At 39.6% G+C, this 72089-nt stretch overlaps 1 pseudogene; it reads left to right on the top strand.

The window, feature by feature from the left end:
- Positions 1 to 25216: 25216 nt before the first annotated feature.
- Positions 25217 to 34159, top strand: LOC129069730 (glyceraldehyde-3-phosphate dehydrogenase-like; annotated as a pseudogene).
- Positions 34160 to 72089: the final 37930 nt, after the last annotated feature.

The following is a 72089-nucleotide window of genomic DNA, read 5'->3' as shown; positions in this document are numbered from 1 at the left end:
GTCCTCACTTTTCTTTGCTTTTGGCATATAGGCCTAATTACAATTTTTTTTGTGTGTGCTGCAACATACTATTAGCAAGGTTAATATTATTTACAAAAACCTTTAAATGTAATGAAAGAAAAACAAGATTAAAAACTAATCTTAAAGACTGTAAGTGTTTTTCTTTCAGTTTGAGCAGACAAATGCTCAAAATTTGCTTTTCTTCTTTTTTTGTGAAGACAGGTGACTATCAGGTATACTTTATTTAGAAGAGTCAAAAAAAATTAAACATGATTAATCTGTCCCTTTGAGTTAAAAGTTGTTTTAAAATAATAAAAAGTAACTGCTTTGCAAAAGAAACTCATGCTGCAGAGAGAGCATTTTGAAAAAATAATTGGATTCTTATTCATTACTAAGTAATTTTGTGGCCAAAATTAATGTAGTAATTTTTATCGATTAAAAATTTTCACAGCTGCACACTTAAATTTGGAAACAAAAGTTTCTAACTTGTACCCTAATCTTTTAAATTAAGAACCTCAGAAAGTGTTGAACCCATTTGTTAAAAATACATATTGTATCATTTCCCAATGAATTCGGAGATGACTTCAAGAAAAAAATTTGAGGGCTTCAGATCAAGGTGGCAGTGTAGGTAAACGCTGTATTTGCCTCCTGCCATGACCACATCAAAATTACAACTAAACAGCAAAACAACCATCATTGAGAACTTCCTGAAGTCTAGCTGAAAAGAAGCCCTATAAGTAAGGATATAAAGAAGCCACATCTAGACTGGTAGGGGGCGGAGATGTGTAGTGGCTTAAAATCAGGAGGGATATCTTCATAGCAGAGGTCCTCCTGAGGAGCAAGGGGGCCCAGCCAAGCAGCAGGCTCCCAGGTCAGGATTAGTGCCAAGTAGAGAAGTCCTCATAACCTCTGACTGTGAAAACCAGCAGAATTTTGGCTGAATGAGGTGGAGGGCTTCTGGACTCCCAGGTGTTCCTCTTAAGAGGCCTGCACATGGACTTACTGACTTGCTCTGAGCTCCAGCACTGGAACAGCAGCTTGGAAAGCACCAGGGATGTATGAGGAGGAACTGAATTATCTGGAGTCATGGTAAAGGCTGGAGGGGCAGCTTTCCCCCAGACAGAAGTGCTGGCAGAGGCCATCATTCCTTTGCTGAACCCTCCCACTGCAGGTAGATGTGGGCACCAACCTAAGTCTCAATCAACCTGGCTAACACTGTTTGCCCCACCTTGGTGATTCCCTGAGACCCTGTCCCCACCCACTTTGCGTTCCTGCTCAGGCCACTTCCAGTGGCTTTTCCATACAAATGGTCTGTCTTGGGTCATGCTGAGGACTTTCCTGAAATCTCTCAAAGGTTCACAAACCCCAAATAAGCTGCATCTGGCCTCTGCAGGCCTGTGCCTCTCGTTAAGGAGCTCCAAGTCTGGCACTAGCAGCGGCCATCCTCAGTTTGCAGCTTAGCCTCTCCCTGTCACCTCCAAGCCCAACACGAATGGCAGTCATCTGCAGATCACTTTGCAGCTCATACCAGGTGGTCCCGGGCAGGGCACAAGCAGTGACTGAACTTGGCCTGTACCAGAACCTTTCTGAAGAGGCCCCAGAACCAATACACCTGCTGGCTAACTTCAGATCACACCAGAGCCTCACCCAACCATCATCCACAAGTAACACACCCAAAGGGCAGACTCAGTAGACAGCAGAATTCCACTGAAGCAAATCCTGCTCCATTGGGTAGATCCAGCACAACAGCTCCTCTCTGTAGTTATAGCCAGTCCTCACAACCAATCAACCTAAGGGTTAATCTCTCCTACTGATATACCAACAGGAATCAAGACTCCACTATAACAGGAAAGCACACATAACTCACATAAGTGATACACCTGGAGTACTGAGTCAGGTAAACAAGAAGATTGTGTTCCTGGGCCCCCCAGGACACCTTCCACATTAGGCAATTCTATCAAGACTGGAAGATGTAGCACCCCTATGTAATACATAGAAACAAACACAGGGAGGCAACCAAAATGAGGGGGGAAAGAACCATAGCCAAAAAGAAAGAATAGAACAAAAGTCTAGGAAAAAAAACAACTAAACACAATGGGCAAACTAAGATACAAAGTTCAAAACACTGGTTATTGGAATGCTCAGTGATCTCAGTAAGATCTTCAACAAAGAGCTAGAAAACATAAAAATGGAGATAGAAAACAAAAAAAAAATGTCGAAATGAAGAGTACAGTAACTGAAATGAACACAGCACAGGGAATCAACAGGAGTAGGTAAAGCAGAGGATTGAACAGCAATTTAGAAGATAAAGTAACACAGAACACCCTATCAGAACAGCAAAAGGCAAAAAAGAATCCAAAAACATGAGGATATTTTAAGGTGTCTCTGGGACAATGTCAAGCATACCAATGTCCACATCACAGGAGTACTTAAGAGAGGAGAGAGAGAACAAGGAATTAAACACCTATTTGAAGAAATAATGACAGAACTTCCTTAACCTGGTGAAAGAAATAGATACACAAGCCCGGAAATTGCAACGAGTCCCAAACAGGATGAACCCAAAGGGGCCCATGTCAAGACACATCATAATTAAAATGCCAAAGGTAAAAAACAAAGAGAGAATCTTAAAAGCAGCAAGAGAAAAGCAGTTACTTACCTACAAGGGAACTCCCATAAGACTGTTAGCTGATTTTTCAACAGAAACATTTTAGGCCAGAAGTAATTGACGTAAGTGATGGAAAACAAGGACCTACAACCAAGACTACTCTATTCAGCAACATGATCATTTAGAATTGGAGAGATAAAGAACTTCCCAGATAAAGAAAAGCCAAAGGAGTTCACACCACCAAACCAGCATTACAAGAAATGTTAAAGGAACTTCTTTAAGAAGAAGAAGAAAAAGATAAAAAAAAGGATAATAAAATGCCAATAACTACATATTTATCAATATTTTAAAATATAAATGGATTAAATGCTCTAATCAAAAGACATAGGAAGAACGAATGGATAAGAAAATAAGACCTTTACATATGCTGCCTACAAGAGACTCACTTCTAATTGAAAAACACACACAGACTGTAAGTAAAGGGATGGAAAAGATACTTAATGAAAATAGAAATTAAAAAAAAGTCTAGGTAGCAATACTTATACCAGGCAAAATAGACCTTAAAATATAGGCAATAGCAAGGGACAACAAAGGACCCAGAAATTCCACTTCTGTGTATTTATCTGAAGGAACACAAAACAGTAATTGAAAAAGACACATGTATCCATATGTTCATTGCATCATTATTTACAATAGCCAAATATTGAAGCAACATAGACAAATGGATAAAGAGACAATGGAATATTACTCAGCCATAAAAAATGAAATTGTGTCATCTGCAACAACAGTGATGGACTTAGAGGTACTATGCTGTGTGAAATAAGTCAGACAGAGAAAGACAAATACCACATGATTTCACTTACTTTTGGAAACTAAAAAACAGAATAAACCTACATGCAAAACAGACACTAACTAAGAGATACAGAAAAAATTTTGATGTTTCCCAAATGGGAGAGGAGTTGGAGGCATGGATGAAAGAAGGAAGGGATTAAGAAGTACAAGTTGGTAGTTACAAAATAATCGTGCAGATGTAAAGTATAGCATAGGGAATATAGTGAGTAATACTGTAATAACTTGTATGTATGTACATACTGTAATAACTATGTATGGTCTCAGATGGATACTAAATTTACTGGGATGATCACTTCATAAACTTTACAAATGTCTAATCATTGTGTTGTATACATCAAATTAATATGATATCGTATGTCAAATGTAATTGAAAAATAAGAAATTATTAAATTGAAATAAAGGTGGAAGTTTACTAAAAAAAATCTCAAAAAAATTTGTAGTAGGTGAAAAATTTGGAAAGTATTTTCAAGTTTGATGTATGAAATTGAAAATTGAATATGATGATTCAATAAGTATAGCCAATAACATACATCTTCCATTTGACTTGATAAATTTTGTGAGGTATTTTTTTCTAGCTGTAACAGATATTAAAATCAAATATTGAAATTAACTGAACCTCGAACCAGAGCATACACTTTCTTCATCACTAAATATTTTACAAAGAATTTCAGTAATGAAGCATGTATAGTCTTATTGTTCTGACTAAATAATACTAAATATTTTGTAGCTTAATTTGATTATACAATTTTTAATTTTAATAATTACTAATTTAAGTTACTAATGGTTAAAGAATCTTGCCACTATTAAATAAATAAAACTTATTTTCAATAAGCTTTCAATAAGTAAAACTTATTGAAAATCTTTATTTTTTTTCTCATTTAAATGTTTCTTTATTCTGTATATGTTTTATGTATATTACTCCATATAATTGGAGCTGGAAGGATCTTTGGAGTTCATTTAGCTCAGCCTTGTCATTTCAGCAATGAAGAAATGGAGACAGAAGTGGTTAGAAAACTTCTGTAGAACCAGAACCCAGGTTTCCCAGTTCCCAGGACAGAGGCCTTTTCTCCACATCACACTTCCCCTAAGCTGTAGTATTGTAGGAACAGTAAAATACAAACTCCACTTTCTGTGTCTTGTAAGTGTCAGTCTATTGCTGGTGCAAAGCAGTGAGTCCATTGATTGGGAAAAATAAGAATTTTCCAAACCTCCAGAAAGCGTGGCTTTGTGATGACAGCTCATTCCACTCTGTTGTCTTTGGAAGTACAATAAAGTCAAGGCTGAGACCATGACCTGGATCCGGAACTCGGGATTTGTGGCACAGTCTACATATTCCCAACTCAATGCCAGTCATTCATTCCTTCTATTTACATAGCAACAGACGGCAAAACCACAGACAGGGAGCAGTGAGAAGAAAGTCCTGGCTGAGAAGAGAGGGGGCTAAGACTATCATGCAGACGCATTCACTTCCTGAAGAGAGACCCAGCTGTACTCTGTGTTCTTTGGGGGATGGTAACTTGGGTGTAAAAAGGGTAGCTGGGGCTTTGATGTTTTCTTTCTTCATTGAGAAGGCAAAAGTTCATGAACTGGGGAAAACAGCCACAACTCCTAAGATAGTATTTCCGACAGATAGAATGCCTATGCTTGGGGAGGGAAAACCAGAGCCGATGCATGCTTTAAGAACGGATTGCAGTTTGATTCTAATGCTTCTTCTCAAACCTAGTCCCTGGGTTACTGAGTCCTTGATGTACTAGGTCCTTGAGGGCAGTGCTAGTCTAGGCCTTTCTCTGCCACATTCTAGTTGGGCATATGATCGAAGGGGACTGAGCTGCCATCTTCATCTGCTGCAGTGTGATAGCAAGGCCTTCCTTGTAGAGGTATGGAAAACTGCTTAATGCTAGATACACAGTAAGTGATCAATAATAATTGTAGTATGAAATATTTCACATATATAGAGGATATAGGGGAGAATACAGTGAACACTACTATATTCACTTTTCACGAAATTAATAAAATGTGAAATCCTGACTGCATTCCCTTCTCTGCCTTTTCCCACACAGGTAACTACAATCCTGAACTGGTGCTTACATTCCCATGTGTGTCTTTATATTTTTACTGAAAATGATGGGTAGAATATGGTTCGAATGTTTTTAAACGTAACACACTCTATGTATTAATTCTGTAAGTTCATTATTTTGCTTCAGAATTATGTTTATGAGGTTCATCCTTGTTGATTTGTGTAACTGGTTTGCATCATTTTCGTGAGCTTTTTACTCATTATCTTAATGAGGAATATTTAGGTTGTTTCAGGGTTTTTTCCAACTACAATTAATGCTGCAATTACAGTAGTTTCTGTGTGCCTTTATTTTTCTCATTTCTAAAATAAAGTCAATGCACCTTCCCTGCCTATATCACTCGATCCCTTAAAATGACATTTTTAGAGCATTTTTTCCCAGTTTACAAAATGCCTTTAACTTGATTACAGCCTCCCACAGATGGAGGCCAGACTCCTACTGGGGTTTTCTAGGTCTCAAACTAAGGCTCATTATAGTACCTTATGCTATGAAAGCTCTTTATAAAGAGCAAAGACTTTCACCAGTTTGAAATGTAGCATCATCATTGCCAAAAAGTACCTTTTTCTCAAAGCTCACTTATTCTTTCTGCTTATCTTTCAAATAGGGTTTCAGATTCCACAGCTGAAATGTCCCAAACTAAAGTCTTGCAAAACAAATTCAATTTTCAATTTTCCATCCTGAGGTAAAAAATAGTTCCTTGCAGTAACCTTGGCATTTGCTGCCTGGTCAATGTGGCCTTTTAGTGAGTTTCTCTATAATCAAGATTTCCATGGATTTTTTTTAGTTGAGTTTTTCCAACTATAAAATTAGTACAAGATTGTTATATAAGGTCTTGGAAACTGTAAATGTGGAAAGAAGAAAAACTCACCCAGAAACAAGTACTGTTATCATTTTGGCACATTTCTTTCTAATTTTTTTCAACATGTTTATATAGCTGGGCTTGTGCTGTTGATCTAGTTTTGTACCCTGCATTTTCCACTTAACAGTATAATGTAAGCTTTCCCTCTATGGACTTCTAGTGGCCAAAATTTACCCAGAAAGGAAGGCTGTGTCTCCAAGGAAGCTCATTCTCAGAAAGGAAAAAATTCTGTTCTTCACAAGGTTATGGGAAAAACGCCTCTTTGTTGGTTTAGGCTGACCTGAATAACTCTTTATTAAAGTGCAACTAAACTGCTTTCTGTCCTAGTTTGGTTTCCATAAAGATAATGGCTGGAGTAAATAAAGTATGTAGAATGTCTGTGTTTATACATACATTTATATGTTACATGTATATATAAATATGTGGATAAATATGTGTATATTTTTATGTGACTAGATATTTATGTTTGCAGACACACATATGCTCAAGTACAGAGAGATCCATACCCCTTTAGGGAAGGTATTGCAACAAGAAAAACAAAGAGTATGACATTACTATTATTTAAATTTTGCCAAGTCAGCCTGACTTTATTCTGAGTCTGTTATGATCTTAATCTCAGAATTCTCCCTTGAAAGGGGTGGAATAATTATTAAGGACAGCTTGCAGTCCAAGTTAATTTGTTGTTGGAAGAACTAATTATCCATTCCAGGTGTTCTTTATCAGTATAACACTACAATCTGTAATAATGGACTGTTTCATTTATGAAGAAGCTAATTAGAACTGAACAGCTTTGAGTTTACAGTACAACTGAATACAAGTAATTAAGAAACATTAGGTTAGGTTTGTAGTATCCATAGAATAACTAACTTTGAAACTAGAATCTGGTTCCCTTAGATCCAACGAACATGTTTGCAATGTAAGTAGGAAACAAGTCAAGAAATATGACAAGGAAAATTTCTTCTAATGATCCATCATCAACTTAAAAAAACGTACCTTGTGGCCTATAGCTTAATATTTTAACTCATAAAGTATGTAGAGGGATAAATTTCCCCAGGTAAAGTACAACATACAGAGAGCCAATTAGCTGTGAAGCTATGGAATAGGTTATTTTTTGAAGTGTTGAAGTGCTTTTGAAAGTAATAGTGAATAATACTGAGATATGTTCTCCAATTTACCTGAATTCTCTGCAGCATTTTTCTCTGACTCCAACACGTGTAACAACTTCACCTCTGTTGCCACAGAGGAGGTGGGAAACATTTCTTTTTTTAAAAAATATATATTTTATTGATTATGCTGTTACAGTTGTCCCAATTTTTCCCTTTTGGACCCCCTCCGCCATGTACCCCATACCCTCCAGCAATCCCCCGCTTAGTTCATGTCCATGGGTTGTGTATGTAAGTTCTTTGGCTTCTCCATTTCCTATACTGTTCTTAACATCCCCCTGTCTATTTTATAACTGCCATTTATGCTTATTAGTCCCTGCACCTTTTCCCCTATTAACTCCCTTCCCCCTCCCAGCTGATAACCATCCAAATGATCTCCATATCTATGATTCTGTTCCTGTTCTGGTTGTTTGCTTAGTTTGTTTTTTTAGATTCAGTTGATAGTTGTGAATTTGTTGCCATTTTAATGTTCATCATTTTGATCATCTTTTTCTTAAATAATTCCCTGTAACTTTTCATGTAGTAATTCCCTTAGCTTTACTTTGTCTGGGAAGCACTTTGCCCTTCCATTCTAAATGATAGCTTTGCTGGATAGAATGAATAGTTTGGGTTGTAGGCCCTTTTCATTTCTTTGACTACTACTTGCCAGTCCCTTCTTGCTTGCAAAGTTCCCTTTGAGAAATTAACTGACCGTCTTATGGGAACTCCTTTGTAGGTACGTCTCTGCTTTTCTCTTGTGGCTTTTAAGATTCTCCCTTTATCTTTAACCTTTGGCATTTTAATTATGATGCATCTTGGTGTGGTCCTCTTTGTGTCCAACTTGTTTGGGACTCTCTGTGCCTCCTGGACTTGTATGTCTATTTCCTTCACCAAATTAGGGAAGTTTTCTTTCATTGTTTTTTCAAATAAGTTTTCAATTTCTTGCTCTTCCTCTTCTCCTTCTGGCATCCTTATGATTTGGATGTTGGTTCATTTGAAGATGTCCCAGAGGCTCCTTATATTATCCATGGTTTTTTGACTTCTTTTTTCTTCTTGCTATTCTGGTTAAATGCTTATTTCTTCTTTATATTCCAATTCGATTTGAATCCCAGCTTCATCCCCTTCACTGTTGGTTCCCTATAGATTTTTCTTTATTTCACTTTGTGTAACCTTCATTTATTCCTGGATCTTTTTTATTTTGTTGCCCTACTCAATGAGTTTTTTTAGCATCCTGATCACCAGTGTTTTGAACTCTGCATCTGATAGATTGGTTATCTCCATTTCATTTAGCTCTTTTTCTGGAGTGTTGATCTGTTCTTTCATTTGGGCCATGGTTCTTTGTCTCCTTGTTGGCGGCCTCCCTGTGTTTGTTTCTACCTATGTATTAGGTAGAGTTGCTTTGACTCTTGTGTCTTGGTACTGTGGTCTTGTGTAGTAGGTATCCGGTAGGGTCCAGTGGCACTCTTCCCTTTCACCAAAGCTGGATACTTGAGGTGTACCCTTTGTGTGGGCTGAGTTCATCCTTCTCTTGTACTTGAGCCTTGGTTGCTGTTGGCAAATTAATGGGAGGAGTTTACCCAGGACGGTCAGCTGCAAGGACTGGCTGTAACGACTTACCTCTAACTCAGCCCTCCATGAAGGATCAGCTGTGCAGGGGCAGGGTACTGGTGCTCCAATGTAGTCTGTAGCTGCCCATTGGGTGTGCTGACCCTGGGGTTTCCTGGGTGGTATAGACCAAGGTCAGCCCCAACCTGTGTTTTGCCCTGGGCTACTCTACCTGAGCTATAAAGCAATCTGAGATGGTTGTTACTTATTCTGGGCTTGGAGATTCGCAGATGAAACCAAGCTGTGAATCTAGGCTTGCCGTTGCTAGTGCCAGGCCTGGGGCTCACTGAGGCTAGCTGTTGCTTGTTTGGTAGGATTTAGAAAGTTGTGAAACATGAGCCAAGAGTAGCCATTCATGTGGAAAAGTAGCTTGGGTGGGCCAGTAAGTTGGGTGGAATAGAGCCTCTGTGGATCTCCAAGGTGGGTCGAACAGTGTTAGCCATGTTGATTGTGTCTCAGATATGGCATCAGCTTACCAGCTCTGTGGGGCGAGGGTTTAAAAAAGAAACAATGGCCTCTGCTCACTTTGATGCCTGACACTTCAGTTTCTCCCTGTAAACTGCTGGTGCCTTTCAAGCTGCTACCTCAGTGTTGGAGATAAGAGGGTGTGAGTCTGAGTAGGTGAGTCTGTGTGTGGGTTCTTTAAGAGAAACTGCTTGGGTCTCCAGAAGTTTCTTCCACTGACTCAGTCCCCACTGGCTTTTGCAGCCAGAAGTTGTGGGGACTTATCTTCCTGGCACTGGAACCCTGGGCTGGGAGGCCTGGTGGGGGCTGGGATTCCTTGCTCCCAAGGTATCCCTCCTAAATTTTTATCCACCACAGGTGGTTGAGGGACTACACCCTTCCTCCCAGTCTGGATGGATGTGGTTTCTCTAATTCCATAGCTGTCAGACTTCCATTGCATTTGATTTCTGACTGTTCTGAATGATGGTTGTTCTATATTTTAGGTGTAATTTTGATGTGGTGAGAATAGGCAAGCCATCTGCCTACGCCACCATCCTGACCAGAAGTCATGCTCAGTCATTTTGAATGTGATAGCCACACAGTACACATGCTCACTTAATGGTGTCTACGCACTGACTAGTACCGTGAGGTTGTCATTGTTAACCTTGCACATTCCAGTCTACTCTCCTTGACTGCCAGATTACATTGATGTTGTGCAAACCGTTCTTGTTAGAGTAAGCATGGCTGGACTTTTTCTGGACAGACTTCATATAATTCAGTATGACTCAGCCATAAAAAAAGAAAATTCTTTCTCTCTGAAATGTTATAGATGAACCTAGAACAGGGGTTCCACCCCCGCCCCTGCCCCAGGACCAGTACTTATCCATGGCCTGTTAGGAGCTGTGTGCAGCTCACCTGAGCTCTGCCTCTTATCTACTCCCCAACTCTCGTGAGCTCCATCCCCTCTTCCCTATCCTCCCCCTCCTTCTGTAGAAAAATTGTCTTCCCTGAAACTGGTCCCTAGTACCAAAAATGTTGGGGACCCCTGATGTGGAGGGTATTATGTTGAGGGAAATAAGTCAGAGAAGGAAAAATGCCATATGATTTCACTTATATGTGGAAACTAAAAACCAATATTACTCAACAAAAAAACCAGAATCAAATTCACAGATACAAAAAACATTTTGATAGTTGCCAGATGGGAAGGAGGTTGGGGTGATAGGTGTAAAAGGAAGGATTAAGAATTACAAATTGGTAGTTAACAAAATAACCATGGGGATGTAAAATACAGCATAGGAAATGTGGTCAATAATATTTATGGTGATTACTTCATAAGTTATATAATGTCTAATCACTATGTTGTACACCTGAAATTAATATAATATTGTATGTCAACCATAACTGAAAAAGTAAAAAGTTATTTTAAAAAAGAGCCCAAGTCCTACTGTTTATTGGAAGAAAGCTGGAATAGAATTTGAGAAGACTTTCTTGCAAATGGATGGGTCTATAATCTTGTAGATGGAGAGTTTTATTTTGGGGGAGATAAGATATTTGAATGTATCCCCAGGGAAAGGGAACTATACTTGATGAATTAGAATAAATTATTGTGTATTACTTAAAGTGACAATTTGGGTAGTGAAAGATATTTATCAAGATTTGCAAAGGTTAATCTGATATTATAATGTGTGGAAGTTATGGGCCAAGGAGCTCTAGGATTTACAAAACAAGGACTATTAGAGAAATGAATAACTTACTTGTCCATTGAAATTCTTATTTGGGAGAAACACCAAGCATTATATGTATTAATAAAACAAACAGAAGCACACACAAAAACTCCTAAACAAAAAATGGAGAGGGGGCACAAATAAAGGGTTAAATAAATTATGATACAAACATGAAATGGAATTGTTGTGCCCCCATCCACCTGCCACTTTCCAGGCAACTGAGCCTTCTTTCTGGGCACTGGGGCCCATGAAATTGCACCAACATAAGTGCTACCATGAATACTGGTATACCATGAATACCAATATTCATGGTAGCACTTATGGTGCATTTTATTACAGATCCTAATTAGTAAACCCATTCCTTTTAGAATTCTTCCATATATTCTCATTTCTGAAGCTCTTTTTTTTAAAGTGATATTCCATTTATTAAAATTATAGAGTTGGCTTATATTTTTTAATTAATTTATTTTTTCAAATACATTTGTCTCTGCCTACCCCCTACCACTTTCCCTTGCCCCCTCCCTCCCTCCCTTAACTCTTCCCCTTTGGTTTTGTCCGTGAGTCCTTGCTATATGTTCCTTGCTCTTTATTGCTAATTTCTTGCACTCCCCCTATTGGCAGACATAGCTATTACCCGTAATTGTTGTGAATTTCACAATTGCCAAAGGCACATGGTGTTTGCTAAGTATCAAAAAACCCTTGTCTTTAATTTGTTATGCTATTACGATGGCCATAGGATGAAGAGGAAGATTAATGGACACTCAGTCTAAAGAAAACCTGTCATAGATGATCACTTCCTGTATATGGGCTCATTCAATAATTATTCAGCATAACAATGCCCTAGACTGCAGGCCAAGTCAAAATGCATACCCAGAAGAGTGGAAATTTTTTAGTTCTAATTTCACCAGCTCTGTATCCTTGAATGTAAATGGTCTGTCTTATTACTTTGAGATTTTGCTATTTAAATTCTACTCGGTACAAATTCTGTAGTAGATTAAAAAACAATTCCCTTCAAATCCATTTCAAAGGTGAATGCCTCTGACAAGTCTTGTCATCAGATACTACTCAGTTGACTCATGTGTGCTTAAGGTTTTATCAGTGATGCTAGAGGGTGGACACGGTTTTTATTTCTATTTCATATTTTCTTCTCCCTCTCCTATCATTTGCGCAAACAGTGGGGGGTGGATTTGCAGACAGCAGCTCTGTTGTCATCCTTCAGGGCTACTCAGAGAGAAGGTGAGTGTTCTCTCAGCAGAACCCCCTTCTTTAAAAAGATCACAACTCTTTCTTTTGAGGAGGAAGAAATAGGGAAAAAAGAAAACAAAATAACACAGCCAGCATTTTTTATAATTGTTTGTAATTGGGCTTGTGTGAAATGATAATAAAGATAGATATATATTGGTTTCTGCCCCAAGTTTCTGACACAGAAATCAAACCCTTGTATATAGGGGTGTTAGGAGAATCTTTTGTTCTAACTTTTTTGTCTTTGACCCCAGTTACTGACACAGAGCTTCTAAATCCCTTTGAATTTTCTAGGTGATAACAGTCTCTTTTGTTCTTAAGAGGCGACCTTTTGTCACCTGGGTGGTGACTAGTCCCTGAAACACCAAAACATGATTAAAAGCTTGGAATTTGCAGCTCCACCTCCCATTCACAAGGGAAATGAGAGGGGCTGGAAATGGACTTCATAACTAATCATGCCTACTGTAATGAAGCCTCTATAAAAATGCCAATGATATGGGGTTCAGAGAGTTTCCTGACTGGTGAACACATCCACAAGCTGGGAGAGTGGTACAACCTAACTCGACGGGGACAGAAGCTCCTGTGCTTGGGACACTTTCAGTCATCTCCCTGAGTACCTTTCCATCTGGCTGTTCATCTGTATCCTTTATGACATTCCTTGTTATATGATAAATTGTTGAGCCTAAGTGTTTCCTTGAGTTCTATGAGCTGTTCTCATAAATGATGGAATCTAAGGAGCGATGGCAGTCACGTGAACCTCCGATTTGAAACCAATTCGACATAAGTTGCGAGTAGCCTGGGGGACGTACTAGTTGTAATTGACATCTAAAGTGGGGGATGGTTTCATGAGACTGTATCCTCAACCTGCGGAGTTTGCACTAACTCTGAGTAGTGTCAGAATTGAGTCAAATTATAAGATACCTAGCTGGTGTTTTGGAATTGCCTGATATTTGTAAAATCCACACATCTGGTGTCAGAAGTATTGTGAGTGTGGTAGTAAACACGGGGAGGGTAATACAATGTGTGATACAATTGTTCTATTCTACCTGATTTTTCCCTATAGAGTTTGAATATTAAATCAAATGTTTCCTTTTGAAGAAGTGATTACAAGACGTGTTCTTGTCTTTTCTCAAGTAATATGATTTCTTACTTGAATTTCTGTTTCCTACATAACAAAATGTATGAATTACTAAAGATCAGGTAAAACTTTCAGCCCAGATAACAGGTGACTAAAAGGCCACATTTTATAAATATAAATGTAATTTTAAATCTACATTTTTAAAGGTTGGAAATTATTTCCAGTAAAATTGGTTGACACTTTTACTACAACAAAGAAGCAAATAATTATACCCAATTGAGAACTTACCCCCAAAAAGATTTTTTAAAGCAAAATTTCTGTTTTAAAAACTTTTACATCTAATTTTATAATTTAACTTTTATTTTTAATTACAGTTTGCACCCAGTATTATTTTGTATTAGTTTCGGGTGTCTAGCATAGTGGTTAGACAATAGTATACTTTATGTTTCCAGTTACCCACCTGACACCACACATAGTTATTACAACATTATTGACTATATTCCCTATGCTGTACTTTACGTACTGACTACTCTGTAACTACCACCCAAGAAAATATTTTTTTAAAAGGGCTCAAAAATAAAAATAAAAATTGTCCAACAATCTAACTTCTGTGTAGCAATCTGCTTAGCAAAATAAAGTGCACCAATGACAAATACTTTAAAAAACTGTGTCTGAAAGAAAAATCTTTTCAGGTTGAAGGAAATTGTCCAGAGGCAGGGATACAATCTTGGTCCAAGATCAAAAAACATTATCATAAAACAGACTCTGTTTTGTTTTTACAGAAATTGATGATTATCAAAAGAACTTAAGAATTACTAGGAAAAACTATGGCCAATAGACCAGAGAATGGTGAAGAGCTGATGCTTAACTAAATTCTTTTACTTGGGTCATCTGGAGGTCAGGAAGAATTGATTTGTTACATTTATCTTCAAATTCTCCCTCTTCCTCCTCCTCATACTGCATTAAAATTTCTGTCCTTGTGTTTTCGGTGGCTGTTAAGAATGAATGAGCTTAATTGATAATTAGACTAAATTGTTCTTGCTTGGGAGTCATTGATCAATTATGTCAGTTTCTTGGTAGAGGGATTCAACCCAGTGGATGAAGAAGAAAGCTTAGCCATTCAGAATACTTCAGTGCTGTGTGAAAGAAATGTAAAGAACTGACTAGAAGGGATAGAAATAGCGGAACAAAGTAAAGTATAGCTCTACATTTTCTGCTCAGTGAATGCTAAGTATATTGCTTATTTTTCTGTCCAGCATCCATGTTTTGGATTGCCCTTCTTCCACTTTGTGTCATTCTAGTGGGGCTATACATCATGGGACCTCACCTATGACTATAGAGGGTGGGTCATAGGTGGTAGGCACCTGACCCAAGTTAAGCCAATACATATTGGCTTAAGCATTCTTCTGAAAGTTTGAATCATTAGGATGATACCTTTCTCACAAATCCTCTCTAGCACTTTTTATTTCTTGTGTTGTTGATAATAGTCATTCTAACAGATGTGAGGCAGTATCATTGTGGTTTTGATTTGCATTTTGCTTATTGCTAGTGAAATTGAGCCTCTTTTTATGTATCTGTTGGTTTTTTGTCTGTCTCCTTCAGAGGAGTGTCTGTTCAGGTACTCTGCCCATTTTTAATAGGATCATTATTATTTTGTTGTTATTCATTGTATGAATTCTTTATATAGTTTGGATATTAACCCCTTATTGGAGATATTATTAGCAAATTTTTTCCCATTTGATTGGTTTCTGTTTTGTTTTGTTGATGGTTTCTTTAGATATGCTGAAGATTTTTAGTTTGATATAGTTCCATTTATTTTTACTTTTAATTTCCTTACTTTTGAGTTCAAATTCATAAAATTTTCTCTAAGAGTAAGGCTCTTAAGTTTAGTTGGTATATTTTCTTTTACGAATGTTATTGTTTCAGGTCTTATATTTAGGTCTTTGATCCATTTTGAGTTCACTTTTTTGCTACAGTATCAAATAGCAGTTTAGTTTCATTCTTTTGCATGAGGCTTTTAAATTTTTTCAGCACTATTTATTAAAGGGGATTTATCTTCATTGTATGTTTTTCGCTCCTCTGTTGATAATTAGTTGCCCCAAGAACGCTTGTGTACTGTGTCAGAAAGCAGATTGGTACAGCCACTATAGAAAACAGTAGAGGGTTCCTCGAGAAATTAAAAATGGAACTGCCCCATGACCCGGCAATTCCACTTTTGAGTATTTATTCGAAAAAAACTGGAACAATGATTAGAAAGAATATATGCACTCCTGTGTTTATTACAGAGTTATTTATAATAGCAAAGACATGGAAGCAATCCAAGTACCCCACCAATAGATGAGTAGATTAAAAAAGCTGTGGTATATACATACAATGGAATGTTATTTGGCCATGAAATGAAATCTTACCATTTGCAATAACATGGATGGACCTAGAGTGTATTATGCTAAGTGTAATAAGTTAGCCAGAGAAAGACTAATACCATATGATTTCACTTATATGTGGAACCTAAAGAAGAGAATAAACAAATGCATAAGTCTGAAACAGAATCATAAATGCAGAGAACAGAATGATGGTAGCCAGAGAGAGAGGGTTTGGGGGAGTGCATGAAAAAAGGTGAAGGGATTAAGAAGTCCAAATGAACACTCACATAATAGATACCCTTATCTATTGTATGTATTATTTGTATGTATATAAAGTACAACATGCAGAATATAGTCAATAATACCATTGTGACTACATATGGTGCCAGGTGGGTGCTTGGGACAGCAGGGGAGCACTGTGTAGAGTATATGATTGTCTGATTGACCACTAAGCTATACACTTGAAACTGGTACAAAATAGTATTAAATGTAAACTATAATTGAAAAAAAAGAAAATTAGTTTCCCATACACATGTAGGTATGTTTCTGGGATCTCAGTTTTGTTTCATTGGTCTGTGTGTCTGGTTTCTGCCAATACAATACTGTTTTGATTGTTGTAGCTTTGTAGTATAATTTGAAGTCAGGGAGTGTGGTACCGCCCACCTTTGTTTTTTGTTTTTTTTTTCCTGGATTACTTTGGCTGTTTGGGGTCTTTTGTGGTTTCATAGAAACTTGATGATTTTTTTTGGTTCTATTTCTTTAAAATATGAGGGATTTTGTTGGGGATTGCATTAAGTCTGTATATTGCTTTGGGTAATATGGACATTATAACTATGTTGATTCTTCACATCCATGAACACAGGATATTTTTCTATTTCTTTGTGTCTTCTTCAATTTTTTAAATAATGTCTTATAGTTTTCCATGTGAAGATCCTTCATGTCCTTTGTTAAATTTATTCACAGATATTTTATTTGTCGCAATTGCAAAAGGATTTTTTCCCCTGCAATTTCATTATTAGTATATAGAAGTACAAAGGGTTTTTGAACACTGATTTTGTATTCTGCAACTTTATTGTTTGTTTATTGTTTCTAATAGCTTTTGTAGGAATCTTTAGGGTTGCCGTGTAAAGAATTGGGTCATAAATGTGAGAATTTTACTTCCTTATTCACAGTCTGGATGTATTTTATTCCTTTCTCTTGCCTGATTGCTCTGCCTCGAACTTCTAGTACCCTGCTGAATAACAGCGGTGAGAGTAGGCATTTTATTTTGTCCCTGATCTTAGAGGAAAAGCTTTCAGTTTTTACCATTGGGTATGTTAATTAGCTGAGGGTTCATCATATATGGCCTTTACTATGTTGAGCTACCTTCCTACCCACTTTAGTGTTTTAATCATAAGTGAATGTTGTATCTTGTCAAATGCTTTATTTCATTAATGATATAATCATATAGTTTTTGTACTTTATTTTGGTAAAGTGGTATAATGCATTGATTGATTTGCATATGTTGAACCATTTTTGTGCCCCTAGGATGAACTCCACTTGATCGTGATGTATTATTATTTTTTAAATGTATTGCTGTATTAGATTTGCTGATATTTTGTTTAGGATATTTTCATTTATATTCATCAGAGATATTGGTATCTAATTTTCTTTTTCTTTTTTGCTTTATCCTTGCCAGGTTTTTGTATCAGGATAATGTTGGCTTCATAACATGAGTTAGGAAGTTTTGCCTCTTCTTTGATTTTTTTGAAGAATTTGAGAAGGATGGGTATCAAATCTTCTTTGAATGTTTGGTAGCATTTACTCATCTAGTCCTGAATTTTGGGAGATTTTTGATGACTTTTTTAATTTCCTTAGTATTGGTCAGTTTATTTAGATTTTCTAGTTCTTCATGATTCAGTCTAGGAAGATTTTATATTTAAAATCTTGTTTATTTCTTCTAGGTTATCAATTTTGGTGGTATATAGCCTTTCATAGTATTCTTATATAACCCTTTATATCTATGGTGTCTGTTACAAGTTTTGCTCTTTCATTCCTGGTTTTGTTTTGAGTCTTTTTTTTCCTCAGTAAGTCTAGCCAGAGTTTTGTCATTTTTATTAATCTTTTTAATGAACCAGCTCTTTGTTGCTTTAATTTTTTTCTATTGTCTTTTTCTTCTTTATTTTAATACTGCTCTTATTTTTATTATTTCCTTCCTTCTACTGACTTTTGTCTTTTTATTTGTTTTTATTTTTCTAGTTCTTTAAGGTGAAGTGTTAGGTTGTTTGAGATTTTTTTGTTTTATGAGTTAGGCCTGTAAGGATTTAAACTTTTCTCTACTGCTTTTATTGTATTCCAGAAATTTTGATATGTTGTATTGTCATTCTCATTTCTCTGTTTCTTTTGAACTCTCTTTTTATATTTTCTTTGACCCAGTCATTGTTTAAGTAGCATGTTGTTTTAATCTCCACCTATGTGTGGTTTTTCCCACTTTATTTTTGCAGTTAATTTCTAATTTTAAAGCATAGTGGTTAGAGAATGTGCTTGGTATGATTCCAATCTTCTTAAATTTGTTGAGGCTAGTTTTGTGTCCCAACATATAGTCTAACCTTGAGAATTTTCCACGTGCAGTAGAGAAAAATGTATAATCTGATGTTTTAGTTTGAAAAACTCTGTAAATATTGATTATGTCCATTGGGCCTAATATGTCATTTAAGGCCCATACTTACTCTTTGATTTTCTGTTTGGATGATCTATTCATAGCTGTCAATGGGTTATTTAAGTTGCCTACTATAATTGCGTTTTTGTCAGTTTCTCTCTTTAGTTCTGTTAGTAGTGGTTTATATATTTTGGTGCTCCAAAACATGTGTTCTTGATGTATTGTCCTGTTTATCATTGTTAAATGTCCAGCTTATAGTAACTACAAGGGGAGGAACCTGGAGGTCTTCTCAGGCCACCATACTGCTAATGTCACTTCCTGAGGCATCTTTATATATGCTTATTTGTCATCTTAGTATCTTTGATCAGGTACCTTTTAAGGTCTTTGGTGCATTTTCTACTTGGGTTGTTTTCTTATAGTTGAGCTTTTTTTTCTTTTTAATCCTTACCTGAGAATCTATTTATTGATTTTAGAGATATGGAGGTGGGGGCAGGGGAAGAAAGAGAGAGAGAGAGAGAGAGAGAAAGAGAGAAACATCTATATGAGAGAGAGAATAGGTCGCTTCCTGTACAGGCCCTGACTGGGAATCAAACCCAAAACCTTTTTGGTGTACAGGATGGCACTACAACCAACTGAACCACCTGGCCAGAGCTTAAGAGTTTTTTGTATATTTAGCATAACAGTCAGACATGTTCTTTGGCAAATATTTTCTCCCAATCTGTGGCTTGTCTTCTCATTCTTTTGACAGTATCTTTTGTAGAGAAGTTTTTAATTTTAATGAAATTAAATTAAGTCCAGCTTATTAGTTATTTCTTTCATGGATAGTACTTTTGGTGTTGTATCTAAAATATCATCGGCATACCCAAGGTTATCTAGGCTTTCTGCTGTGTTATCTTCTAGGAGTTTTGTAGTTTTGTGCTTTACATTGATGTCTATGACCCATTTTGAACTAATTTTTGTGAAGGGCATGCGGTCTGTGTCTAGATTGATACTTTTTTTGCATGTGAACGTGCGGTTATTCCAGCACCATGTATTGAAAAGGCTATCTTTGTTTCCATTGTATTATCTTTGCTTTTTTGTCAAAGATTGGTTGACTATATTTTTGTGGGTCTATTTCTGGTTCCATTTTTCTATTGTTTCTTTTTTTTCTCCTGTAAATTCCTCTCCTCTATTCTGTAGTTGCCCAGTGGAAAGGGTTGGCTTTATTTATGGTACTGAGTATGCTGTCTGGCTCTCTTGTCAGTGTTTTAACATATATCATTTATATTATAAAGATCATCACTTGGGAATTCTCAAATTTACACCAGAACTCATGGGCCTTGATAGTATACACAAGTGGTATAGGTGCTCTTCTTATGAAACCAACATTCTAACAGAATGAAATATTTTTGAGAGCATTTTGCTCCTATTTTACCCACCAAAGTCTATCTAAATTATATTTGGCAGGTAAAGGTTTTTCATGAATGCTTAAAGTACAATACAGACTCTATCCATTTCATTTTCTTTCTCTGCCTTTCTATTTCTTTCTGTATTTTGTTGCCATCTGTTTTAACCTCTGTCCTGCATTTAGAGTAATATTCGCCTATGAAACATTTCTATATATGGATTAATTTTTATAAATGTGTTCTGAACTTTTAGTTCACATTTTATATAAGCTACAGTTAGCATTCATATGAATTTCCAGTCACTCTTGACAGAGAGAATTTTAAAAAGACAGACCTAGGAATTGGGACTAAAAAGGATGGAAATCAGGTGGCAAAACAGGAACAAGAATTTTTGCTATGTAGCTGTAGGAGAGTCAGGAAGTTGTGCCAAGGTATACCTGAGCCAGACGGCAGCACTCCTCCCTGTGAACAGGAGGAGGGAGCCTGGTGAGGTGAGAGAAACTGCTGGAGCTGGGCCTGGAGTACTGCAGCCTTCTAGTCTGTTTCCAGCCTAGAAGTATCATGGAGGTGTTAAGGCTGTACAACCCAGAGCATAGGTAGGAAATCTGAGAAGTACCAACTTAATTACAGGTTAAGCTAAAAAAATATTATGGAAAGTTTATTCAAAGATTTTTCATCTCAAGGTTCAGATAACTATGGAGACTGCTGGTGGCCTACTCAATACCAATCACTTTCTTATCCTTACTAAAAAGAACCTTCTTGTTGATCAAGAAGGCAACACCCTGCCTGAAAACTGCCTTTCCCAGCCTCCTTTGCAGTTAAGGGTGGACATGTGACTAATTCTGTCCAGTGGATATATATGGAAGTTTGCTGAGTCAGGGGCTTCATGGAAAGTACCTTCAAAAGGGGGCTAGCTTAGTCTGCAAGGTCCTTTTGCCCTTCCTTCTTCTATCTGAAATAAAGTTGTGGTCACTGGAGCTGTTGTGGTGAATTTATAAATGTGGTGATACCTTGAGGTTAGAAGACATGCACTAAGCTAAGGATTGTGGAGAAAAAAATAGGAGTCTGGGACACTGATAATATCATGAAGACACCATATCATCCAGGGGATGCCTTACTGTTTATTTACTTATTTGCATGTGAGAACAGTTGTTGGGTCTCTGTTGCAGATGAATATAATTTCTAATGGACAGAGATTCTTTATCTCTTAGGCTGCCTTGAGACACGGGGAGGAGAAGCCTCCCCACTCTGAATTATGAAATTGTAGTCATTTAACCTTGAATAGAGAACCAGGCATTGAAAAAGTTAATCTTTTTCTTTCAGATTAAAACTTGCTGTTTTTCTTTCAGATTACAGAAATAACAAATTCTTGTTATAAGAAGAAATTCAAACAAAACTAAAGTGTACAAAATGAAAAGTGTGGCTCTCTTCTGATTCTACCCTTTAGAATAATCACTGTTAATTGGGTTTTGTGTTTCTCAAAAAATTTACCTCTTTGTATATACACACATAAAAAATAATTTAAAAAATTACTCTTGACAAGCACGTTTTCTATAAGGGAAATAAATTTATAAGCATCTTGGGGAGATCCTGATATTGAAAGAAGATTGTAAATCATAAATAAATAAAATTAGCTGTATTGTAACTATTGTTACTATTTTAATATATGTAAAATAAATTGATAATCTCATATCCCTAAATGATTATTTCAAATCCAAGTTCCTCAGTGTCAGCAGATTGCCTCACTTGTCCTTCCACAGGAAAAATAGAGGTTACCAGGCGGAAACTCTTTCATGTTCCTGCCTTCCCACCTCTACCCTATTCACACTTCATCTTCCCATCTTCCCTTTGGTCTGAACAGGTGTGTGCCTTTCACCTGTGCACTGATCCCTTCCCTCCCATCTCCTGTAGATCTTGTACCGTTCATTATTTTCATTCCCCTGAGTCTTTACCCTCTTCTTCCCTGTTATTCGCTCAACATGTAAAAATGTTCAACTCTTCTTTGTCTACAGATATGACCAAAAAACTTTTCCCTGACCTTGTCTACTATTAGCCACTGCACTTTCTCTTTCTCATCACTGCATCACACTTGAGAACATGGTCTACATTTGCAGTCTTACTCACTATCATGGAAATCTAACTTTGGTCTTGCCATTCAAATGATAGTCCCTAAGTGATCCACTCAGTGGCTATTATCTTGCTTTTATTTTATCAGCATCTGTTTCTGCTGACTACTCTCTCCCTAAATCATTCTCTCTTTGTACTTGCATTGTCTCCTACTTCTCCACCCCATCGCTTTAGGTTATTTTTAGGTTCTACTTTTTAAATTCTTATTGCTTTATAGCCCCAGAATTTCTCTACAGGAATAGCTTTCTGACCTGGAAAAAGAATTGTGGGTGGGTAGTTTGAAACTCTGTTTGCACAGAACTTTACCTATGCTCGAGAAAACATCAATTGCTATATGAAAGACAGAGGTGGTGATTAAGCGAGAGAAAAGGGATTCAAAAAGTTTCATCCTTATACCATTATTGGACACCTACTCTATTTCCATGGTTTGCCAGCTATGAGCTGATAACAGCAAAATATACTGAGATAGTAAAAATCCATCCAGAACTAGAAAACTAAACATAAGTCTAGGGCCAAGTAAGTAAATAGGAGCCTTGCTAATAAACAGACAGTGATAACGGACACATTTGTAGAACTAACTGCAAAATCCACAAAGAATGTTATTTTTCCTAAGGTCACATTGTATCTGTAAAATGCAGTAACAGTCCTATCTTTTGGGTGATTATGGCTTCTTCACCAGTGACCCTGAAACCTCTCGCTGTTCATTCTGCCTTCTGAACAAAGACTACTGAAATGCACAAAATTACTGCTGTGCTCACTTCATGATTGCTTCCAATTCCAAAGCACATTCCCTTTTCTCCTAGTCCTCCCTAAAAGATTATTAAGAACAATGCCCAACCCTACAGAAGCCCCTTCCTATTTCTCCTGAGCTAGATGCCCAAGATTTCTCATGGTGTATATTCTTCATTGTTGTAGCAAGTTAACCTAATTTTGTTGGACTACCTTTGTGTTCTTGGCGATTTTTATTGATTAGCTTTATTGCTATAGTTTTCATGCAGTTCTTATTCTTGATTCATATTCCAACTACTTACTGAATATCTTCACTTGTGTGTTTTATCAGTGACTTGAATAAAACATGTTCAAAACTGAATTCATAATTTTTTTCCAGATCAGCTTGCTTCCTCTTTCTTTTCTCTCAGCTAAAAAGTCCATTATCTATCTAGTTATCCATTTAGTTTTTTAAAAAGATTTCATTTATTTATTTTTAGAGAAAGGGGAAGGGAGGGAGAAAGAGTGGGAGAGAAACATCAATGTGTGGTTGCCTCTTGTGTGCTTCCTTCTGATGACCGGGCCTGCAACCCAGGCATGTGCCCTGAGTGGGAATCAAACCAGTGACCTTTTGGGTCACAGGCCCACACTCAATCCACTGAACTACACCAGCCGGAGCCCATTTAGTTTTTTTAACCAAAATTTTTGAATATTTCTAGGTTCTTTTCTCATTTTCATTCCACTTATTACCAAGTTCTGCTAGGTAAAGCCCTTAAATAGGTCTCAAATGTGTATTTGTTCTTCATCTTCATCATTCATGAGAGTAGGTCCTCGTCGTGGATTAAGTCTGCACCTTTTCACACCTAAAGCCCGCTCCCCCCATTTCCAGTATACTCTCTCCAAGAACTAGGGGCCTGTTATTATATATGAGTAATTTTTGTTAAATACATAAAATAGTCATTAAACTCTCTGGCCAAGTGTGTTAAAATATTCCCACTTTATGTTGAAGGCTAGTGTCTTACTAATGTGAGTCACACAAGGAAGAAATGTAACTCTCAAATTAGAAACAAATCAACAAAAATGGAATGCCTCAATGGGCAGCATAATGGGGATCTGCTTACTTGTTTTGGTGTTGAGACTCTACTAGGAGTAGTGGGTTGTAATTCTTTTATAAAACCAGAACTTGGGCTGGACATACTTGTCAATGCTTGGGTCTTCAATGCAGGTATCTCAGAGGGTGTGTGTGTAGTAGAATATTACCTGTAAGACTCAGGTGTCAGCCTCCTAAGGAAGTATTTGAAACCTGCAAGTGACAAGCCTGACTGGCCATGGTTCTATTCTTTCTATTCTTCATGTTGAATTCCTTTTTATTCTTTCTTAGAATAAAATAAATTCTCTTCAAAAGTTCCCATCTAAACTTCTGTGTTTAGGGTTTAAGGAAAAGGATTTATATCTATTTCTGAATCAGGCTATGAAGGAGCCCTTAGTTTCTGGGGAGAAGGGATAAAGGGATACCAGAAACCACTTGGTTAGTCGTAGGAGATTTTACTTCCAGAGCTAAATCTTGAAGAGTTTGGTTTTTCTTAAATTGAAAGCTGTGGGATTTTCTGATTAAAATTATTCAGTAACCCCCTTTGCTTTTCATAAAAATAAAGCAAGTCATTAGCCTAGCTTACAAGGACTTTAATATCCAACTCCCATCCTATTTTTATTCTTCCATTCTTTTACACTTTCCTGCACACACACAAATACACATTCCAGTCATCTAAAAGATACTGAGGTTTCATAAGATGATGCCTCTCCGTGTGCCTAGTTTTTTTTTCCAATTTCACTGCTGTTACTTTTATTTTTTTTATCTTGCACATGGTGGGAAACATGTATACTGATAGCCTGAGAACAAAATACTTTATAACTTCTATTCTCAGAAAGGGACGGACTTTCTTAGTTTCCATTAAATCAGTCAGAGACAATAGCTTCGGTTGGTTTAGGTTGGGTCAGGTGCCCACTCTGGAGTAGTCAACTCTGTTGAGGGGATATGAGATCAAGTAAAACATGGCAGGGCCCACTTGAACCATTTGATAGAGTAAAGGGGTAGCATTATTCACATGTTGGTGGAAAGTTACTATCCCCAGAAGAAGGGCAGGATTCTGGACAGGCAGTAATTTGGGTTTTCTATTCTCTTCTGCTTTATGAAGTAAGTATGTTTTTTAGACTTGGACCCCTCAAACCTAGCATATGGCTTGGTATATAGTATGTTTTATAGATGTTTCTGTCTATAAAATAAATGTTCTCATTAACAAAAGGAACACTCTGAAGAGGACAAGAGAAGGGTAGAGATGTGCAGGAAAGAGTTCCAGTTGTTATGAGACATGACTGTCCACCACCTGTTGGATGGGGGCGGTAAGAAGCTAAGGTTCACGTAAGGGTAATTCTGATGTTCCTTTTTGTGGTCAACTGTATATAGTGGATGAGAAATCAGAGGGCTCTTTGCAGATCAGATTATCTCTTTAGCTTTAGTTTTCAGTCCCCAATTATATCAGGTTAAATGGTAGTTGTTTATTGGTCTATTATTGTATTCCAGGGAACATCTATACTTCTTCTGTCTATCCTCTGCCTTTAGGGCACATTCTTAATTTTTTCTTAGCATTTTACTCAGCAGTTGTTGAGTTAAGTGTTAGACAATAGCAAAATACTGTTTATGTTTTTTTGGTATACTTTGATTTCAAAAACATCTCACATAGTTAATAGTAGGTTTATAAAACAGTCCATATTGGTGTGTTTCTGTCTTACAAGATCTTCAAGGTCAATTTCAAGTTGCATAGACTTTTTAAGTTTTTCTTTAATGAGTTCAATCCATTTTTAAACTGATTAACTTTTTGTATGTTTTGGTTTCTGTGGGTTCATACTGAATTAAAAGAAATTTCATGTCACCAGTCGTTCAATCATTTTACTTTTCGATTTTTATTCATTGTAACAGAAAAAAGCCCAGAATTCTTCAATCATGAAAACTTGAAACATCAAAGGGTTGGTATTCATGGTTTGAATTTCATGATATTAGGGGAAACTCTTCCTTAAATGAAAATGGTCCAAAGTGGGATCCCTAAAAATGTAGCAATGTAATCACTTTAGCATGCATTCAGCAGATGCTATATTCCTTTTATGAATTTATATTCAACATTTTAATTTAATATTTAAAAGATGGTTTAGGTGTATCATCATATATCAGTGTTTTTCTTTGCTGAAAAGAAAGCTGAGGACTTCCTTGTTGGTATTACTAGGACTTGCAAATTGAAATATACAATGAAAGCAATTCCCTTCAGGAAATAGTTCCCAGAGACCATCTCTTGAGATGAAGATAGGGAAAAGCTTTTGGAGAAAATGCTTTCTATTATGAATGTTTGTAGATAAGGGAATAAACAGAGAAGACCAGTGATTTTGCCCTTTGTGCCGATTGTCTGTTGTCAATTTGGAATCAGCTCCAAATCCCTTGTATGATTGATTGATCTTTTTTTTTTTTAAGAGCAGACAACTCGGTTTCCCAGAATGTTCCTCTTCCCTCTTCTAACCCTGACCCTGGGTTGGAGTCTGCCAATAAGAGGGAACAGGAAAGTGGAAAGGAAAGGCCATTATTCTCTGAGGAGGTACTTAAGGCATATGAAAATGAGGCAACTTCTTAGCGAGCTTCTTTAACACATTCAGCTCCATGTTATAGGCTCAAGTTTTTGGCAATGGATTTTGTTTCACTCCCCCAGCTCTTTGAGCTTCCTCTAATTCCTGATATTCAACCCTCCATACTTGGAGTGGACAGAGTGGCTCCTGTTTTCCAGACTTGATCTTGAGTGATATTACCTTCGTGCTGCTTACCTCAGTGTTGTTTGACTATCAGACTTTCTCACCACCCAAACATTTGTCCACATGGGTGTTAGAATTCTCCAGGATGAAGGTGGAATTTAGACTAGGTTCAAGAGCCAATATGTAAAGTTGCTTATCAAATTGAAAGGATGATCAAGAAATTGAGAGACACCAGATTGAGGAGGACCAGAAGGTGCTGTGGGGTTTAAAGACAATATTTATGTTTCTATATGATTAGATATCTCCAAACAAAGAAACCTGAATTCTGGGGCAAAGGACAAGTCTTGGCATTTAAAGTGTGATTAGATTGTAAGAGACTGTCCTGAGAGGTTTACCTCCCCTGAGACAAATGTTTACATTTCAGAATAGAAATAAAACCCAGGACCACAGAGACATTTCAGGGATTGTGAACTTGAAGATGCTTGGGTTGCTCCTGAAGACATTTATTTACATTTCAAAGGATCAGATCTCAGGATCCTTGTCTTCTCTTCCCAAGGAGAATTTGTTGACAATAAGGAGGAAATTTTCTCTCTCTCAGGAGGGGAGGAGGCACAACTGCTCTTCTTTTGATAGGCTCCCAGATTTGTATATTTTAGGTTCCTTGCCTACAGCACAGATCCTGGTACACGCAGAGTGACATGTGGTTCTCATTGCATAAACCCAGAAAAGAAGAATTGAAACAGAGGAGAACTGATGTGGTTTTTGCTCTAAGTAATAATAATTCTGCTCCAGAAATCTTGTGTCTACTTTCAGAATAACATGAATGAATATAGATACCAAAGACTTGCTAAGTGCTAGAATCAGATGGTTTGAGCCTCAAAGATGGTGGTAGGAGGTTTTGAAGTACAAGGAAGAATGACCTGGAGAAGGCCCCAAGGAGGTTGCCAGGGCTGATCCTGGGATTGTGGAGCGTGATGGGGATGAGCAGCCTCTGCCTCTGGGGTGTGAGAGAACTTTGTGCAATCACCTTCAGCTCCACTGGGAGAAGTCTTACTGAACAAGAGGCTTCAGGCTTCAAATGGAATTTAACCTCACATTTACAGGGAGGCAGTATGCACAGTGATAATGATTATGTAATTTGGGTTACAAATGCAACTTTACCCATCATTTATTTAGGCAATATTTATCGAGCATTTATTATGTACAAGACTATTCTGCTAGGTGCTGAAGGATGACCTCTGCTCTCAGGGAGTTTACAGTCTAGCACAAGAACCAGACAGAATATAAGCAAATAAAAGAGTGAGAATATACTTACAAACTGTGATGAAGCAAAATAGGGTGTTATGAGAGGAAATGGATAAAGATGATCAACTTTAGACTGGGTGGCCAGGGAAGGTTCTCTGAGAAAGTGACAGCTGAGCTAAGATCTGAAAGATGGGAGGGAACCAGCCACATGAAAGGAGGGAGTGTGAACCCTCCAGGTGGAGCAAATAGCACTTATTAGCTGGATATGAAATGCAACCCCTCAGGGATGTGTTTGAGTGAGGTTACTGAGGTTATTTCTACATTGGTTTGTTGTTGGCTCTGTTTCTTTATTGTTGTAAATGGGATGATACCTACTTGCAAGGTTGGAAGCTCTGCTATCCTAGTGGGGTTGACCTAGTAATGACTGTCTTCCTCCAACTTGGTGATCCAGAGAAACTCTGTTTCATATCTTAAGCCAAGTGAACATATCTCAGTAGGGAAGTATTCTGTTAGGGACATTTGTTTGGAGGTAAGGGAAAGTGGCCACAGATGAGTTCTGTTGTCATTGAAGACCTTGGTTTCTGGTAACAGCTTCCTTTAGAAGGAAATCTTGGGGATAAGAATTTTCAGGCTTAGTACAAATATCAGTTAGAGAATTTCTGGAGGATGGTAGCTTTTCTTTGGGTCTCTCTTCATGCAGAGGACCGTCATTTTCACTTATGCCTAAGTCTGCTTTGACTTGGGCTTCTGGGGCTTTATCTCCTTTGCCATGTGTGACTTCTAGGCAAGCAGGTAGGCAAGCAGAGTCCAGGGAGGCTTGGAATAGGAAAGAGGAAACCAAGGATGATAGCAAAGGCATGGAATTATGGGAGCTTCTTCATCTCTGTATTTCTACAACTCTTTTACCCATGAGAGTGCTATGAATGTGTTTCTTTTCCTCATGTGGACTGGGATTGGGGGTTATGGCAATTAATTTGAAAAGCCTGAAATCAGAGGGATTCCTGCTATGATGTATACTCTGATAAATCAGGAAGCAACTTGGTTTTTGTAATGGCTTCTCAACTGAGATATTATGGACTGTGCCTTATCAGAGTCACGTGTCCCTGAGAAGTCTATTTGTTTCATGTTTTGCTTAGATAAGTAATATCCCTAATGATCATGATAGGATCCATAAATCTAACTTTGAAAAGATTAGACACTGGCTAATATGATTTCATGGTGAATGGTTATTTTGATGAAAGAACTCTCAGCAGAGAGAATGGGAAGCAATAAAAAATCTCTTCTGGCCAAAATCATTCATTTACTGAATGCTTATGTAAAGACAAGAAGGTTTACTAGATACACCTCAAATTCTTACTGGTAGTTTCCCCTTATCTTGACCTGAATTATTAGGAATACAAATATATCACCTCTAAAATTATAATTCACTTTCCAGAATTTAAGACTTTAAAAGTTTTCACCTCTTTAGAAAAGGAAATAGACCCGTTCCCATCCTATGTTCATTCTGTCTTGGTGTCTGCCACTGTCGAAGGAAGTCAGAGAAGACTAGATAGGAAGTCACAACCTGTGTAAGTGAGAGCCAACCACCAGTCACAACTCATTCTGAATATTTTAAGTGTCTTGGTAATTACTTACTCCATTTTCCTCCCAGATGTAGCCAATGGCTCATTCCTCTGTGCCCCAATCAAACTTAGTTCACCATTCATTCAGTAAATATTTACTAAGTCCTATCCATATGTCAGTAATGTGCTAATCATTGCATATATGATGGTAAACAAGAAAGACACAATCTTTCTTGCTCTCCTTCCCCCTTCCTCCTTATAATCTAGTAAAGAAGACACAACAAACAGTTATTATAAAAGATGATGTGACCCATACAATAGAGGAAATATAGTATGGCTAGTGTAGCATATAACAAAAATGAATAACCTAGTTTGGAGAGTCTAGAGAGAAGTGATGTTTAAGTTGAAACCAGAGAATAAGGAAGTGGTGGTCAGAATAAAGAAGGAAATGTGTGTGTTAAGCACATGGAATAGTTTGGGAGAAAGAAAGTGCCTAGACCTGTAAGTAAAATTATTATATCCACAGTTTAGATACCTCATATATTGAATCTGGGTCAGAACGCAACCTAATGTTGTAAGAAAGAACATGAGAAGCTATGTTGAAGGTCCTACATCTCTCCCTGCTTTACCTGTACCTCATAATTATTTGTGTCCTTGCAGTTAGGGATGCTTCGTGTTGAGTAAGATCTCTGATTCTTGTGAGTCTGATTTGACAATATGATAAGGTGGCCATGAGAATGCCCTGCTGCGGGGAGCAGAGTTGACTGAATCCTCAGCTTTTCTCCTTATAGATCCACTGCTGTTTTTACACTTATGCCACACTTCCCCAAACTGCTCCCAGTTAATGACTGAACACAGTGGGACTGCTAATGCAGTCATTCCCACAGGAGACATGACTCCTCTGGTGGGCAACTTTTGCTCAAGAACTCCCTATCTACCTGGCTGAGATTTTCTTGATATTTCACTACAGTCTGAGAATTTTATACCAAATCCTCCCTAGCCATCCTTTTACAGATACCAGAGCTGCATCGTGGTCTGAAGGCCCTCTGTGCCACCAGGCAAGCTAGCTAACGGTGAGGAGAATGTAAAATGGATAGCGGAGGACAGCAAAGATGAGTATCAGTGTGGTCCTGAGGTCAACTGCAGTGATCCAGTTGTAACTCATCTCCAACACGTCCTTTCAATTTCTCTCAGGAAGGGAGGTTCATGGGAACCAGAGAGGAGCTGCTCCTCAAACCTGCCTGGGGAAGTATATCAATGAAACATAATCTAAGGGCCCTGGTGACCATGAAAGTGCACCAGTCATATGTCATACTCTGAGGGGAGCGTAGTTGACTGATGTCCCATCTCCGATTCACAACCGAGTTTGCATCAAAACTACATATCCTCTGGGTTTATCCTAGCCAGCCATTGAGTCCAGTGGGACTACTGGTGTCGTGCAGGCTCCTCCCTGGGGGACGTGGGACTCCTCTAATAGACAATTTTGCCTTGAGGACTCCCCATCAGCCTGGCTGAAACTTTCTTAGATTTACCCTGTTGCTTGAAATTCTTCCTACTCATCCTTTTTCCTACTCATCCTTTTTCCTCTCGCCATCCTTGTATAGGTGTCAGACTGGCCCTGCAGTCTGAAGTCTCCTTGCCTACTCCTGCTTCCTCAGCCATGTCCTTCATAGGCATCTTTCCCAGTAAGCATCTTGCACATCTATTACATCTACTGCCGTCTTGGATGTGCTTTATTGAAGGCCTGAACTAACTCACTAAATGTGTGTTAGTAGATACAATATGTTGAATAGTGGAAATGAGGGTAGATTGATTCAAGAGGACCAGGTGGTGAAGGGTTTTATCCGCTATGTAAAGCCTTTTGGATACAGTACTCTGGAAAGACACTAAAAGATTTTCAATATGTAAGTGACAGGTTTTAGAAAAACTACCCTTGTTGCAGGGTGGTGAATGACTCAGAAGGGAGCATGATGGGAGGCATGTGCACGTTGTAGTTACCCCCACAATGGCCTGAACAGTAGTTCATTATATCAACTCTGTCTCTCCTGGGAGAGTGTGAAAAACCTAAAGGCCTGTGGTAGTTACTCAACAAATGTTTGCTGAGAATATTTATTTATTTTCCTCTAAAATATATATTAACATTCTTTATCTTTTTGTGTTTGTGTGTTAGCCTAAAATCAATATCTCTTCTCATACTGAGCTGTCAGCCTAAGCTGTGAGGCACTTTAGTAAATTATCCATGATCACTGTTCTTTGCAATTCTGATTAACTTTCCCACAGGATCTATACTGTTTTGGTACCAGCTCAGAGGAAGAAAATTAGCTATTACTTTCCATCTTAAAAGCCAATTTCAGTTTTTGCTCTGTCAGATGTTTCTAGAAGCAATTTTTTTTTGTATATTCAGACATTCTTTTTGGTCTAAATGACAAAATACATGCTAAAATGGCAAGGAGAAAGATTTGGTAAGAAAATTTGTTAAAATGGCATTTGTCTTAGTAATAGATAATACCTTTGAATACTTATACAAGCACAATAATAATATTTTTTGTATATCATGTTATATCCTATATTCTACCATATTTTCTATCTATGTATCTATATATCTACCTATCACCTATCTACCTATCTTTTAAAAAATGTACAGGGGTTTCTGTGATTAATAATACTTACATTCATTGAAAGTCTATAAAATCTTATTGTGGGCAGCCAATGGGAATTTTTCTCATTGAAAATAGGGGCTAACTTAGGAACTCAGAATGCAGTGATAAACGACACTGGTTCTACACTCACCATTTATCTCCTTTATTTTGAACTTGATTACTTTCTCTCAAAATTACACTCAGTTCCATATCATGAACCACTTCTTGTTATTTGGAAGTAAGTTCAGAGTAGCTCTCATTGTCTGTTTCATATTTGTTAGTTAGATGTAAATTCAGTAGTCTACTTCCATCGTTTATTTTGTCTCTAAAGGAATTGACTTGTCATTAAGTCATGTCAAGAACTTATTGGAATCTGCTTTGATCAGGTTTTTGACTTCAGGCAGAAAGTAAACTTATAATCTGTCTTGTTCTGCTCACTGGGGCATCATGTGCTTTAATTTTGTTTCCCTAGATTCACCTTTAGGTATAAAGATCAGGACTATGCTCTCCTGTATCCAGCTATGCTCTAAACAGTGCTGAATAAGACAGAGTACCTTTTTCTCTTTGTACTTAGAATTGTTTTTACCTAATTTAGGAATTAATCCTGTTTTCAAAGAATCACAAAATATTAGAAATGAAAGAGCTCTTAGAGCTCATTTTAGTCAATTTCCCAGTTTCAGGTGATAAAACTGAGTCTCAGAGATGTCACATGGCTTGCCTATAAGGCCGCAATTGTATTAGTGTAGTCTTTTCATCTGGACAGGCAAACTGCTGGAAAAAAACTACCTTTAAATCTTAGTGACATGTAAGAAACAATAAGGGTTTATTACTCGCTCATACAATAGTCTGTGTAGGTCTTTTGGAATGGAGTTGGTGTGTTTTGTGCAGTCATTTAGAGAGTCACTGGTTTCACCATCCTACAGAGACTCATGGACTGGATCCCCTGCATCTATCCAGCGAAGGAAAGAAAGAGACAGTATAGAAAAGTCACACTTGTGCTTCAGTCTCTTAGACCCAAAGTGACAAATGGCTTCCATTCATATGATCTTGGTGAGAGTTAGCCATGTGGCCCCATCTAGGTACAGAGGGCGCTGAGAAATGTAGTTTAGCTGGGTGTCCAGGACGAGAGAACAGGGGTCTTTCCATAAAGCAGAGGTCTTCAAAGTGTCATCCCCGCAGCATCAGTATCTCCTGAAAACTTATTAGAAATGTAGATTCTCTACAGCTAGAGAATCAGAAACTCCAGGTGATTCTTGTGATTTTGACAGATGCTAAAGTGTTGAGAACCATTGACGTATCCTATTAGACATAGTTTAGTGGTTGTCCACCCTTGCTATGCATTAGAATCACCCAGGGAAACCTAAAACAAAAAGCAAGACAAAATTGCCTGGACCCCACTATGATCAATTAAATCCAAATATCTAGAAGAGGACCCAGGCATTGGTTTTTTAGGATAAAAGTTCCTTGTTAATGACAAGTGTGACAACTCTCTCAAGATTGTCAGCAATGCCTCCTGCACCACCAACTGCTTGGCCCCCCTGGCCAAGGTAATCCATGACAACTTTGGCATCATGGACAGACTCATGGCCACAGGACTGCCATCACAGCCACCCAGAAGGCTGTGGATGGCCCCAGGGGAGGCTGTGGGATGATGGCCATGAATATCATCCCTGCTTCTGCTGGCACTGCCAAGGCCATGAGCAACATCATTACTGAGCTGAATGGGAAGCTCACTGGAAAGGTCTTCTGTTTCTTCACCCACAGTGAGTCAGTTGTGGATCTGACCTGCTGCCTGGAGAAAGCTCCAAATATGATGACATCAAGAAGGTGGTGAAGCATGTGTCAGAGGGTCCCCTTAAAGGCATCCTGGGCTATACTGAGGATCAGGTTGTCTCCGATGACTTTAACAGTAATACCTACTCCTCCATCTTTGATGCCAGGGCTGGTATTGCTCGCAATGACCATTTTGTCAATCTCATTTTCTGGTATGAGAACGAATTTGGCTATAGCAACAGGAAGGTGGACCTTATGGTCCACATGGCCTCCAAGGAATAAGAACCCTCTGGATGACCAGCTCCGGCAAGAGGAAGAGAGACCCTCAGCTGTTGGGAAGCCTTTGTCCCAAATCGATCCTCCAATACACTAAGAATCTCCTGACCTCCATAGTTTCCATCACAGACCCCTGAAGAAGGGGAGGGGCTTAGGGAGCCCTTCATTGTCAGGCATCATCAGAGTTTATTGTACCACCCGCCCCCCCCCACCAAAAAAAAGAGTTCCTGGTTATTCTATGTGTGGCCAGGGTCAGGAACTATTATTCTGCATGATAAAAACTTTTTTCTGTTCCTTTTATTGTTTAGTGTAGCATGCAGCTTATTACCTGTATAACTTTGGGTAAGTCATTTAACTTCTCTGAACATCTGGATTTTTTCATCATTAAAATGGGGCATAATCCTAGAACCTACTTTACTAAGCTGTGCTGATTATAAGAAATTGTGTTTGTAAAGTGCTTATGTAACAGCTGGCACACAGTCAGTGCTCATGCATAAAAAATAAATTTTTATCACTTTTGATTGCTTTGTTGAGAGAACTATAGAGAAAAAATAGTTACTAAAGCAGAAATCAGGACAGTATTCATCACCTCTCTGTTTACATTATTGTGTTCTCTCTCTCTCTCTCTCCCACTCTCCTTTTTCCCCCTAAACCAAAAATTTGAGACTTAGATTTGGAATTATTCACCATTTGGGACTGTCTATGTTCTTTTCTTTCAATGGCTACATTCCTATTGCCCCCCCGATTAGACCTGCTTTAAACACTGAATTTGGTCAGGACATTGATCTAGTGTGTTAAGTGAAAACAAGGGAGTGGGTTCTCTCACAGTGATAGCTGCTTGGAGACCACATGGTCCTGATTGGCAGGTTGGACATTAGGAAGGTGTGAGTGACACCTCTATAGTGTCTGAAAAAAATGTAGAGATGCTTTTGCAAAAGAAAAAATAAATCATATGTCACGTGGTTGCAGTTTTTTTTTTTTACATGCAGTTTACTGATAATGGTAAAATTTTAGTAGAGTCTGGATTACCTAGGAAAGTGCTCAGGAAGTTCATCCATCCACTGTGGCATTCTAGTGAGACAGCTTAGTCCTGTAGAATTTTCAAGCAATAAAGCTCATTGACAGGGAAAAATAGCTAGCTTGTTTCTTCTTATCTTAATGGAATTAAGATTAGAGTCTACTTTTCAACTAAATGGTTTTTTTTTCTGGTCTATATTTGCAAGATTATCTAAAATACTAGATAAATGTATTGGTTAGTGAAATTCTCTTAGACTTGTGCTTGAAATAACTGCTCTTTAAAAATGCTTTGGATGACAGTTGTGATGGATGAAACTTGGAAACAAGACAGGAATTGGTACTACATTTAATAGAGAGTAGATGAATCATATTAGGGTTAATATTCTGACAGCAAAACACTCAGACATAAACTTCTGAATGGATATAGATGGTTGTCTATTCAGACATCCTGGCAAGACTGAATTTAAGATACTGGTAGGAGGCTGGTTTGTGAGAAGCTAAATTTTCCAGGAAATAATCTCAAAGCTGGGTGTTGACAGTTTGGAGTTCAAATTTCATACTCTCTCTATAAGGTTACATAAATCACTCAGTTTCTCTCTGGATCTTTTTTATTACCTGTAAAATGTGTTTCACTGTGTTCCTCTCACACATACGTCATTGTAATTCTCACTCAAATACTTCATATTTCAAATATTAAGAAATAATTAAAAAATATTTCTGGGTGGGGGTGGAAGAGGGTATGAGGGGATAAAAGGTAATGGGAAAAATACAATAAAAATAATATACAAATATTTCTGGCCAAGCTATAGTTGTTCAGAAAGCATGTAATTTCTCCCTACAAAATTCTTTACTCTCTGAGCCTGTGTTACAAAAGTGAGGAGGTCTTAGACCAATTAGATGCTGGAGATAATGTGAAGCATGGGTTCAGGGTAAGCTGTGAACCAAGTTCTGTACGGAGTCAGATGTGCATGCTGTTATTTACCAGGCTTTGCTCATGTCTGTGAGCAAGGGGGAGATCTGACTTTTTTAGAAAGCCATTTTACTCTGTGGGTTCATTATTTTGGCTGAAAAATGGAAACGTAAATTGACAGTGACTTCTAAGCTAAGAATACGGTGTATGTTTACCACTGTAGGGAGCTGGAATCTTGTCGGTTAGTATGACATCTGTTTAGCTTTAGTTTCTAAGGTTTCCAATGGAAAAAAAAAAAAACCCAAACAAAATTTTATTACTCTCAAGGAATAAAGCCTTTTTTAAAGCTAGGGAGGTTCACTGTTGGCATTGGTGTTCCTGTGGAGGACCTTGATGAGATTGTGTTAAACCCTCGTCAAGAGATAATGGGGAAATTCTTCTGTCTTCAGCAAATATTGAGTCAGTGTGGACTAGATGAAGGTCAGGAAGCCAGGTAGTGGGGATGCAGAGTGTTTACGGCATCCTAGAGGGACAGCATAACACTGCAGTAAGGGGCGTTGGAGACAGATCTGGGAGGGAATCCTGGCTCAGCATCCGATATATGTACAACTTAACTTCTTAGGTCCAAATGAGCCCATTTGTGAAATGGGAGCATTATCACCTACCTTGTCGGTTTATGGTGAAGATTACATTAGGTAACATGTTCCAAATACTTCGCAGTGAATGTCAAGGCCTGGCATGTAGCCGGTGTTATCCCTTTTTAGGCAGCCCTCCTACTGGTCTTTCCTTTTTGGTCCCATTTGTAAATATAAATGTGTTGACGGCCTATCATATTACACGAGAGATAGAGATGCTCTCTATCATATTACATAAGTCACTCAGGTTCTCTGGAGATCTTTTTTATTACCTGTAAAATATGATTCATCATATTTCTCTCACACATATCTCATTATAATTATCACTCAAATACTTCATATTTTAATTAAAGAGCTCCAGTGTTCATTGCTGTTGGGAAGGATTTTGAATTGTCACTTACATTTTAGTATAATTTAGTATACTAAATTTAGTATAACTTGGGTTTAGATGCAGCCACATGCTCTAACTCAGTATTGAGTTATATACTGAGTATAGAGTTACACTGAGTATAGAGTACTCAGTATAGAGTTATAACTCATCATTCCTAGATGAGGTGGGGCCCCCTGGTAGTTGATTGCATGAGATTCTGGGTTAAAACTGATCCCAGAAGGATTTAGAAATGAGGTGGCCATGTCTGAGGCAAAGGCAGTGCCCAGAAGCAGAAGGGAGGGCTGATTCTGAGCACAGCATTATGTTAATCCCACAGGCCTGGCCCTGTGCTACTTAACACCCTGGCCCACCGTCCTTGGGCAAACCTGTGGTCTGAGGTGGCTGCTATGGGGGCTGTGAATAAAATTCCTGTTGGTATTGGAAGCAATGGGAGATGGCAATTTCAGCGCAAACATTAGCACTGCCAGCATAAGGCGTTGTGTACCTGGGGCCAAACGATATTAGGCCTCTGCAGCAGCGGTGGCACCTTTTGCAAGCTTTGGAGGTAGAGTTTTTGATGGTTGCAGGGAATTAAAGATAGCTTAAAATTTTTTTGCAACCTATCCCACCAAGAAGTGGAGTGCATTTTCCTATCCCTTGGGTCTATGTTGGTGTCATGACTAATCTTGACCAGTGCAGTGTGGTGGAAATGATGCTGTGTAACTTCAGAGGCAGGGCTTCAGGAGATCTGCAGTGTTGAACTTCACTGCTGAGACAGTCTTGGAATCCAGCCCCCACACTGTGAGAAAGCCCAGGCTGCCACATGGAGAGGAGGACTGAGGCTCCTTGCTGACAGCACCAGTTGCCAGCCAGGAGTGGGGTCATTTTGGACGGGGCCACCCCCAAAGTCTCAGATGACAGCATGTGAAGCAGATGAATTGCTTGGTCAACCTGTGGATTCAAGGAAAGTAATAAATTCCCACTGTTTTAAGCCATGAAAATTTGGGGCAGTTTATAGATTACCAAATAGTGACTATTTAAAGTGCAGGAAATAGAGCCCAAGAACTAAAAGAGAAAAGAAGGAAAATAGGAGACCCATGGAATAGTCAATAAGACTAGTTAAGATAGCACACTTGAGAGGCATTCAGAGGATTTCCAAAACCATAAGGAAGAAATTTTTTTTGCGGGGGGTTAAGATGGAACCCTCATTTATAAGAAACAGATAAAACTACCAACCTCTTAGAGCTGTAATGCAGATTAAGAGGGATAATGCATGTGAAATAATTAGTGCAAACCTTGGCATAGACTCAGTAAGGAGTAGCCATTATTGTTACCCTCATCTTATCTGGAGTCAGCCAATTAATTTGCCACTTAACAGAAAATAGCTACACTAATGGTATATATTGGGCTGGCCAAAAATATCTGTTTAGTTTTTTCCATAAAATGAAAGACATTTTTTATTTTCACCAATAACTTTCTTGATTTGAATATTTTGATTATGTCGGCTATCTCCTATGTGGTATAATGTTGATTTTTCTCAATGTCTCAATTTCATTACTGTCCACTTCAACTGGTCCACCTGACCATGGAGCATCATCCAATGAGAAATCTCCAGCACAAAACTTCGCAAACCACTTTTGACATCTTTGATCAGTCACAGCACCTTTTCCATTCGCTGCAGAAATATTTTTTTTCTGTGTTTCAGTTGCATTTTTATTTTTCTTGAAATAATAGAGCATAATATGCTGAAAATGTTGCATATTTTCTTCCACATTCAATATTAAAATGGCTACACAAAAGTTCACCAACTTTCATAAGTTAAAAAAAAATGTACAGTGATATGACAACTGTCACAATACAACCTAACAAAATTGTTTCAAATGAAATTAAAGACAACTAATTGCTACTAGAGCCATCTTACAGAAAAAAAACAAATGAACTTTTTGGCTATCCCAACACATCTCATTTCCACAGCTAGGTGAATGAAAATTTTCTAAAGGGCAGACACTGTAGCTTGTATTTCTTTCTATGTAGGCTCTGAATGTAGGCTCTAAATAAATATGTGTTGGTTTATTGGCTAGAAATAAGATAGACTGTATCTCTTCTAGGATTCTAGTCTCATTCACATTAGGCTCATGTGCCGGTTTGTAATCTTAGCTGAATTTCTAAAGCTGAAAGATAAAAACTGATTAAACCTGAACTAACAAGGACAATTATTAGAGGGATACATGGATGTCTCATGTGCATTTCAGGTAGTACTATTAATCCAAGTGCCCTACTGTAAAGTAGTTTGTTTATTTTATTGTCCATAGCTCAATCAGCTACACACCTACCGTGAGTTCCAGGTTGCTGTCTCTGGAGATATGCACAGCTTTGTTTAGTCAAGGTCAAGTACCAAAATAGAGCTATAGTAATTGGTAGCATAGTCTCATCAGGCCTTGTGGAACTGAATCCTTGTAAGCTGCCATGAAGCTATTTGACAGTAGTAGGTGACTGGCCGTGTAAGCCAAAAACCTACTGGCTATTATTACCTGTGTCATAAATGTAAGCAGTCACTAGGGTTTCTTCAGCCAGTCAGCTGACTGTGTTCCCAACATTGTTCTGCTGTCAGTCAGCTTGGGGGAGAAGTATGTAGTCTTGGTCTATTATGGCAACAACAGGTATGTGTGTGTGTAGGCATGTGTGGGTGGCAAGTGTTAAACGCATCAAAGCTCTGTGATCAATACAGCCCACTCTAGTTTCTTTTAGAATCAGGGCAATTATGTCTATTCATAGAAAATTATTAGGTTGGCCAAGAAGTTCATTTGTTTTTTTCTGTAACATGGCTCTAGTAGGGCTTAGTTGTCTTTAACTTCATGCAAAACAATTTTGTTAGATTGTATGGTGACAGCTGTCAGCATTTTAAAAAAACTTATAAAAATTGGTGAATTTTTGTGTAGTCTTTTTCATATTGAAGATGGAAGAAAATATGCAGTGTTTTTGGCATATTATGCTTTATTATTTCAAGAAAGGTAAAATGCAACTGAAAGCAAAAAAAACATTTTTGCAGTGTTATTTGCAGTTTGGGGTTATGAACATTTATGTACAAGTCTTTGTGTGGACATATTTTTCTAAACATTTTTCATACTTCTTGATTCTTGTTGCCAGATATCAGTGGATACAAGATATACTATTTGGCTAATATATACATACACAACATCATGAAAAAGAGGCAAGAAAAACAATGAAAGGAATTTCATAAATTTCTTCTGAAATGCTGAAGATTTTACAAGTATATTACTACAAATACCATATTCCAAAAAATATTTGAAGTGTACAAAGGCATGTGAAATTGAAAAAGGTAGCCCAAAATGTACAAAATAATCATAATAGTGATACAATTTTATAAAACTAAAGCATAATTATGTAAAACACAAAATTAGGATCAACGTGTTATTGGGAAAATTGGCTTTAAGAACCTTTATTTAGAATCCCTAATTCAGAATTTTAGACAAAAAATCATTAGGAAATTGTTCATTTGGCAAACTAGATTTCAGTAAACAAATTTTAGGCAAATTCACTTCAGGCAAATTTCACTGTTAATAGAAAGGAGTTTGGGCAATTTAATTGGACATAGATTGCAACGGGAGAGGTTGAAGCTGGACTGATTCTCATATTTCTCGTGTGGGCTACCGGGTAGATAGAAGTATCATTGATGGGGATGGGAATCTAGCAATGGAAGCAGAATTTATGGCGGGTAGATAATGAGTCCAGGTTTATTCGTGCTGAGTTTGAACTGCTTGGAAGATATCCCCGTAGCAGTACCCAGTAGGCAGATTTATGGAGCCCAGGGCAGAAATCTGGCTTGGAGATATGTACAAAGCCACTAGCACACAAGTGTTCAAACGTATGTGAACACATGGGGAACACTACTGGGACAGGAGGAGCTCTGCCGGACACTCTTATTCTAGCGGGACTCTCCCTCTGACCCTTCCTTCAGGAGCTCTAGATGTTCTATAATGTACTAGTTACATCCACATGCCAGATAAACATGGCTTCGGGTCACACATGGGTATCCGGGGCGATCCTAAGGACAGTACGGCTTCATACATATCTCTGTTCTTCTACATTGGGTCCGTGTCTGAATTCTGTGAATAATTAGAGATTGGTGCGTATTAGAAGCTATAAAGAAAAACTGAGAGGATTCTGAAAACCACATAAGCATCAACTGCTTTGGAGCTCCTCCCACAAAGTGTCATGTGAAAAAGGAGTGGGAGAATGTGGCAGAAGCCTTTGGTGCCCATGTCACCTCCCCACTGCCTACCTCTGGTTTGAGCCTTAGCTGTGGCGGATGGTTCTGGTGAACTCAGACTCACCTGGTCACTGTTCTGATGTCTTCCCTGAGGCCGTCTCTGATTCTGCAGAAGCCCACGTGGCCAGTATGCAGGTGCAGCCCCCGAACGCAGAGGAGCCAGTGTTCCCTTCACTCAGTGGGCATTGGGCGCCGGCAGTCCTTCCTCCAGGTGGGCTGCGTTGGTGGCGTCCTGTATGCTTCTTAGAGGCCTGGGTTGAACCAGGCTCTGTTTCTTACATGGTGACCTGGATCCTTAAACTTTCTTTTCTTCCTTCCTTGCCTTACTCTCTCATTCTTTCAGTCTAGAGTCCTGGAGCACCACCTGAATAAATCACCTGCACCCAAGTCCTGCCTCAGGCTCTGCTTTTGTGAAAACCTGCCCTAAGATGGCCAGCTTTGCCTACTCTTCAATAGAACGGAGGCGCCTCCCATTAGCCTGACTGAGGGAAGAGATGGTGGTGCCCAGCGGAAACAGCCCATAGATGCAGCAATAGCCAATCAAGAAGGGCCAAGGGGGTCAAGGTGATGGTGGGAATTGAGGTTGATACTGGCAGGACTGTGGGCTGGATATGCCCATGAGCATGTGTGAGTCACAAAAGTACTTGATAACAACCTTGCTGGAGGCTGGGAATGCGCATTCTCAGGGATGGGTAAGAGCCTGTGAAACATTGGTTACGGTAAAATTTGGAATTGTCAGAATGTGTGTGGCAGTGGAGGCAATGACCAATGACAATGAATAAAATTCCCTAGGAATAGCATAGTGGTTCTCAACTTCTGGTGCACATCAGAATTATATGAAAAATTAAAAAAAAAAATACAGATTTCCCCAAAGCAGAATCTCTAGGGGTTTGGTTATGTATTTTCAAAGATTCCCCAGCTGATACTATACCCAATGAAGTTTGAGGATCTCTGTTAAAAAGTGAGGCCCCCCCCCCCCACCAAAAGAAGGTCAGGGACAGAAATTTAAGGAGAAATTAACACTTAAGACACAGGTAGAAAAAAATGAGCCTGCAAATGAAGGTAAGAAGTAGCAGTCAGTACCTGGCTGGTGTTGCTCAGTGGATAGAGTGCTGGCCTGTGAACCAAAGAGTTGCTGGTTTGATTCCCGGTCCTGGGTTGTGGGCCAGGTCCCCAGTAGGGGGTGCCTGATAGGCAACCACACAATGATGTTTTTCTTTCTCTCTTTCTCCCTCCCTTCCCCTCTTTCTAAAAATACATAAATAAAATCTTTTTTAAAAAAAGTAGCAGTAGAAAGGATGTGAATAAGTGGAGTGAGGGAGAGTTGGAAAAGGACATTGGGTGGTGATATTGATACGTTCAGTTTCTGGGAAACAACGGGGGTGGGTGGGTATCAGATCACAGCAGATTAAGGAATGAATACAAGAGGGAAAAGTACAAGATGGCGCGATATCACTTTCACCTGGCTTGCAGATCAAATCTTGCCTCCCACCAAATCCTTAACACTCTGCAGAGCAGAATCTGTGATGGTGAGCAGGTGACCCATGGGTTATTATGGTCCTTCAGCACCAGGAAGACTGTGGTTGTACCACCCCTAGAAAAAGGACCTGTAAGAATCTCTATTAGAGAAAAATCTCCAAGAAATTCAGAAGAAAAAACAAACGAACAAAATTAAGCATTTCAAAATAGTGGTGCAAAGAGCAGTACTGTATTTTGATGTTTTTAAGCTAAAGTTGTCTAAGTAACACCCTTCCTCTCTTGGATGGCTTGCAGGCCATCTCCCCCTGGCATCATGCCCCACAGGAGGCTGTGTGGTGTCTGGGAGAGAAAAATCCATCATCTGCTCATCATACTTGTCTTGCACTGTGGCACTATGCCCTTTAGATGGCGATAAATCTCCACCTTTAGAGCCTCCCTCCAGCTTTGGGTCCCTTCAAAGATTGCTTTCAGGTAGAGAAAAATGAGAGGCATTTCTTCACAATTGACTGGAAGCCGCTGAGAAAGCTCTTCCTTGCCTTTTAGTTCTTGAAAGGCCTTGGAGCACCGACAAGAGTCCAGTGTTTGGATATTGAAATCTAGATGAGGAAGGAGCTGCTGCGTTTGAGGACCCTGGAGCCGGGCTATGTCGGGAGGAAATGCAGGCTGTAAGGAGCTTCCTGCTTCTCCCTCTGTGCCCAATAGTTCTTACCCTTCTTAACAGGAGGATGGCACTCATTCCACCACAAGGTAGATAAGACAAACATGAGCCAATTTTCCGGTTTTTGATTTTGTTTTTTGCACTTATCCATGGGCCAAGTGCTTTAGAAACCCCATTTGACACTTCCAGGTAGGTTCTATAATTATTTTATTTAAACAGGTGAAATGCTTGGCCACAGGCAGGCAGGGATTAGTGCTACAGCTGGGATTTGATCGCTATATTGCCTCAAGAACAATGTCTCAAAGCACCATCAAACCTCTGGAAATGGAGCCCTGTGGTGGGATCAGGGACCAGCATGTGCAGGGAGTGTGGCTCTGGAAGAGGGGCTCAGGCCGTCTGAAAGGAGCAGAAGGGCACTGTGGAGAGGGTGAAAGAGTTCCCAGGAAAACCGAGGTATGTGTGGGAGCCAAAGACAAGGTGATTGTCCTGCTCCGTGCTGCCGGGGTCCTGCTCCACCTGTGACTTGGGGCCGGATTTAATGGTAGGCATATGGCTGCGCCACATGAATTAAGGCTTTTTAGTTGGATTAAAAAAATTACTTTGAGCCATTTATGTGCACTCTCATTTAGTCTCACACAACACTACCAGGTATTATGATATCTTCTACAGATGAGGAAACTGAGGCTCACAGTGGTTAAGTAACTTCCCAAAGGTCTCACAGAAAGTCAGAGGCAGAGGCCTGGTCTGTCTTTCTCTGGCTTGCTCTTCACCACTCTCTTGGGCAGCCCTCTCTTTCGCTGGTCCATTAGTTAAGCTGCTCAGCATGGCCACTCCACAGGCAGAAGCAGAGACGTAGAGACGGGGTGGGGGCGGGGGATGCGATCTTTGCTGGAACTCTGAAATGACAGGCTCCTCTGTGCCCATCCAGAGCAGACAGGATTCAAGCTGCAGGGATGTCAATGAAATGAAAAGGGAACTTTTGAAAACCCTAGGACTGCCAGACCTGAAGGAAGGACAGCGTTTCTGCTCAGTGGCTATAACAGTGGGAGAGAGATTTGCAGGATGGGAGGTAGGTCCTGCACATCTTGAATGAAATCCTGAGGTCAGCCAACTGCTTCTAGTACTTCACCTGGTTATATGGCTAATGTTAACTCTTCTGGCACCTTATTCAGCTGCCTGTAATATTTAATGACAATATTAATACTCATGACCCCGTGATTGCGGCAGGGCGTGTAGCAGGGCTCCATCCTGCTGATCAGTGGGTGACTGACACTGCAGCCGCATTGCCTCCCCTACCCCTCAACCGAATGCTCTTGCTGTGTTACCAACATCCATCCTAAAAATGCTGTCAATAGCTATTTTCCCTTTCCTCCAAGGATCCTTAAATGCTTTGCATGTGTTCTTCCGACTGAAAGATAGAGGCTCGATGTTTTAGTTTATCCCCATTTACGAGATGGATAACCCTAAGAACAAATTGGAAGCCAAGCTGGGCCCCCACACACCAGCTTTCTTTCATATACCATGTTTCTCTCAGGAAATATAAGAATAAACAGAACACAGAAGCCTTATTTATAGAAATAGAGAGGAAACACATTTTGAACATCCACTTTTACCAGCACTGCATTTTTCTACTTAACATTAATCTTTTGGTTCATTTGTATTCTTTATTAGAAACACATACCCACATTAGCAAAGAAAGAAAATTAAAACCTTGTCAATCATATAAATGAGTTGATTGTCTGAATGTTGCCATCTAATTGGTTTTATCTAAATGTCTTTTTTTGTGCATCTTGGCTTGATTTTTCCTCTCCACACACATTTAAGAAAAATTTGTTTTTTCAACCTATCAACTAACATTAAGCTCTTTATACGAATCATTATATATATATACATGACACTATTCCAGGCTCTCTAGGGGATACAGTTTTGCATATATTTTCCCTCCATGAAAGAGCTTAAAATCTCTCTGGGAAGATACCTGCCTATCCACGGTTGGAAACCTGCCTGTCAATAGAGTGTCATTGCTCCTATTGTTAATGTGACCAAGAGAGGCACAGGTAGGTCTCCTATAACTTCACAGGAGAAAAGAGCTCCATGAGTGGGCTCTGCAGAGACTGGCTTCAGTGAGAGGTATCGTTCATTCATCCATTCAACAAATATTTGCTGTGCTAGCTGTTGAGTAGCTCACTTGTACTATGTTGACAGATTAGAAGAGCTCTTTGAGAAACTCACATATATAGGAGGAAACAAGTGGCCAATTATAATCAGAGCATAGGTGACTGGGGAAGACTAAGCAGTTTCTAGTGTAAGTGTTTCCTAAGGGGGACACTCACTATACAGAGTAATAGTATACTGGCTGGTCCCTCACCCACAAGTGGTGGATAAAAATTCAGGAGGGAACTCTTCGAAGGGAGGAGTCCCAGCCCCACGCCAGGCCTTCCAGTCTAGGGTTCCAGTGCCAAAAAGATAAATCCCCACAACTTCTACTGCAAAAACCAGTGGGGATTGAGTCTGCAGAATAAACTTCTGGAGCCCCAAGCAATTCCTCTTAAAGAACCTATGCATGGACTCATCTACTCAGATTCACTCCCTCTGAGCTCCAGCACCAGCGTAGCAGCTTGAAAGGTACCAGTAGAATACAGGGAGAAACTGAAGTGTCTGGTATCAAGATGAGCAGAGGCTATTGCTTCTTTTCTAAACCCTTTCCCTGCAGAGCCACAGAGCTGGCAAGCTGGTGCCATGTCTGAGGCTCCATCAACCTGGCTAACACTGACCCACCCTGAAGGTCCCCAGAGACGCCCTCCCACCCATTTTATGGAACCACCCAAGCTGCTTTTCCACATGAATGGCTAGACTTGGCTTATGCTGCACATCTTTCTAAATCCTCTCAAACAAGCAACAGCTGCCCTCAGTGAGCTCCCAGGCTCCATAGCTCTTGCTAAGTGGCCCCAGGCCTGGCACTACCAGCAGCCAGCCTAGCTCACAGCTTGGCTTCACCTGGGAATCTCCAAGCCCAACACAAGTAGCAGCTGTCTCAGATTGCTTTACAGCTCAGGCAGGGTGGCCCCAGGCAAAACACAGGTGGGGGCTGACCTTGGCCTGTATTACCCAGGGAAACCCCAGGGCCAGCACACCCAGTGGACAGCTACAGACCACATTGGAGCACCACCACTCTGCCCCTGCACAGCTGATCCTCCATGGAGAGTGGAGTTAGAGGTAAATGGTCACAGCCAATCCTTGCAGCTGACTGGCCTGAGTAAATCCCTCCCATTGATCTGCCAACAGCAACCAAGACTACAAGAAGAGGGTGTACTCATCCCACATAAAGGGCATACCTTGAGTACCCAGCTTGGGTGAGGGGGGCGGTTTGCCACTGGATTCCACAAGACACCTACTATATGAGGCCACGGTACAAAGACACGGAGTCAAACCCTTTTGACAGAGTCAAAGCAGCTCTACCTCATACATAGCAACAAACACAGGGAGGCAGCCAAAACAAGAAGACAAGAAAACAGAAAAACAAACAAACAAACAAAAAAAGGCCCAAATGAAAGAACAGATAAAAAATCCAGAAAAAGAGCTAAATGAAATGGAGATGAGCAATCTATCAGATGTAGAGTTCAAAATACTGCTTATAAGGATGCTCAAGGAACTTAATGTGAACCTCAGCAACATAAAAAGATCTAGTCAGAAACAGAAGATATACTTATTGAAATAAAGAACAATTTACAGGGAAACAACAGTAGAGTGGATGAAGCTGAGAATCCAATCAATGATAGGGAACATAAAGGAGCAAAAAACAACCAATCAGAACAAGAAAAAGAAAAAAGAGTCCCCCCAAATGAGGATAGTATAAATAACCTTTGGGACAACTTCAAGAGGGCCAGCATTCACATCCTAAGGATGCCAGAAGGAGAGAGAAAGAGCAAGAAATTAGAAATCTATTTGAAAAAATAATGAAAGAAAACTTCCCTACTTTGGCAAAGGAAAGAGATATGCAAGTCTAGGAAGCACAGAGAATCCCAAACAAGATGGATACTAAAAGGCCCACTCCAAGGTACATCATAATTATGATGCCAAAGGTTAAAGACAGAGAGAATCTTAAAAGTAGTAAGAGAGAAGAGGTTAATTATCTGTAGGGGAGTTCCCTACAGGACTGTCAGCTGATTTCTCAAAAGAAACTTTGTGGGCTAGAAGAGATTGGCAAGAAATATTCAAAGTCATCAAAAGCCTGGACCTACAGACAAGATTGGGCTACCCAGTGAAGCTACCATTTAGAATCAAAGGGTAGATAAAGAGCTTCCCAAATAAGAAAAAGCTAGAGGATTTCATTATCACCAAACCATTATTACATGAATTGTTAAAGGGACTTATTTAAGAAAAAGAAGATCAAAACTATGAACAATAAAATGGCAAAAAAAACCCCAAAACACCAAAAACAAAAAAACCCCAAAACAAAACCCCAAAACAAATCTATCAACAATTGAACCTAAAAAATAAACTAAACAAAGAAGAATAGAGACAGAATCGTGGATATAAAGAGCATTTTGGTGGTTACCAGATGGGAGGGGGTGTGGGGGGGATGGATGAAGAGGTGAGAGGATTAAGAAGTACAAATTGGTAGTTATAGAATAGCCATGGGGAGGTAAAATACAGTATAGGAAATGGAGTAGCCAAAGACCTTTTACACATGATCCATGCCATGAGCAATGGTGGGGAGATTGCCTAAGGGAGGGGGGGTGCTAAGTGGAGGGGGCAAAGGGGAAAAATCAGGACAACTGTAATAACATAATGAAATATAATAAAAATGGAAAAAATAAAAATATCAAAGAACTCTTGAAACTCAACAATAATAAAACAATCTTATTAAAAATGGAAAAAATTGGGTTGCTTGATTGTTGTTGAGTTGAGAGTTCTTCACATATTCTAGATACAAATCCTTTGTCTGATAGGTAATTCACAGTTATTTTCTCTCAGTCTATGACTTGCCTTTTTCTCTTTTAGCTGTATTTTTCTCAGAGTAAAAATTTAAAAATTTGATGGTCTAATTTATTAACTTTTTTCTTTTATTGATTGTACTTTGGTGTCATCACAGAACTTGAACTTAAGATTATAAAGTTTTTTCTCCTATATTTTCTTTCAGAAGTTTTATAGTTTTAGGTTTTATATTTAAGTCTAGTATCTGTTTTGAATTAATTTTTGTATGTTGTTCAAGTATGGATTGAAGCTCTTTTTTTTTCTTTGCTTATGGATGTCCAATTGTTTCAACACCATTTGTTGAAAGACTATTTTGTCTTCATTAAATTGCTTTTGCCTTTTTGTTAAAACCAGTTGGCCATGTTTATGTTGGTCCATTTCTGGGTTTCTCTTCTGTTCCATCAGTCTACATGTCTCACTTTTCTCCATTATGAGTGTGCTAAGTCTTAAGTTAACAGAAATAGATACAGAATGAGAAGGAGCATATGGGAGAGGACAATGTGGGAGGGGAAAGGAGGGTTGGAGACCTTCCAGGGGACATAACCTTCAAGCTGAGGTCTATATTGGCAAAGAGTGAGTCAGGGCGGATATTACAGGTCATTTCAGGTCTTGGGAGCGTCGTGTGTAAAAGCTGGAGTGTGAGAGAGGAGAGGGTGAGGTAGTTGTATGATTCAGTGTGGCTGAAACAGAGGGTGAGAGGTGGTTCGTCCAAGCCAGAGTCAGGTCAAAGAAGGTATGGATTTGTTCCTGAGGGTAGGCTGGAAGGGCTCATTTCAGAGGAGGGCATTTACGTAAGTCTCCAGGAGGGGTACAACCACCACATTCAGGTGTTCTCTTGTTATTTAATCACTGCGTTGTCTCTATCTCTAAAACAGGGAAGTTGGCTTCTCAAAAAAAGCAGACCCCAGTCCCAGCTGCCCAATCACCTCCCAGAGGGAACAGCCCGCTCAGCCCAGGCCTGACATCACCTTCTTTACAGGTACATGTATGAGTTGAAACCTGCTCTTCGTTTTCCCCTCCTGCCCCAGGCTCTGTAATGAAGTCTTGGTGAGTTGCTGTGCACTTCCTGGAACAGACCTGCAGGTGGCAGCCAAACCAAGGTGCATGTTTCTGAAGCTGCTCAGTCCTCAGCTTTTCATTCAGAGCAGCTCTAATATTGCAGTAATTTGGTGTCTGTATGATAGCAGGCTTGTTTTTAAATCCCCCCAACCCTGGAAATGATATTCTCTAAGTCTTTTGGAATCACACCTGCTAAATAGAGTGTAACATATTTCCCAATTATTTGGGCCACCTTCTCCTTTCTGAATGGGTGTTGGCTTCAGTGGGAATGTTCTCTGTGGCTGTGGATCATTGAGAAGATGGCTCTGATTTGCCCTGGTAAGGTGAAGAATAGCCGTGCACATGGCATGAAGTGAAATAAGGACAAATGCAGGAGACGCCCCGGAGGCAGGCCAGTAGAGACAACGGAAAGGCCGAGAGGGCTGGGTGTTGAACTGGGTGCCCTCTGCCCAGCGTTATTCCTGAGGCACACCTCAGCCAGGTAAGCCTCTTTCTCAAATATACTTTTTCCCCACCAGTCCTGACTTCCAGAATTGTATGGAGGACAAAGCTTTTCACAGAATTCAAAGTGACTTCCTCAGAGAGGTCATCTCCCCAGCACGCTCTCCCACCTCCCAGGCTATACCCTCACTCGTAGCACTGAGCAGCTTTCTTTCATGGTACTATTTACAGTGTAAAATTATATGACTGGGTGATAATACATAGGGTGGACAAAAATAAGTTTACAGTTGTGAGTACACAAAATACCGAGTTTACTCTTGTATTATATTTATTATTGCATTATTTTCCACATGAACAACTGTAAACCTACTTTTGACCACCCTTGCATTTAATATCTCTATCCTCTCCCAGATGGTAAACCCCCTGAAGGCAAGGATGGTTTTGTTTTTGCCTAATTCTCTATCCCACAGGCCTGGCATAGCTCCTGGCACAATTATGGCACTATTATTTATCTAGTAATTCCATGACTGTACAAACAAGAAGTGTAATATAGGGGCAGGGGTCAGATTATCTGGGTGGAAACTCTGTGTCTGTCACTTATCCACTGTGTGTTCTTGGATACATTGCTTAAGCTCTACAAGTTTCAGTTTTTTCATCTGTAAAATAGGAAAAGAATGCCTATTTTGCAGGGTGGCCATGAGTATACAGTGAGAAAAATCTATGCAAAGTGCCTGAAACTGAGTAAATACACAAATATGATAGTTACTTTCATTTTATGGAGGAGGCTTCCTATACAGTTTTCCGGGAGAAACAACATGGTTGTGAATTCGCAAGGAGATGACATGACTAACGCGAGAGATTGTCTTAAAGTTTTGATCGAAGGGAGGAAGTGAGAGTTGTTGGAGGTGATGTTAATGCTACCGTAGCTGCTGAAATGAGCAACTTGGAAGTCCTAAAACTGTTCAAGTGTTCTGTGCTAGGGTGTCGAAGGGGAAAATACTGCCCTGAATCAGAATAGATAATAAGCTGACTAGGAAAAGCTATATCCTGGTTTCAAAAGCAACGCAGATGGATCATTGATATAAATATCAATGACAAGGCTGACATGTCAGTCTGAAAAGAACCATGTTCAGCGCTGCTCTCCACAACGAAAGAGTGTGGTTAAAGGAAGCCGCAGGAAAGCATGGTGAGGAGTTGGTGTCCTCCTCCTGAGAGGTGCTTTCAGAAAGCATGCTTTCATACATGCTTTACATTACTTTAAAAACATATCTTTCTGAAGTTCTTTAAATATTAGGGATGTTTTTAATAGCTAAGAAGTACAAGCAGTCCAAATGTCCATCAACTGATAATGGATAAACAATTGTGGTATATCCACATAATGGTATACTACTCAGGCATGTAAAGGAATGAAGTACTCATACAGGCTATAATGTGGGTGAACCTTGAAAACATTATGCTAAGCCAGACATGAGAGGACATATCCTGTATGATTCCACTTATATGAGGTACCTAAAATAGTCAAATTTATAGACAGAAAGTAGGATAGTGGTTGCTTTTATGGCTGAGGGTGGGGAATGGGGAATGACTGCTAATGGGTATGAGTGTCGTTTTAGGTTGACGAACATGTTCCAAAATTAGATTGCGGTGATGGTTTTACAATTCTATGAATATCCTGAAAACCATTGAAGCATGTACTTTAAATGGATGAGTTGTATAACATGTGAATTTATCACAGTAAAGATATTGAAAAATATTAGGGATAGATCAGGGGTTCTGAACCCTGGTTGCACATTTCAGTCATTTGAGGAGGCTAACAAATACTGATGCCCAAGGTCCCACCTGCTGGGAGGTGGGGCATGGGCTCTAGGCATTTGTGAAGCCATCAAGAACTTCTGAACTGGACAGTTGAGGACGTACATTTTGATTTTTTCTTTTAGGTCCTACTATGGGCAAAGAATGGGTGCTCAATTTGTTGTTGTTTTTAGAAATCTGTGCATGTGAGATAATTTCTGTTGGGTTTGCTTGAAGGCAGAAGAATGTCTGAACTATGTGGCCTTCCCGGGATCTTTCCCATTTTACGATTTTGTGGTTAAATTCATCTGTTGCAAATGTGGTAAAAAGAGACAGACATTTGTTCTGGTAATGTCTGAAGCTTTAACTAGACATTTAACTAGAACTAGAAACATTCTGTTCATTTTAATTTACTAAACAGAGGCAATGGACAGGATAATAACATGAACATTGTCATATCAAAATTATACTCCTCACTTAGAGAAATTAAAATGATTAAGGTTCAGGATGAAACTTTTGTTTCATTACCATAGTCATCACTATCAGGATCATGATTAGAAGCAATTAATTGTCTATTTACTCTCGGGTGGTGGAGGGGGCAAGTCAGACCTATCTTGTTAGGCCAACCACTGTGTTTTCTGAAGAACAGTAATAAACAAATGTCCCTGTCAAAATCTGTATGGAAGCTGGCCAGGACCTGTTGCAATAATCTTTTAAAGATGGAGAGGGTCACTGATATTTTGAATTTGCAGTGCAAGAAATAATAATGGAAACTTTAAAAATAAACACATTAGAATAGAGAATGACGTTCTATTAAATTGGATTTTTAGAAGGGCGACTCTATTAGCATGAAAGGAAGAAGAAGAGATAAAGGAAAATTACAGTTACTGGTGTCTACTGTGAGTCAGACACAAAGCTTAATGCTTTATATACAGTACATCGTTTTGTTCTGTCTCCAATCATCTTTTTAGGTAAGCATCGTCTTTGTTTGCAGATAAGACAACGAGGCCAGAGAGGCCACCTATTTTGCCCCAGGACCCAAGCTTGTAAGTAGAGGTTCTGACCCAGCTGCTTGTAACTCTGCCAAACTGTCATTCTGAAGAAAGGCCAGATTGTTTGTACTTGACAGCTCTGTGTAGGAAGGAACACTGAACATTAGATGACCCAATTTCAAAATCTGTGTGGTCCTGGGCAAGTCACAATCTCTGCATCCCTGGCTTCTGAGCTATAACGGAGGGTGAGAACATTTGCCTCGTGAAATTGTTAAGAGGCAAGTGAGTTAACATAGGTGAAAGTTGGCACAGCATGCGTGGGACATTACCAATGTCAAGCCACCAATTTTGGGTTTCTAAGCTATGGAGCAGCCTGTGTAAAAGGGGGAGACCCACTGTGGTAAAATTCACAGCCTCACACTAATCACCTTCTCTGAAAACTGTGTACATCAGGGTCAGGCATGAAAGCCCAGGTTGCAAAAGGCTCCAAGTAGGTTCTGTCTGTGTGGGCAGGTATTTTGGTCTTCAAAGGAATTATTTTCCTACCTTGAGTTTTCAGTCTGCTAACCAGGAAGAACATATTGAATACACCTGCTCTGTGTTAGGTGGTCTGGGAAATCACTGTGTTTTTAAGGAATTTAGCTGAGTACCAAAAGAGAGGTTATTCATTTGAAATAAGTAACGTATTCAGGTAGGGGAAATTCAAAAGTGCCATAGGGTATGTGGAGGAAAGTCAGTCCCCTTTCCATTCTGGCCCATCTTGCTCTGATCGGCTTCGTCATATTTTCTGGAGAGATCCTTTCTATATACAAACATGGGTATATATAGCAACTTTCCTTTCATCAAAATACGAGATGAGACATACTATAATGCTTTATTGCACTATACGTGTTAAAATTCACAATAGACCTCAGACCTGTGCTGCATATTGATCTTCCTCATTCTCTCTAGTGGAATTCCTCTGTATGAATGGACCACACTTTATTTAATGGGCTCTTATCAATGGCATTTTAGGTTGTTTCCAGGCTTTTGCTACCTGAACAATACTGCAATAAATTCTCTTGACAAAGAGCCATAATTAAGGGCTAACTTGTGGGATAGTCTTTTGTCCTGCAGAACTGTTTTTGCTCCCAGTATGATTTTTGGCATTTTGCCTCCTCCCCCAAGTTCAAGTATGTTCCCATTGTGGCATGGCAACCAAAAATTCCTGCCTCATGCCATTTCTACATGCCCCTTGGGGGGTGCTATTGCCCCAAATTGGAACTACCCCAAATGCAGGGAGTGAAGAACTAGAAAGCTTGGGGAAGAGGGGAGAAGGAACATCAAACTTGGCACAGGTTTGGGGAACAACCTGAGAAACTCAGAGGCAGAGTCACCTCATTGAGGGATTTCCCTTCTTTCTTTGCAAATAATTGCTTATGCCCAGAGCGATGGTGCATTGTCTATAAAGCTGTTTTGCCTGCCACGCATCCCTTAGCCTCTAGTGTGGGTCCCAGGACACTCACGGACCCTTGTGTCAGCCTCTCTCTCCAGGCTGCCACATTGGCCTTGGGTCTGCAGGACCCTCCCATCATAGGAGTGGAGATCCTGGCCTGGGTACCGTTCACCGATAGCACAGACTGGGGCATCGGCACAGCTGGAGTGGGCCCCCAAACTGGCTGTTGACAGATTATGCAATGCTTGAATATTCACTCTGCCACTTCTGTGCCAGTGAATCATAAACTCCCAGGAAGTCAAAGCTGGAAAGGACTTTTAATATCATCTGTCCCCTCTTGATTAGAGAGAGGGAGTCAGGCTGATGTGTATAGCAGTTAGATGCAGAGGAGCCTGCAGGGAGGTCGTGTTAAGGAGACTGGACTTGAGGCCAAGGGAGAAATGATCAAAATCAGTGGTTTCCTCACTGGGTTTTACATAAAAATTACTTATAAAAGTTATAAAGAGAAAACAATGCAGTTTCCTAGGATCCACCCCAGACCAAAGAAATGTAGACTTTCTAGGACCAGGGTCTGAGAATCTGTATTTTTATTATGATTCTGAAGCAGTTCTTATTACCAGTAGTGGACAGACAGTGAAGCTTGGGAAGCTGTGATTTAAATGGACTCCAATTCAATTAATTCCCACATCACAAGTACAAGTGTTGGAGGAGCCTGAAAGTGCTGCTTTGCTGGCTATCCATCCTGTTGGTACAGGGAGCAGATAATATCCTAGGTGGTTAATTATATTGGCATTTATTCATTCCAAAATGTTTACAAAGTAATTAGAAGTCAGATTAGGTTTGATGCTCACTGACCTTTAAGGAAGGGCCTGCCTTTAAACAACCAAAAAAAAAAAAAAAAAAAAAGAAAGAAAAGAGAGAGAGAGAGAGAAATGTCAATTTCAAAGGTTAATCAGAACAAAACACAGCATGATTAGCTGGACTTCAGCTTGCAAAAAAGAAAACAAAGGTTTTATTTGGCATTAAGGATGGGAGATCATCACTTCTGGGTTGTTTCTCTGCATTTGGAATGCGAAAGCAGACTTCTTAGACATAAGAATCCTCCTAAGTATGAGCCTGGAGGGGAGCCGATGTTCTGAGGAAAGATCAACTCTTTTCCTAGACCTGAGTCTTCTCTGGCTTGCCTAGCAGTTTTCAATTTTTTGCCTGTCTTGCTGGGAAGATCTTTTCAATTGCACATTCAAAGTTTTTGCTCCATGTGGGCACATAGTCAGACTGGACCCTGTCTGTTCTCACTTCAGTGCCTAGAAACCATCACCCTACTTTCTGATGGTGCTAAGCCTTCCAGCATCCACAGAACTCCCTAAGTAGGGCTGTGTATTTGGGATGATTTCTTGGCAGTGGGGATGAGGCTGACTATCTTTGTGACCTTAAAAAAACCCAACTTTTCTTTGATTGCTTTTTGCCTTTTGAGATTCATTGCCACTCTTCGCTGCACCCGAGAGGCTTAATTCCGGCACAGGGCATCCCTTGGGCTTCCTTGCGGACTGACTTCCTGCTGGGTTCAGCTAGTGGGAATCCCTTCCCTGTGTGGTTGGTATCCTTGGCCCTAGGGATTGCCTCTTTTCTCCATTACTAAATCTCCCCCTGCACAGAGGCGCCTCCAGGGCTCTCACTGAGCTCCCTTTGCCTCACCTTCCCACCTAGAGGTGGTGATGGCTCCCCCTGTTGGTAGTCTCTGGGATACTTCATCCACCCGTGGTTACCTTGACCTCTGAGCACCTCAGTAAATAATCCCTTTAAGAAAGTCTCTTCAGTTGTACACCTTGAGATAATATTTATTTTTATCTAAGTCTCTGCCTAATAGGCTTTAAAAAAGCTATCAAACGGGGAAGTAAATCTTCCTCTGCCTATTTTGGTGTAACTGTGAGGATGATGTGAGATCCTGTGGTGGTGTGTGCTTCAGAAGTGAAAGTGTTCAACTGCAGGGTGGCATCATAGTTGCTGCTGTGATGATTATTAATAAGCTCTGAGATATCTTCATAATCCTGACTCATTTTAGACAGTTTTTATTGTTTGATATTCATGCAGGAAGTACTTGATTAATTCAGGGAGCAGAAAGTGAGGAATGATGACAAGACCATCTACCTACTTTAAAATATACAGTCTCACCATGTTTCTGGAAGATACAAAAATGTCTAGTTTTACTGCCTTTGTTATTAATGGAAATTCCTTTCAGATATGGTAATGGTTGATTGATAAATGGCCCTAGCTTTCAAAGTTTTATTAGGTTTTTGTTTCTGTCTGGGTTCCATAGGTATTTCCTTGAAAGTTAGAAGTTATGTTCAGGATTCTGGCAAGATTTCATTTTAACTTAAAAATCCTGAAAGCATTGGGATAAAGTAGGATAAAGGAGGTATAGAATGGATTGCCTATTTAAATAGAGCAATTACAAAAGCAGTTGAGCCAAGATCTGAATGACATGGGGGAGCAAGACCAGCAAATATCTGGGGGAAAGGCCTTCCTGGTAGAAGGAACAGTAGATGTGAAGGCCTGGAGGCAGAAATGTTCTTGGCATACTTGAGAAACCGCAAGGAGGTTAGTGGGACCCAAGACGGATGAGTGAGCATTGGTAGTAAGAGTTGAAGTCAGAAGGAAAACTGGGGGCCAGATCTTTAAGGGTCCTATAGGCCATTCGAAAAGCTCTGACTGGGCCTTGCAATGATGGGAGATCCTGGAGGGTTTGGAGTAGAGGAGTGACATGATCAGACTTTTAGTAAAAAGGCTCTTTGGTTGGTCTGTGGAAAATTCTCTGAAGGGGGCAATGGTAGAGTGAGGGTGATTAGTTAGAAGGCTTTTGTGGTCATCTGGGGAGAGAGGGTGGTGGCTCACACTGGGATTGTTGCAGTGGAGGTCATGGGAAATGGTTGGATTCTTTCTGAGCATGTGTTGAAGGCAGAGGTGGAAGATTTTAATCAGGGATTGGATGCAGGGTATGACAAAAGGAGTTAAGGATAACTCTAGGTTTTGCCCTTAGTCATGGTGGTTAAAGGATAAATAAATGAATGTCTAGTTAGGGCGGTAGTACTCAACCAGGGGTGATTTTGCTCCCCATGGGACATTTGGCAATATATGGACATAGTTTTGTTTATCACAACTGGGTGGGGGTATGTATTACAGAAATCTAGTGGGCAGGAGCCAGGGACACTTCTAAATCTCCTACAATACACAGGACAACCCTCCCCAGATCCATCCCCCCAGTAAAGAATTATCTGGTCTTAAATGTCCATAGTGCTGAGGCTAAGCAACTGGAGTTAGGGAAATCACTGCTTTTTTCTCTTTTTCCTTTTCTCAGCCTCTTTCTTCTCTTAGCTTTGTTCTCTCCCTTCAGATGGATTTCTTTGCTGCTTCTTGTACACTTAGGAAATGATTGGCCTACCTCTCCTCTCTTCCTCCTACTAAATGTGACCTTTAAGCTCCCACATCCAAATTCAACTCATTAAACATAGCCTTTCTTTGTCCTAATTTCACAATTGCAGGAGGGAGAATTTCATTGGCCCAAAGTCAGCCCTGTTTCAGTCAGACGTGTCAGAAGGTGGGCACAAGTGCGTCCCTGTCCACTTAACAAGGACTGCAGGAAAAATATTCTTGGAAAGAGTGAGAGCGAGACAAGAAATTTAACTGGAGTGCCAGTTGTTTGAACTGAAAGGATTCAACCTAAAGATCTGACCCTTGGGGGCCCTGCTTAACTCACAGAATTGTTCAGGCTTCTGCAGTTTTAGCCCAGTGCTTTAAAACGCGCAGGAGAGGGAAACCGTGGGACAGAACGGATGGCTAAGGGTCTCCTGGGCATATTCAGAATCCAGGTCCCCACAGAGCCGGACATAAAGGGAAGGCTGCTAGCTGTGTTTTCCCTTTCTATTTTTAATTGAATTTGATTACACCATATCTTCAGAGGAAATTATCTGGAGCAACAAACACTCGTAGCTACTGACTGGCATGAAAAATAATAGTGGGGAGAGAGCATGGAAGGCACTGTGTATTTATGGCGACATATGGCTCTCCTCCTGGAATTTCATTGACGATATTACCCAGGCAGGAACTTGTTTTCAGAGAGAAAGAGGCATTCTGCAGATGGCAGCATATTGAAATTATTGTCAAAAAGAGAAGAGATTATACCAGACCCATATTGAATCAAATGTTCGGTTAAGAATTAGTCTGAGATTATTTTTCCATGCAGTAATTTTAATATTTCCAGCCTGCTGTTCCACATGACAAATGCTTTGTTCACAAAGGGATGTCTCTGAGGGCCTCAGAATAGTGCTAATAAAAACTGTCATAGGGACAGAATGATGACGAGCAGAAGGTAAGCCGATCGGGCCCAGGAAAGTGCTAGCAGACCGCTGGCATGGGCAGAGCAGGAGTCCCTGGTGACCAGCATGTCTCCTTTGCTGCTCCTGCTCATGGGAAGTACCTGCATTTTTCTGGTCTTTTTTGGTAAGGCTTTGAAAATCCCTGTAGAAGGGCAGATATTGTCTAGTAATTTAGCCATGAGAGGCCATTGGTACTTAAACATTTTTACTGAGTTGTAATTTACATATAACTCCTCCATTTAAAATGTACAATTCAATGGTTTTTAGTATATTCATGGAGTTGTGCCTATATCACCACAATCCATATCATAATATTTCCATTACCCTCAAAAGAAAACCTGTACTCATTTTCTCTCAAACTCCAGCCCTAGGCAACCATTAATCAACTTTCTGTCTCTATAGATTTGCCTTTTTGGAAAGTTTCCCATAAATGGTGTCATGCAATATGTAATGGTTTGTGTCTGGGTTCTTTGGTTTAACATAATGTTTTCAAGGTTCATTCATGTTGTAGCATGTATTGATGCTTCTTTCTTTTGTTCTGGGTGAATAACATTTTATTGTATGGGTATATCACATTTTATTTATCCATTCATTAGGGATGGATGTTTGGGTTGTTTCCAGTTTTTGGCTGTTAGGGATAATGCTGCTATAAATATTCGTGAATAGGCCACTTACACTTTAGCACTAATTAGTTCAACTCAAAGGACAACTGCTCTGGCAGTTGGCCACAATCGACCCTCTTCCCTCTTCGCCCTTTATCCCTTCCCCAGTGCTCTCTCTATTCTCACAGTATCTTGCACATCTTCCCATTATTAGTGCTTATTGCACGCTAGCGTGGTGGTTTTCTCATCTCACGTGTCGCCTCTGTGAAAGTAAGAACCATGTCTTACTCATTTTTCTATCCTAGCACCTAGTAACATTAAGTTTACTAGTTCTAGTTCTTAACTAATTGCTGGATTTCCAGGTATGGACTTTAAAAACAATGAGTTTTTATATCTTACCCTTTTTTAGTTTTTTTTTTTTTTTGGTTAAAGTGTAGTTGGCACGTAGTATCATATTAGTTTCAGGTGTACAACATAGTAATTTGGCACTTATATATGTCATGATGTAATCACCACAGTCCGTCCAGTACCTGTGTCACTGCGCAAAGTTAGCATCCCCTTCACGTTTTTCACCCGTCCCTCCACCCCACTCCCCTCTGGCAACCATCAGTTTGTTCTTTGTTTCTTTGAATCTGTTTTTTTTTTTTTGTCTTCTTTTGTGTTGTTTATTTAATCTTACTTTTGAAAGGGATTTTAGAACCTCAGCTTGGCCCAACATTCCACATTTTTTCCATTAGTCTCCACAGGTCGTTTTTGACCATGGCCAAACCCAAAGGTGCCTGAAATTCATCTGTACCGGTCATTCCTGGTGAACCAGAGGGAGGCACCAAGGATGTTCGGAAGATCAGGATTTTTTGGCTTATCTTTACAATGTTATCATTTTGTGTCTTTTATTTTTCCTGTTTGAGCTCTGAATGCAGGATGTTGATTCAGCGAAGCATTGGGGTAGGTGTATAATACCCATCATGAAAGTGTGGGGCTGTAGTCCGAGGGGAGGATTTTTGGACCTGGCAGAGGACAATGTTGTTGGTGACACTCTTGAGTCTTTGCTCAGCAAGAGCTCCCATCTTTTGTATTTTTTACAGGAAGTGATCAGATCTTCCTTTAGGACCTCAGGGGTCTGTGTGCTCAACATAGCTTTTAAAGATAATGCAGTCTTCAGGGCTGACTGACGAAGGTCAAAGTGGCTGGACTGAGTTCTATGACAGGCTGGCTTCAGGACTGACACGGTCAAGGCTGCTGCTTGCTCCTCACCCTTAGGTCACGGTGGCTTTATCAGTGTCCCTGAGTCCTTACAATGATGGGAGACCTTGGGGTAAAATGGTCAGGCTTTCATTTAAAAGGCTTTTTGTCTGCTGTGTGGAAAGTGCTTTGAAGGGGCAGGAGTAGAGTGAGGGTGACTACTAAGGACGCTTTTGGTTCATTAATTTGGGGAGAGATGGTGGTGACTTGGTTGTTGTGGTAGAGGTCATGAAAAATGGTTAGATTCTGGGTATATCTTGAATGCAGAGGTGGCTGATTTTAATTATGGATTGGATGCAGGGTTTGAAAGAAGAGAGTTAAGGATGACTCTGGATTTTACCCTGAGTAACTGTGGTTGAAGGACGAATAAATGAATGTTTAGTTAGGGCAGTAGTTCTCACTCTTACACACCGTCTTGTAGCATCACCTCCTGTTTTATGACTTCTTCTATTGCTGGCCTGTGGCCTCACTAGACTCCATTGTCCTGGATAGTCAAGACTTTATTTCATCTCTGTGTTCACATGCCAAGCCCAGTGCAGGACACTCTGTAGGTTCTCAGTGACTGTGTTTGAGTGGGCCACTTCCTGGCATCCCTTTAGGGCTTGCTGAGCATGTAGGTACAAGAGGGAAGGGCTTGGGTGTAAGAAACAAGTATCTGTGAGTGTAGAATGGGATTGGAGACCTTGACACATTTTTACTTAGAGAGGGGGCAATCCTGGAATTGAAACTTTTCTTCTGTTTATCTTGTCTAAATGGCCCTTAATGTCTTGCAGTAGGATGGTGGCTCTTCATCTGTTCTTGGGGTGCTGGAATTGGCTCAGCTTTTTGAAGGCACCTTAAAGGACCTGTTTGTTTCCACCCGAATAATAATCCTGGGACATGTATTGCATTTGGTATTTTTTCCAAGTTCTTTTAAGGAATTCTTTTAGGGGACTCACAGAGCCATCATGGGGTTGAGACCATGTCCTATCCTTCTATCATCCTGAGTTCTGACATGATGATGCTGCCTACCCGAAAGATGTTCGATACAACTAACTTCAGACAGTATGTGGCAAAAATTTGCTCTTCCATTTTTATAAGCAAAGCAATGAGAATTAGGGAGGTAATAGCTATTTAGTGTCAAATACAAGTTTTCTTTATCACCATCCCACCCATCTTTAATCACTTAGCTGATGATTTGTGTTGATGACACCTGACTGCTTTAGATATGTCCTATATTCTGGTAATACATGCTTTGTCTTTTGTTCGGGCTTACTCTTTGGATTTCCTTTGCCTTTCCATCCTGTTGCCTGTCCTTTGAGAATGAACAGCCAGGTAATCAAATCAGTGAGGCATCTCCATAAAACAAAACAAAACAAAAACCCAAAACAAATGAAAGTGATGTTTATCTGCAGGTTTTGAGAGAATCCAACCACAGAGGTACTAACACACAAAATAACATTGAATTTCAAAGCTCAGAAGCCCCATCATTCTATTCCATAGCAGCACCAAGGGACATTTCAAGTGCATAGAACACTAGAATGACTAATGTGGCTTTTCCTTTCTCCTTTAAGTACTCACTGGTGGCCTCATTCATCCTGCAGTTAATCAAACCCTGGTTGGGGGGGTTGTGCCATCCCCACTGAGGCATGCTGATCTTCTATACCCCCAAAGATTGTAAGCCTCGTGGGGTCATATCTTTTATGTCCGTCACCTCTCACAGAGCCTCTCCTGTGCTGGAATGCAAAGAAGATCTGATATTGAATATTTATATAAGTTGAATATTTCCATCTGAATATTTCACCTTCAAGTCAAACTCAGTATGAGTTTACTTAGTCCTCTCTTTGTTCAAAAAAGGATTTACGTCACCCTGGCCGCTGTGGCTCAGTGGGTTGGAAGGTTGTCCTGTAGACCGAAAGGTCTCAGGTTTGATTTCTGGTCAGGGCACATGCCAAGATTGTGCGTTCAGTCCCCTGTGGCACGTTTGGGAGGCAACCAGTTGATGTTTCTCTCACATCGATGTTTCTCCCCCTCTCTCCTCCTTCCTTCCCCTCTGGAATCGATGCACACATCCTCGGGTGAGGATTTCGCGTGAGGATTAAACAGATAAATAATTGATGGTAAAGAAACTGTTTTTAAAAAGACAAAAAAGAAAAGGATTTCAGTTTGTTTACATGGATGTCACATGGCAAGATAACTTAAATTGGAGAAGGATAGGGAAAAAGAAGAAAAACAAGGGTAGGGCCATAAAGTGGGTACCCCATGAGGCACAAGTGGTGCAGGTAAACTACAGACTTGGCTTTATAACACTAAATATTATAGGAAACCTGGCTTGTTACACAGTTCATTGTCCATATAAGAGCCAGCCAACTTCCGAAGAGGAGCATAACCCCTGGACCCTCAGAGCCTAAAGGAGTTTCTTGAAAGCTGTCTATGAGATTCACAGCTCTCTGCTGGCCTGGATCCTCCAAGGGGGTCGATTTTTTAGTGTAGAGAGGAATGAATGGATTGTACAGCTTTCAACCAATCTTTTATAAATTTTATTTCTCTCAGCTGAGGTTTTGTTCAAGTGCAGTTTATTTTTAAGGGAACACATCTATCTTGTTCCTAAACTAACTCACTCTTCTGCTTTTATTTTTCTGAAAGAAAACTATAATCATACAGCCACATATGACTGTATGATTATAGGTGTGCAGGACTCCTTTGCTAGTTTTTTCCTATATCCAATTAGTCATCAAAATCTATTCCTTTCTTCCTTTCTTTTCTCCTCCCTGCCTCCCTCCTCCTCTCTCCCTTTTTCCTTCACTACTTACAATGTAACAGACTGGCTATGCATATGAAGGTATCATATTAAATACATGTAACAGTTGGTGAAGGGACTGACCAATCAGAAAGAATATCAGGTTTGGCATAGCGGTGAGGCTCTCAAAGCCTTCTCCTGTGCCAGGCATAAACTCTTCAGTTGCTGGATTAGGGAAGAACATAGTTTTGGGGAGTTCCGGGAGAGAGCTGGGGGTGGAGTAGGCACAGGGGTAAATGGGTGGTGGTTTCAGGTAAGGGGCTACTTACTAATGAGCATAGGAGTGTTTCAGTATTTTAATAGCTGATAGAGCTGCATTGGTGGATGCTGGTGCATATCAACCCTGTACATATTGGGTTACATAGATGACTCAGCCACAGTTCCTACACAAAAAAACACTGGAGTGCACTGTCTTCAGAATGTGTTCCAGGAGCATCCTTTTCTCTTTCTGTCTGTTGCCATGACTGTAGTTTAGACTTTTACCATCTCAGGTTTCACTGTTTATAATTACCTCTCAACTCATATTTCTGAGTTTTAATTACTTTCATCTTTTATTTTTTCTCTTTCCAATGTTTCAAGTATGTCCCAGCAGAGATAATTCCCGAAAATACTGCTTTTATCACTCCAAAACTGTCAATGGCTTTTCTCTTCTTCCTAAGATAATGTTCACATCTGTTAGCTGGGCATTTGAGGCTATTTTGTATCTATACCACTGCATCAAGGGATATAGTGTCATTGAAGGGCACACCATGGTCCTCCCTGTCCTTGGGTAGCTTACAATGGTCAGTGAAGGTATGGAAGAAATGTTATATAGTAAAAGTGTGTGTGGGAAGAGGATGGGGAGTGGGTGGGGCAGACTGATGGCACTAATAGGTGATCAGGCAGAAAATCAAGTCCCTCACAACCAGTTTTTCTTGGTAAGCCGAGAACAATGAATTCCTAGGCATAGGCCCCTGATTTCTCGGTTGTTGAGCCTGCGATGGATGAGGAGAGGTTTGAGAATCTCAGAATGAAACCTATTATACATTTTGAGATTTGCAAACCCAGGATACAAAGCCTTTTCAAAGTTTAAGCACCCTGAGTAAATTCCAAGTGGCAGTGAGAGTATGTTTGAGACTCACTTTCACATATCTAACCTTTCTCAAAATTTTACCCTCAATTCTTGTAAACATCTGGCAGTTCTGGGCCTGACTGGATTCACAGGACAAGCCCTGGGGAGAGCGTCCGAGGTCCTTTTTCTGAAATTTTCTTTGAGAGAATACATGACTCAAGTCCCTGGGTTTAGGCCAAGAGAAATAGTTCCTACCGACCACATGCTGAGAACCTGCCCTAACTTTACCTGGGTACTGCAAATTAGTCACTTTCCCATGCAGTCTCATTTAACCTTTACCATTGTCTTGTGAAATAGGTGCTGAATGTAAGCTGAGGCTACAAAAGGCTAATTTATCCAAAATCATCCAATGGGTAAAGCCTTGATTGCGGGGCTACCAAGATCTAGTTTCTTTTCACTCTGTCCTTCCGCTCTTCTAAAGCTAATACTTTCTGGGAGGGTTGGCAGGACAAGGTTGCACATGTCCTTCATCTGGCACGTTGAAAATGAGACTTTCAAGTCCTTAAACCCCATTGCTAGTTCCCCTTAATGATAAAGGCTGTTGACTCTTCATCTGCCCTGGGGAACAAGTTACCCTCCTTCCTAGGTAGAAGTGGCTTTATTTTGCAATTGAGTGACCACAGAAAGACTGTCTCAAGCCCTCAATCATATACGTCCACCCTAACTTTAGTGCCTTTTTTGGTTTTAGGTATCCGAGGTTTTTTTAGAGATGGCCTTATGCTCTTACCAATATCCCCACTATTATCCCTGGCTTACTTCATACATCCAGATCCTGCTAGTGTTACCTACAAATTATTTCACATTTGTCTCTTCCTAATAATCCCTGAACTATCACTCTGATTTGGTTTAATCTTTTCTGTATTCTTTTGGCTTCTCTTCCTTAAGAAACCATAAGCTCTTAAGGAAAGCAGAAGATAAATAGCATTTCCTGAGCCTGTACTGGATGCTCAGACACTGTGCTAGGAGCTTATATATTTGTTGACCACAACAACCAATACCCTAATTTTACAGAGGAGGAAGTTGAAGCTTACTCAAACTGTTTATACACGCGTGGGTAATGTTTAAGAACCAATATGGGCTATGGCAAAGCTGAAAGCTATTCATGTCTGAGCCGATTACAACTTAAGCCCAGGGAAAGAGGGACTAATTCTCAGTACCCAGCAGAAAGGATAGCCATAAGGAAAAAGCCATCTGACAGGAACTGTGGCCTCGAATAGAGGCATGCAACCAATCCCAACAAACTAGCAAGCAAAAAACCAGGAAAATTAGAATCCTTGACTCCCTCTCTTCCTGCCACCTAATTTCCTGCCTGTGTCTCCCATTGGCCAAGTTCAGCTGCAAGCAGAACGGCAAGGGAATTCATCAGTGAAATCCATGAGTCAGCCTCCCCAGGCATGAAACAGAGAAGCAAAAGAGAAGTAGCATAAATGGGGATGAAGGAGAGAGAGAGAGATTAGGGACAAGTCTGAGATTTTGCCTGGATTATTGTGTGTATGGTTGCATCAACAACAGGGATGGAAAATGCAGAAGGATTTCCCAGATTAGAGAAGCAAATGAGAGTTTTCTTAGGGCAAGTAGAATTTTAAATGCCTGTGTGATGACCAGGGGGCAGTGTTAAGTAGGAGGCACTGGAGAAGGGTTTGCCCAGGAGAGGAACATTTGAGAGTCTTCATTGTCGGGAGGATGATTAGGAGAGGCAGAAGACTGCTGCATGGCATGGGCTTAGGGGGAAAACAGGATGCTCGAATGGCAAAATACTGGCTTGGAAGTCAGGTGACCTTTCTACTAGACTTGGTTCGCCACTTCCTGATTAACCTTGGAGACATTGCTTAGCTGTGTTGACATAATGTTCTCTCAGCAAATATAAAATGAGGAGGTTGGACTAGGTGACATCTGTGATGCTATAGAATTTGCAGTCCAATTAGGAGGAAAACCATAAAAGAGGCAGAGATTAAAGATTGTATTCTCAAGTGTGTATGGATGAAAGTCCCAGAGACCCCTCGTCTTCCAATTAGTGGTTATTATTTAGTGACAAGGAGGTACTGAAAAATCATCTAAGGCACAATTTCATGGAATTATAATCATCATAATAAAAACAGACAACATTCATCGGGTGCTTACTGTGTGCCAGGTACACATCTATGGGCTTCACAGGTATTAGCGTTTAATATTCACAACAACCCTATAAAATAGGGATGACCAGGAGCCTCCATTTTACAGAGGAGGAAATGAGGTAGTAAAAAGGTTAAGCATTTTACTCAAAATCATAAGGTGGGAAAGATTCAAACTTAAGCTGGCTCCAGAGCCCAAACATTTAATCACAAACTGTTCATAGGGAAAATCTGTGAGTTCTGGGGAAATAAGAGTCAGTGGAAGACACGTTGAAACTACTGGGTTGGCTACAACATACGTATGGTTTTTCTGTAAAATAAAAGACACATTTTTCATTTTCACTAATAACTTTATTGATCTGGATATTTTGAGTATGTCGACTATCTCCTGCATGGTATAATGTTGATTGTTCTCAATGTCTTGATTTGATCACTATTGACTTCAACTGGTCTACCCCACCATGGAGCATTGTCCAGAGAGAAATCTCCAGCACGAAACTCCACAAACCACTTCTGACACCTTTGACCAGTCGTAACACCTTCTCCACACACTGCACAAATCTTTCCTTGTGTTCCAGTTGCATTTTTACCTTTCTTGAAATAGTAAAGCATAATAGTTCAAAAATATTGCTTATTTTCTTCCATCTTCAATATTAAATGGCTACACAAAAATTTACCAATTTTGATAAAATTTTTTAAATGCATGCTGATATGACAGCTATCACAATACAATCTAATAAAATTGTTTTGAATGAAGTTAAAGACAACTAAATGCCACGAGAGCCAACAAATGAATTTTTTGGCTAACCCAACAGTAATGATTTTTGGTCATTACTGATAATGATTTTATTTATTTTTTATTTTTATTTTTATTTTTGCTTTAAATTAATCACATTTATTGGAGAAAATTAAATATAGAAGACACAGAAAATATGGCCTTTTGCCTTTTTGTCCTGTTGCCTACTTAGGTTTTTTTTTAAATTTAATTTTATTTTTTTTTAATTTTAATTTATTTACTTTTAAAATACATGATTTTAGGTTAACTAAATTTTAAGATAGGCAGGGTCAGGAAACAGACTTGCCAATTGTGATATATTAACCAGCTGTAGGAATTTTGGTTGCTGACTAGTATTTGTACTACATTTACAGGACAAAATATACTCTTACTCAGAGTATTTTGGTAAAAATTTTTGAAAGTTACATTAAGAACACACACAATAAACATATTATGCCCACACATATATTAATATATAAAAATTCAGTCTTTTGTGCACCTAATGCTCCATATTCCCCCTCCCCTCACCCTTCCCCCACAAGAATTACTTTTTCTGAATTGTGCTTGGCTATGCCACTATCGATGACAATGCAGATAGGTGAAGATGGATAAAACTTATCCTTGTGAGTACTAGGAGGTCATTGCTTATTTATATTCTATAATGTCCTTTTTTTGAGGACTCCTCAGGTAAAATACTCTTGTGGTCTTGTTAACTTTAATTATAATTCCAAAAGCAGTCATTTTAGTTTTTATAGAGACCCTGTAAAAAAGCAAAAAATCAAGTTTTTCTTTTCACTTTGGGGTCTTGAAAGTTTAAGAGCCAAATCTGTGACCAAATTGTAGCACATGTGCTTATGCATTTTTAGCTTTATTCCCAGTCCCACTTTATAATTGTTTGCTTATTAATTTTTTTCATCTGCTTTATTTTATAGCATCTTTTTTGCAGTTTATGTTGCCATGACCAGAAACAAGACACAATTTAAATAAGATATGCATGCATGTAGACCCACTCACACATACACAATCACACATACACACAGTGCATTCTGGACTCTCCAGGAGGCCGTATGAACTGGCCAGCATAGGGACTGTTAGGGATCTATAACTACTCAGCACACTTACTGATAACAAAGAGGTCATCAAAAAGGAACTGTTAATTAGGAGGGTTATCACAACCATCAATTTACAATCCCTTTGATGAGTGTTGGTTGCTCTTAACGACTCACTGAAGATCAAGTCACACTGCCTTTCAGCAGTAATGTGAGCTTAATAAACATTAGTGTGATGATGACAACAAGTGCACAATCATCTTCATAATGATAACAATTTGGTCCAGGCAGGAGGGAAAATATTCCTGGCTGGGCTTGCTTGACTGTGACAGGAGATGGAAAAGCAGAAGCTGGTAGAGGGACTGAAAGGGCTGGTGGGGTAAAAAAAAAAAAAATCAGACAAGCCTAAAAGAAATGGAATTGAGGTGAGGATGAGAGTATATATGTAGGATTGAAGGATGTTGTAGTGGGAATTTGGCTCAGAGTAAGGAGTGAGGAAGGCCTTGCACTGGAGTGTGTAGGAGTACAAGCACTTCAGTGAGATTGATGGTTCTGTTGTGCAGTATCTGTGACCTTGGGCAAGTCACTTGACTTCTGTGGGTCTCAAATTCCTCATCCAGAAAAGCATGGTAAAAAGTACCTACCCCATGGGGTTGTTGAGGGGTCAAATGATATAATTCATGTACAGTGCGTCCGTTAGTGCTTGGTGCATTGTGGGTGTCTAACAATGTAACACTGGAAAATTTTATCGTTGGGGAATTGTAACCCACCCTACCTTTCTTTTGACATTGTTTCTGTAAATGTTGACTCTGACTAGTATGTGGCTTGTATATGGACAGCATATTTGTGTAAGAATTCTAGGGACTAATTTCAAAAGATACAGACTCTGACCTTCAGGCATCCAACCTCCAGGAGATTTGCTGACCTTCATCCATGGAGCAAGGATGATGTGGAGCCAGGATGACTAGACCAGGATGATGCACACCAGACCATCACTTGCCTTACTGGATTGTGCTAGCTTGCATGTAGAGAACTTTTCATTCCCCTCTCTTGATCTCTTTGTTTTCTTCCCCTCTTCCTCCTCATAAAAACCTCTGCCTCCTCTGAAAGGTGAAGATGGCTTTGTGACAGGAGTCCCCCATCTTCCAGGAGATGGGCTTTGAGATGTGAGTCCCCCATTCTCCAGGTGGCCGGCACCTGAAAATAACCTACTATCCTTTACATTAGTACCTGCCTATTGAGTATTGGCTTTCAAGCTGCAGGCAGCCAGACCTGTGTTTGGTTACAATAATTGCTAGTGCTTAGACAGCCATTGCTAGACCCTAGTACAGAGAATGCCAAGATTCTTATTTCAGGATTCCAATAGGATTGTGCAGTGTTTTGAAAGTGGGAGCGTAATTGTGGGAGCTATCTTAATGTATGTAAACAACACATAGATTATTATTTATACTTTGTGTTATATGCCATATATTTCATTTGACACTTCATTACATGTTGTATGCTTATTGTCTCATCTTCTTATATATATTGCTTTACATCACATGTAAGCCAGGATGGAACATCTACATTGTAGAGGTTCAAAAAATGTCCACTGAGTTGAATTGAGGGGTGCACTTAATATTTTGGGATAAAAAAGAAATTAGTAAGCTTGAAATTTTAAATGAAAGTATTACCATGAAAATACCAATAATAAATATAAGATTGTGTGGGGTTTTTGACCTGTCTAAACCTTTCATAAATATATGAATTTCCATAAACTGTGTGAGGTAGACAACATGTTACAACAAGCCCCATTTTGCAGACAAGGAAACATGTCGCTTAGGGCTTCAATCCTGTGCTAATATGTGATGGAATCTGAATCAGAACTCAGGTCTTTGGGCACTTCCAACATAGAAATTGTTTCCATGCTGCTTTGGTGGTAGGAAACCTGAGGTCTGTGATTAACTGATTATTCATTTTTGTGGAATTGCTCTCCTTCACCTGTAGTATGAAAGAGGTTACAAACTCAAATTTTCCTAGGGTGGGAGAAGGTGGCATGCATGTATGAGCAGGCTGAGATGAAGAAAGGGGAGTGAACTGTAGTAACTGCAGATCTATGTCCCACCTGAAGGAGGCAGGTGCTAATCAGCTTTACCTGATGATTGACAGGTAAGAAACAGAGGCCTGGAGAAGCCAACACTTCACGATTTATTTTGTTTTTCCAAGAAAAGTCCCAAATTTGTTTTTTTAATGTGAATCTCCCAATTTTCGTATGGATGATGAATACGAATTAAAAGCAAACAAACAAATTGCAAGTGTCTAATTAAAAAAATATGTGGGCCAAATGAGGCCCACGCTGCCCGTTTGCTATCCCGATGCCAGAGGATTTTCGTGGTCCTTTTCAGCTTTAAGATGCACTGAAAAAGGCCAATAGCTTCCTGCTGAAAAGCAGAAACCATTTATCTCCACTCGTCATTGAAACTCCCATTTCTGTTTCCATTAGAAAATATTCATTGGTACTGGGAGTGATGCCACCCTGTGCCTCCAGATTCTCACTGCTGCCGAAGAGATGGAATCACCGTGCCACACAGCAGTGAGTGACAGATGTAGATGCAGGGGAGTGAGAGCAGACTCGGGTTTAATTATGTAAATCTATGGCTATGCTTTAATAAGACACTGCAATAAAACTGTCATAACTGCCAACTTTTGGAAATAGGATGAGCGAAGTTTTTATTCCTGGTACTATATTTGGGAAGAAGAAAGGGAAGAAAAATGCAGAAGAGCTGGTTCATCTTTGAAAACCTTCAGAAACATGTCAGGGATTCCTGAGCTTCTTGCTCCTGCCAAGTGGCATTTGCAGTGACAACTGGTGCTGAAACCCCAACAGCCCACACAGAGCTCCGCGGGAAAGAAGAAAGCTGAATTTTCAAGGTTGATGTTTTATAATGAGATCTCAGAGAGACTGAGCTTTCTATAGTCACCTGCCAACTATTCAAACTAGTCAGCCCCCCACTCCTTCTCTTACCTCACAACCTTGCCTCTGCTGCCTGCTCTCAGAATGTGACAAAAAGTGGCAGGGGCTTGATGGGGGTGGGGCTGGTAGGTGATGGGTATTTTTTCCCTCGTCCGGTGGTGGGGGCTGGATTGCTGCTACCCTTATTTTAATTATGCAAACACATGTTTCTTTGTTTTAATAAATGTCAGTATTTTTAAACATTTCCATGTTGGCATATAAGGTTAGAATTTTCATGGCTGGAGTTCTATTGGTCACAGACAACAGAGGTCCTCTCTAAAGAGCCAAACGGCCCGTAGAAAAGGGGTTCCCAGAGCAGGTGTTTTGTGCTTAATAAATGGCCTGAACTTTTACCAGGTTAGGGATTTTCCCAATAAAGAAACATGAAAGGGTTATCCACTCTCTTGTTTTTTCAACAAATAACCAAATAACTTGCATGGAAAAAGAGAGAAGAGTGAGAGGGGAGAGGGGGTGGGTTGGGAGTAGGGGTGAGTATAAGAGAGATAGAGAGAGAGAGAGATATTGATTCATTATAGATGAAAAGAGTCTTCTGAGCCATATCAATAAATGCAGTGCATGTGGACCTCATTTAGATCCTAAATTAAACAAACAATTAAAAATGTATATGCCAATTAGAGAACTATTAGGGAATATTAAGGAATTATTAAAATTGGTATGTGTCATAATGATACTGCAGTTTTGTTTTTTTAAAGAGGTTTTATCTTTTAGAGATGTATGCTGAAGTGTTTATGGATGATATAATGTCTGGGTTTTTTTAAAAAGGTAATCTGGGAAGTGAAGAGAGCAGTGGTGGGCTATAGCTAGCTTGTACTCATTGGCAAGAGTTGACATAAGGTTTCAGGAGT

Source organism: Pteronotus mesoamericanus, unplaced genomic scaffold (genome assembly GCF_021234165.1).
Source record: "Pteronotus mesoamericanus isolate MK-2021 breed Mesoamerican mustached bat unplaced genomic scaffold, CSHL_Meso_final contig_24, whole genome shotgun sequence".
NCBI lineage: Eukaryota > Metazoa > Chordata > Mammalia > Chiroptera > Mormoopidae > Pteronotus > Pteronotus mesoamericanus.
The sequence above is the reverse complement of the archived record's forward strand: the minus strand, read 5'-3'. Positions and strand labels throughout refer to the sequence as shown.